Below are 72,089 nucleotides of genomic sequence, written 5' to 3' on the forward strand. Positions count from 1 at the left end.
TCTAAATGTAAACAGCTGACATTGATAAATACTGATGATGAAAATCCTGATGGAGGTAATAAGGGGGACAGAAGGATAGTGAAAGGAGAAGAGGTGAAGAGCTAGTTGGAGTTAGTGGTTCATCAAAAGCAATCACTGGATTTCAATCTAGACAAGGTGGAGCAAGTAATAGAAATGAAAAAAGAGTTAAAGATTTGACTGTGACTACAATAATTCAATAATATTTACAAGTCACAACTGCCGCTAATGAAAACCAAGGTATTTTGGAGATAGATACTGGTGCTGAAGCAAGTCAATATCTTCAAACTCTGAAAGTAAAAGGAAGAAAGACAACCCTTTTCTACAAGGATCCAAAGATTCAAGCATTTGACTCTGATGTGAGTAGAAGAATCTTTAAAAGAGACAATCCTGGAGTTGATCTTGAACAGCTAATGCAAATAGAAGAAGACTTCAAGAATTCCATGAAGACATCAAATGTTGATATTATTGTTATCTCTCAAGTACTTTATGAAGATGATCCTTCTAACAGACCAACCAGAGGTATAGTTATATAAGGAAAGTCAGTCAGGCAGAAGATGAAAGATCTCTCAGATCACAAGTTATTTTAACTGGTGACAAGAACCTTAAAAAAGGGAAGATATGAGAGAAGTTAAAGATTTCAAAGCCTAAAGCCAGAGTTGTTTTAAAGAAGAAATCAGTATCTAAGGAAACTAAATCTCAAATATTGATAGATCCAATCTATACAGTAGTAGCTTATGATACTGAAGAAAGATGTGAAGAAGAAGAAATCAGCCAAGCTCACCAAAGAAGGAAGATTTATGGAGCTGACTTGGCTGATAAACTGAAATTAACCTTTAACATTGCTCAAGTTAAGGAAGAAGCTGTTATTCAACCAATCCCAACCTCTTATTCTACTCATGTTATTGATCTCTTAAACCCAACTCAAGCAGATATGTTATTCCCAAGGAACTAACAATGAGATTTACAGAAGGGGGGTTGAATGTAAATCTCAAAACTTTTTAAGTTTTGAGCAGTTTCAAAGGCTAAGTGTTTTGATGAACAGTTGTGTGTGAATTGCTTTGAGCAGGTACAGACATATATATATTCAAAACACAAGTGTAAAGAACACAAAGGCTTTAAAAACTTTTCTGGTGGATTTGTTGTTCCACAAGAGTTGTGTATTTCAGAAAATCTGTGATTCAAAAGAATTGATCACAGCTACGTCCCAGTACAAACTAGATGATTTTCTCTCTATGTTTTTCTAAACAGCTCTGGAAAATTCACACTCTAATTACTAGCTACAACTTGGTTTATATATCACCAAGTTTTCAACCTCAACTACTTGCTCCTTTCCCTTGCTTGATTCTGATTTGCTTGTGCCGATTTTGAGACTTGGCATTGTCTTTTCTTCATTCCTGGCTTCAGTCTTCTCATTGTCAGCTACAAGTGCAACTGATCCACCTTTTCTCTTTCCCTTTCCAACAGCTCATCTTGCTCCATCTCAAGTTCATAGGTCTTCAAAATTCCATATAATCTTTCAAGTGTGAAGTCCTTATAATCTTGAGAATTCCTTGATGAAACAGTCATAGGCTTCCATTCCTTTGGTAGAGACCTGAGAAATTTTAAATTGGAATCCCTGACTTGGTACACCCTGCCATACAGCTTCAATCCATTCAACAGTTTCTGAAATCTATTGAAGGCATCATTCAGTGATTCTCCTTCTTCAAAATGAAAATATTCATACTGTTGAATGAGAAGCTGCATTTTGTTTTCTCTAACTTGTTCAGTACCTTCACAGATAAGTTTCACAATATCCCAAATTTCCTTAGCAGTTTGGCTATTAATGACATTATCAAACATATCTTGATCTAAGCCATTAAACAGAATGTTCATGGCTTTCTTGTCCTTGTGAACCTCTTCAATATCTTCATCAGTCCATTCTGCTTTTGGCTTGGGAATAGACTGTCCAACAGCAACTGTGGCAGTTGCAGCTGTGGCTACCTTGTGAGGGATGTGAGGACCATTTTCAATGCAGTTAATGTAGCTTTCATCTTGAGAGAGAAGATGTAGATGCATCTTCACTTTCCAGTGATGATAATTATCTCTTTCCAGGATTGGAATCTTTACACCAATATCCTTCTTACTCATGATGTTAGTATAATAGATCTTTAAACTCTTTGTAAGTTAAGAGCTTGCTCTGATACCAATTGTTATTCCCAAGGAACTAACAATGAGATTTACAGAAGGGGGGTTGAATGTAAATCTCAAAACTTTTTCAAGTTTTGAGCAGTTTCAAAGGCTAAGTGTTTTGATGAACAGTTGTGTGTGAATTGCTTTGAGCAGGTGCAGACAGATATATATTCAAAACACAAGTGTAAAGAACACAAAGGCTTTAAAAACTTTTCTGGTGGATTTGTTGTTCCACCAGAGTTGTGTATTTCAGAAAATCTATGATTCAAAAGAATTGATCACAGATGCGTCCTAGTACAAACTAGATGATTTTCTCTCTATGTTTTTACAAACAGCTCTGGAAAATTTACACTCTAATTACTAGCTGCAACTTGGTTTATATATCACCAAGTTTACAAGTGAAGACAAAAGTACAAATACAATTAAAAAGGTTCTTCACATGTTTCTTCTTCATTTCTCTATCCAATGCAATCTAGGATAATCTGTGAATCTTTGAATACTTCCTTGTTTGCACCAGAATGGAAATGCTGCATTTTCTTGATTCCTCCAAGAGGCTATCACATTCCAATTGTCTCTGTCAACCCATGTGCCTCTTTCAGCTTATGAATTGTCACTGTCAACTGCTATTGAACTGAGCATCCATTGAAGCTTTCATCCGTTGATGGCTTTATCTGTTGATGCATTAGCAGTTGAAGCTTTATCCGTTGATGCATTAGCAGTTGAAGCTTTATCCGTTGATGCACTCATCCGTTATGGATGTTATCCGTTGAAGCTTTAGAGACATCCGTTGAAGCTTTGTTTCTCATCCGTTGAAGGCCTTTAATTTATCAGTTGATACTACTTCATTTATAAAAAATTACAAGGCATGAAATATTTATAATTAGCCCTCCTATTTGCATATCCACTAGTAGTCAACATGACTTATAATTTCCCACAACATCTAAGAATTATAACTGAAATACAGAAACTAAATGTGCTACAATACTAAACTTATTTTTAAGTAAAGCTACTCCATCAACGGATAGCCAGAACGGTCTTATCCGTTGAGGCTACAAACACTAGATTTCTACTTAAGTGTTTTGTTTAACTTATCATCAAACTAATACACATATTCCTAACAATCTCCCCCTATTTATGTCTACTAGAATTTTAGGCATAAATTTGGGTTTAACTTGATGATAACAAAACACTTAATAAATATATGAACTGAAATCAAGTAGAAATTCAAAAGTGCTGCAAAAGTGTATGTACTGAGATAGAAGTGAAGAATTACATTGTTTCCAAAGATGCTCCTTTTGGCTGAGCAGATTATTTTCTTTTCCTTTGATCCCTTGTTTTCTTCCCTAGCCTCTTGTCATTTTCCTCTACTTGGAGTTAATGTTGTCTGTAGAATTCAGCTTCATCTTCTTCACTGATATCCAACTTAGATTGCATGTCCTTGAGAGTTTCATTACTGGTAATTTTAAGCTGGTCTTCAAGTCTGAAAAATCTTCTGACTCCTTTATTGTCTCTGAACTCCATCAGCCAATGAGGTGATTTATGAACTGCAATTCCATGCTCAGGGATGAGTAATGTTCTAGGCAAGGAGTTAGACTCCCACCAAGTTTTCCTTATGCTGGCAATCTTGTTGAGAATCTCAGTTTTGGCAGTCCTGGTAATGCCAGAATCCCTTTTGATAGCTGAGTAGACTCTAACCAATGTAGAATAGCCTTCATTTAGAATTCTTTGAAGAGGCCAAGTCCTTTCTTCACTTCCTTTATACTTGAACACTAGTCTTTCTGGGAGCTGTTTGTATGCACTTATTCCCCTAACTTCCTCCAGCTCATCTAGATAGAGTTCAATATCTGTAAACTCTTTTATGTCACAAATTTGAACATAATCATCCTTTGAGGCTTGTGGCTTAGGCTTAGGTTTATATTTCTGAGTGAATTTACTTGAGGTTAGGGGAGGTGTAGATTCGAATTTTCTTTTCAGTTTCTTTGGTGGTGGAGAGGTAGTTAGGAAGGTAGGCAAGTTGATGGTATCCCAATCAATAGGTTCCTCTTTAGGGATGATTGGTTCACCATGGACATTTATACTAGGATCAGCAACAAAAGGTTCACGAATGGAAGGTAGTGGTTTAGATTTTGATTGGGTTTCCACAGTGTCATCTCCACTCTTCCTTTTTGCATTTGCCTTCTTTCTGTTCCCTTTCTGCCATTCCTTTCTTTCCTCCACACTCTCACCTACCACATTCCCCATATTCACATTTCTGCTTTCAATCTTGTCTTCTTCACTCTTGTCTTCAATCTTCTTCCTTTCTTCAGTCTGACTTGACTCTAGCTATTTTTCAAGCTTTGCTTGTGCTCTTTTGTCAGCTTTCAGCTTTTTAGCTTCTTCCTTTAACCTCATGGTTTCTTCCCTCTTGGCTTTTGAGAATTTGGGATGTCCTTGCATCACACAGATATTTTTTCCCTCTCTATAAATGATAGCCATATTCATTCTTTACACTACATCATTGGTCTCTTTGTGCTTTATGATGCTACCACCCAAAACTTTGTCTTCATCAGGTTTTGGAAGAGGAAAATCCACTTCTTTTGGTTGACCAAGGTTTAGAGGGTTCTTTGTAGAGTCCCTGTTGAATCCAGTGGATGGCTTGAGTACCATGGGTTTCAAATTCCTGAAAGAAGTTTCTCCAACCTTATTCCTCCTTACTGGCTTGTGCTCCATAATGATTGGCTCAACCTTTATGCTATGTTTCACAGATAATGATTTTGAAGTTCTAGAGCCAAACACCTGTTGCATCCTTTCATCAATTTTTCTCCTTTGCTCCTTCACCTTCATCTCAGCTACTGCTAGCTGGATTAGATCAATTCCATCAAGCTTTCCTTTGATTTGAAGTGTTGGAGAAGTAGTGATGGCAGGAACTAGCACTTTGGATATTTGGATGTTTGTAGATGGCTCCCCTCCCCCTTCCATTTTATTCTCCCCCTTTTTATTATCATCTAGGAGAGGAGTCAAGCCTTGTGCTTTAGCCAGTTGCATTAGGAGACTCGTTTGAGACTGTTGATTTTGAAGAATGGTGACCACAGAGTTTTCGATGACTTGACCTCTGTCCTCCAACTTGGTCAGCCTCTTTTCAGCATCTGATTCTCTTCTCAGTCTCAGTAACAAGTCCTGCATGGTACCATATGGCATGACTGAATCCAGCTTCTCAGAATTGTAGGACTTCAAGTCAGCTATATCCTTCTTGAGTTCATCCACACTCAGATTCTGTCTTAATTGCTGTAGCTTCATGAGATGTAGAGAATCTAGGTGGGCTTGAAAAGAGCCTTGGTACCAGCATTGGAGGTGTTCTGAATGGCTTTTTGGATATACATGATTTGTTTGACTAAGGATACATTGAATTGTCCTGGTGTTGACTCCTTTGTCAATGCCCATTCAGGTAAATCTGGAATAGAACTTGGGCCTTCATCTCCCCCTAAGTTCATGCTTCCATCAAATGAGATAGAGTCATCATCATTAGAATTTACTCCAAATTCTTCAGATGGCTCACCAGCTGTAGAAGGCATCAAGTTGACAGCAGCTTTATCCCTTTGTAGAGATTCTGAAGTATGTACTAGATTTAAGGTCTTTTCTGCCTCCTCATTGCCCTGAGTAGCTAACAATTGATAGGCTGACAAAGGATGAGTAAAAGTGTCAGCATCCAAGGAAATGTTATCAATTACAGCTTTGTAATGTTGCTGAAATTGTCTTTCCTTTTCAGCATCATCCACAATCATTGACTCATTAGCAATGGCTGGATCCACCCTTATACCTTCTATACCTGCTTTTCTCTCAATTTCTCTCTTTTCTTGCATCAGGGGCTCCCCCTGGCTCACACTCCTCACACCTTCACCTTCTCCTACTAAGGTGGCACTCCTCTCACTTTCTTTTGCCATGCTGGAAGAAATAACATGCATATTTAGACTCTCAAGCTCTCCTTTTTCCTGGGAGCAACCCAGCCTCTCACTCAAATTTTCACTCCCTTCCCTCAATCCTAGAAGTGATTGTACAGTAACCATGTCTTCTACACTTGGAATTGATTCAGTTATTTGTGTAGAGACTATCAACGGATAGGGAGTATCCGTTGAAGTAGGAACTGATGGTATCAACGGATAACTGCTGTTAAGCTTATCCGTCGAAGAACAACCACTTGTCAACGGATGAGGAATATCCGTTGAAGAAGGAAAAGAAGTAGAAATTGAAAGTGACATAATTGTTGAATCTGTGTGGATTGATTTTAATTTAGGTGACACAGATTCTTCAACTAAGTCTAAAAGAATTGGCTGATGATCCAACAAATCATCTAAAAGATGATGATCACCAGTATTTCAGTGGGGCTCCTCCCTGAGTTGTAAAGAGGGAGAATCAGGAATTGATGTGAATATCATGTCCACATCCAGAGATGGTGATGGAGAATTTGGTGATTGATGTGTGTCAATTTTGAGAGAATGGGGCTGTGACTCCACATTTGTTGGAGTCACATCAAGCTAAATTTGAGAAGGCATAGATACAGGTGAGTGTATCTGTGTAGTGTGTGCACCCTGTGTGGAAACTGATGTTTTGACCCTTTTTCTTCTTGTAAAGGCTTTTACAGGTGAGTGTGTGGGTTCAGTGTCCCTCCCTATTTTGTTCTGTGTCCCTGGTTGGGGACTATTTTCAATAGCTGCACCCTTTTGGGAGGATGCAACTAGGGATGAGTTTGAATCCTTTTCAACCACCACAGGCTTTTGAGAAACTGTGGCTTGGCTAGCTGGGGTACCACTCACCTCTCCTACCTTATCCTGGGGGGTTTCTTGATGTTCAACCCTCCCCTCACCACTCACACCCTGTTCACTCCCCTCAGGGTTTATGGTAGTTTTTGCAACTGTTGTCTTTTGAGAAACAATAGAGGTGGATTTCTTTGACTTTGGTCTTAAAACTTTAGGTTTGGTGGCCTTGGTAGGAATCTATTGAGACAAAGACACAGATTCCATGGCCACACTTGAAGGCAAAGAAATAATGGGGTTGAAAGTAGTAGGAGTTGAAGAAGTATTTACCTCACTTACCTGAGGTGCATTCATTATCGGTAAATATACCAAGGGCACCTGATTGTTGAGGTTAATTCTCAAAAGGTCTGCAAGGACCCTTTTCTCTTGTGCCCAGCATTTGAGTTTATTACTCTCATTGGTTATGACCAAATTTTTGAGAGAGAAAGTGATGGTCATATCAGTGGGGTTGAACTCTGCAGTTGTCCAAATCTCCTCAATTACCTCACAGTAAATAGTTGGGGCTTCCAGCATTGCATAGCTTAGTTTGCAGTTTTTGATGAAGTCCATCATCTTATGATAATCTGAGTGGGCTTCATTCTTTTCCACCAAAGCTACGAAATTGTTTTTCTCATAGACAAATCCAGACTGGGACATTATCTTTACTACTGGTGCCATTGTAGTGGGTAGAGGTTGCAGAGAAAAGTTGAGAGTTTTGGGAGAGAAAGAGAGTAAAAGCTTTTAAAAAATTGCAAGAAAACGTAAAGTGAAAATAAGAATTCAAAGGGCTTTTATACTTTCTCAAATTAAAACATAAGGAGAATGATTAAACAATATTTTTAAGTAAATTACAGCCGTTTGAGAATAAAGAAAACTGTATGAATTCTAAAAACTGCCTTCAATACAAATACATACAACTGTGTATATATATATGTATCAACGGTTAAGTAAAAGAATCAACGGCTGTGACTTACTTAAAAAAACAGATGTGACACTTCAACGGATGAGGTAAACAGTTATCCGTTGAATATTAACACAGTTTTATCCGTTGAAGGATAAACTTACCAAAAATGTATTTATCTTTCAACGGATAATGAATATCTGTTGATTGAACAATTTTGGCTTTCAACGGATAGGGAATATCCGTTGATAGAATAAACTTTACTTAAAGCCAACTTTGTTCTTGTAACAAATTCATTTCAGGCTTCAAAGCAGATTATAATAAGGACATGAATTTATGAATAATTAAGCATACATAGCTCACTTACTAATCTTGTGAATGTTGATTCATCAAGTGGCTTGGTAAATATGTCTGCAATATGCTTTTCACTTGGAACAAAATGGAGTTCCACTGTACCATTCATCACATGTTCCCTTATGAAGTGGTACTTGATGTCAATGTGCTTGGTTCTTGAGTGTTGTACTGGATTTTCAGTCATGGAAATGGCACTTGTGTTGTCACAAAATATTGGAATTTTGTCAATATTTAGCCCATAGTCAAATAGTTGATTCCTCATCCACAGTATCTGTGCACAGCAACTACCAGCAGCAATGTACTCAGCTTCAGCTGTTGATGTATAAACAGAATTTTGCTTCTTGCTGAACCATGACACAAGCTTATTCCCTAGAAATTGACAGGTGTCAGTTGTACTTTTCCTGTCTATTTTGCAACCTACATAATCTGTATCTGAGTAGCCAATTAGATCAAAACCAGACTCTCTAGGGTACCAAATTCCTAGATTTGGAGTCCCTTTGAGATATCTGAAAATTCTTTTAATAGCCACTAAGTGAGATTCTTTAGGATCAGCTTGAAATCTAGCACAGAGACATGTAGAAAACATTATATCAGGTCTACTAGCAGTTAAATATAGAAGTGAGCCAACCATGCCTCTATAACTTGTAATGTCCACGGACTTTTCAGCCTTGTTTAATTCAAGCTTAGTGGCAGTGACCATGGGAGTTTTTGCAGATGAACAATCCATTAAGTCAAACTTATTTAAAGGATCATAAATATATTTAGTTTGACTAATGAAAATTCCACCACTAACTTGTTTAACTTGTAAACCAAGAAAATAAGTTAGCTCTCCCATCATGCTCATTTCATATTTACTTTGCATTAACTTAGCAAACTTTTTACAAAGCTTATCATCTGTAGAGCCAAATATAATATCATCTACATAGATTTGAACAAGTATTGTAGAGCCATTAACATTTCTAAAGAAAAGAGTTTTGTCAACAGTACCTCTTGTGAAGTAATTATCTAGAAAAAAATTTGACAAAGTCTCATACCAGGCTCTAGGTGCTTGCTTCAGTCCATAGAGTGCTTTCAACAAATAATACACATAGTCTGGAAAATTTGGATCTTCAAATCCTAGAGGTTGACTTACATAAACTTCTTCCTCCAATTCTCCATTCAGAAATGCACTCTTGACATCCATTTGATAGACTTTGAAATTGGCATGGGCTGCATAGGCTAGAAAGATTCTGATGGCTTCAAGTCTTGCAACTAGAGCAAATGTCTCATCAAAATTTATTCCCTCTTGTTGAGAATAGCCCTTGACAACCAATCTAGCTTTATTCTTTATGACAATGCCATTTTCATCCATCTTGTTTCTGAATACCCATTTTGTGTCAATAGAGCTCTTGTTCTTTGGCTTGGGTACCAGCTTCCATACCTTGTTCCTCTCAAATTGGTTTAGCTCCTCTTGCATTGCTAAAATCCAATCTGGATCCAATAGAGCTTCTTCCACTCTCTTAGGTTCCTCCTGTGATAGAAAACAACTATATATACATTAATCTTGAGTAGCCCTTCTAGTCTGCACTTTAGATGATGCATCACCAATGATCAATTCAAAAGGATGATTCTTGGTCCATTTCCTTTGAGATGGTAGATTAGCTCTAGATGAGGTTGGCTCAGTATTGTCATGATGTGAGACAGAGTGTTGATTGGTTGAAACTCCCCCTGAGTTACTGATCATTTGAAAGGAATTGGGAGTTCTATCAACTGATGAAGTAAATTGATTATCCGTTGATGGACTATGATCAATGGATGCTTCATTATGTACTTCAACGGATGATGCACTTTTTCTTTCAACGGATGCTGCATTACGTCTATCAACGGATGCTGAATTTTATGCATTATCCAAAGGCAGATTTTGAATCCTTTTCGAGGTGCCTTCTCCATCATTCTCATCTTCACTATCATCATAATATATCTCAATGTTGTCAAATTTTAGTCCTTCATGATGTCCCTCATCTGTTAGTCCATCAATCTTTTTATCATCAAACACAACATGCACAGATTTCATAACAATGTTGGTTCTTAGATTGTAGACCATATATGATTTTCCAGTATAATAACCAACAAATATCCCTTCATCAACCTTTGCATCAAACTTCCCTTTGTGATCAGGTTGATTCCTTAGAATGTAGCATTTGCATCCAAGGACATGAAGAAAGTTTAAGGTTGGTTTTCTTCTCTTGAACAATTGATAGGGAGTCATGCCTTTTGCCTGATTGATTAGAGAAATATTCTGAGTGTAACATGCACAGTTAACAGCCTCAGCCCAAAAGTACGTTGGGAGTTTTGACTCTTCAAGCATTATTCTTGCAGCTTCAATTAGTGATCTGTTCTTCCTTTCCACCACACCATTCGGTTGTGGAGTCCTTGGAGCTGAGAACTCATGCATGATCCCATTTTCTTCACAGAACAACCTCATGGTAGAATTCCTGAACTCAGTTCCATTGTCACTCCTGATATTCCTTACTTTGAAATCTGGATGATTGTTGACTTGCTTGATGTGATTGATAATGATTTCACTAGCTTCATCCTTTGATCCAAGAAAGTAGGTCCATGAAAACTTTGAGAAATCATCTACAATCACTAGGCAATATCTTTTCCTTGAAATTGACAATACATTGACTGGTCCACAAAGATCCATGTGTAGCAGTTGTAATAGTTCATCAATTGCTGATTCAAGCTTCTTACTGAATGAACCTCTCTTTTGCTTTCCCTTCTGACAAGCATCACACAGTCCATCCCTTGAGAATTCCACTAGAGGCATTCCTCTAACTAAGTCCTTTTTGACTATATCATTCACTGTCTTGAAATTCAAATGTGACAGCTTCTTGTGCCATAGCCAACTTTCATCTGGACTTGCTTTGCTGAAAAGACAAGTAATTGATTCTGCATCTGTAGAATTGAAGTCATCCAAGTACACATTTCCTTTTCTAACTCCAGTTAGAACCACTTTGTTATCCTTCTTACTTATGACAGCACAGGCTTCAGAATTGAAGGAAACAGTATTCCCTCTGTCACATAGTTGACTGATGCTCAATAGATTATGTTTGAGACCATCAACTAATGCAACTTCATCAATGATGACATTTCTTTTAAAATCAAGCCATATCCCATAGTGAACCCTTTGCTGTCATCTCCAAAGGTTATGCTAGGGCCAGCTCTCTCCTTGAACTCTGTGAGCAGGGTGAAATCTCCTGTCATATGCCTTGAACAACCACTGTCCAAGTACCATAGATTCCTTCTTTTTCCCTGCACACAACAAAATTAAATCAAGTTGATTTTAGTACCCAAGTTTCCTTGGGTCCAACCTTGTTAGTCTTTTTCCTAGACTTCATACCTCCTGCATCTTTTGACTTAGGTAACTTTGGGTCAACTTTGGTCTCAGATGTGGTTGGTTGAAGTATAGGGTTAGTCACAGAATCATTTAGCACATTTGGTTGAATTTGATAAGGCATAGATTGTGCAAACATATTATTCCACATAGGCATGTTGTATGGCATTTGAGGCATACTGAATGCAGCAAAATAAGGATTATTAACATATGGCATATTTGCAAAATGTGCATGAGGATTCTGTTGAGACATAACAGGCATAGCATGCAAAGGTGACATAGACATGTTAGGCATGGAAAGAGTTAAAGGCATGGGAGCATTCTTAACAGACTTGCAGTTAGCAGATAGATGATTAACACTTTTACAATGCACACAACTTTTTTTAGGAGCATACTTATCAGGTGTGTAATTGTTGTGTTTGTTAACCCCTACCTTTCCATTTCTATTAGATTTCCTTTTAGTTTCCTTTTTATCCTCAACCATCTTAAGCCTATTTTTCAACTGATCTAAAGTCATGTGTCCTATATTCACCTTACTGGCATCTTTGGATGTGCTAGCTTCTTCTTTAACAAAGTTCTTGGAAGTTGAACCAAACTTCTTATTGAGATTTTTCAAATTTTTCTTTTTAGAATCACTTGCCTGTTTTAATTGATGAGCCTTCAACGGATGCTCATTTTCTTCCTTCAACGGATAAATTTCATCATCCGTTGATTCCACATCCGTTGACAATCCATCAATTAATTTTACTTCCTTTTTGTTTTTCTTCCAGGCATTCTCACAGAGTGATTCAATTCCCTGAACCTTGACAATCTGAGCACTAACATCCCTAGATATTTTCCAGGCCTTGATTACATCTTGTTCACGTTCTAATTGTTTAGAAAGAATTTCTACTTTCTTGACAGATTCTTCTAGTTCACTCTCAACAGATAAGCATTTGATTTTAATTTTTTCAAGCTCAATTACCTTACCTTCTAACACAACATTCCTATCACTTAAAAACAAATTATTCTCTTTAATTCTTGTGTTTTCTTTAGCTAGTGATTTAAGGGAAACACACAAATGATATAATTTATTGGACATATCATTTATAGCTTCATTGCATTCAATTTTAGAAAGCTGAGAGAGATCAGTAGTAATTACCTGGTTTCTTGATGAACTAGTTTCATTTTCATCAGAATTAGCCATCAGGGCTAGGTTGACATATTCCATATCATCATCTTCATTGGCTCCATCCGCTGCCCAGTCATCCTGAGTCAGAAAAGCTCTTTCCTTTTGTTTGAGCAAATCGAAATATTTCTTTTTGTAATCCAATTGTTCAAATTTCTTCTTATCAGAAGTTGGCTTTCTACACTCATTTGCAAAGTGTCCACTTATGCCACAGTTATAACATTTGAACTTAGATTTGTCCACCATGTTCTTATTTGACTTAGTAAATCTAGCATTTTTCTTGAATTTCATCTTTGCAAACCTCCTGGACAGAAAAGCCAGATGTTCATCAACATCATCAGAGTCATCTTGATTGGAACTATCTTCAACCTCAGCTACTTGCTCCTTTCCCTTGCTTGATTCTGATTTGCTTGTGCCAATTTTGAGACATGGCATTGTCTTTTCTTCATTCCTGGCTTCAGTCTTCTCATTGTCAGCCACAAGTGCAACTGATCCACCTTTTTTCTTTCCCTTTCCAACAGCTCATCTTGCTCCATCTCAAGTTCATAGGTCTTCAAAATTCCATATAATCTTTTAAGTGTGAAGTCCTTATAATCTTGAGAATTCCTTGATGAAACAGTCATAGGCTTCCATTCCTTTGGTAGAGACCTGAGAAATTTTAAGTTGGAATCCTTGACTTGGTACACCTTGCCATACAGCTTCAATCCATTCAACAGTTTCTGAAATCTATTGAAGGCATCATTCAGTGATTCTCCTTCTTCAAAATGAAAATATTCATACTGTTGAATGAGAAGCTGCATTTTGTTTTCTCTAACTTATTCAGTACCTTCACAGATAAGTTGCACAATATCCCAAATTTCCTTAGCAGTTTGGATGTTAATGACATTATCAAACATATCTTGATCTAAGCCATTAAACAGAATGTTCATGGCTTTCTTGTCCTTGTGAAACTCTTCAATATCTTCATCAGTCCATTCTGCTTTTGGCTTGGGAATAGACTGTCCAACAGCAACTGTGGCAGTTGCAGCTGTGGCTACCTTGTGAGGGATGTGAGGACCATTTTCAATGCAGTTGATGTAGCTTTCATCTTGAGAGAGAAGATGTAGATGCATCTTCACTTTCCAGTGATGATAATTATCTCTTTCAAGGATTGAAATCTTTACACCAAAATCCTTCTTACTCATGATGTTAGTATAATAGATCTTTAAACTCTTTGTAAGTTAAGAGCTTGCTCTGATACCAATTGTTATTCCCAAGGTACTAACAATGAGATTTACAGAAGGGGGGTTGAATGTAAATCTCAAAACTTTTTCAAGTTTTGAGCAGTTTCAAAGGCTAAGTGTTTTGATGAACAGTTGTGTGTGAATTGCTTTGAGCAGGTGCAGACAGATATATATTCAAAACACAAGTGTAAAGAACACAAAGGCTTTAAAAACTTTTCTGGTGGATTTGTTGTTCCACCAGAGTTGTGTATTTCAGAAAATCTGTGATTCAAAAGAATTGATCACAGCTGCGTCCTAGTACAAATTAGATGATTTTCTCTCTATGTTTTTACAAACAGCTCTGGAAAATTTACACTCTAATTACTAGCTGCAACTTGGTTTATATATCACCAAGTTTACAAGTGAAGACAAAAGTACAAATACAATTAAAAAGGTTCTTCACATGTTTCTTCTTCATTTCTCTATCCAATGCAATCTAGGATAATCTGTGAATCTTTTTTATACTTCCTTGTTTGCACCAGAATGGAAATGCTGCATTTTCTTGATTCCTCCAAGAGGCTACCACATTCCAATTATCTCTGTCAACCCATGTGCCTCTTTCAGCTTATGAATTGTCACTGTCAACTGCTATTGAACTGAGCATCCGTTGAAGCTTTCATCCGTTGATGGCTTTATCCGTTGATGCATTAGCAGTTGAAGCTTTATCCGTTGATGCATTAGCAGTTGAAGCTTTATCCGTTGATGCACTCATCCGTTAATGGATGTTATCCATTGATGCTTTAGAGACATCCGTTGAATATTTGCTTCTCATCCGTTGAAGTCCTTTAATTTATCAGTTGATACTACATTTATACAAAATTACAAGGCATGAAATATTTACAATTAGACCTCCTATTTGCATATCCACTAGTAGTCAACATGACTTATAATTTCCCACAACATCTAAGAATTATAACTTAAATACAGAAACTGAAATGTGCTACAATACTTAACTTATTTCTAAGTAAAGCTACTCCATCAACGGATAGCCAGAATGGTATTATCTGTTAAGGCTACAAACACTAGATTTCTACTTAAGTATTTTGTTTAACTTATCATCAAACTAATACACATATTCCTAACAAGATATATCAAATCCTGATTCTGAAGATATAGTCTCTGATAAGCCAGAACTTACTTTTGAAGATAAGAAAAAGCTACTATGGGGAAGCAAGAAACCAGCACCTAGAAGAAATTCTTATGGAACATTAAATAAGATTTATAGTGGAAGTTCTCGATCTTGACAACCTGAAATCACAAGTGGTCTTGGAAGATTAAATATTGATGATCCATTTGTAGGATATGCTTTGACTCTAAGAAAGCAAACTTATTTGACAGAAATTGAAGACAATGTAATGCTTGAAGACTTACAGAAGATCATATCAGTGCAAATTGTTTGTTATTGATCATGCTGAATAGAAAATAATCTATTTTCTGGTGTCTGGGAGAAGCTTAAGGTTGAATCAAGAACAGTTAAGAGACATACCATGGCAGGAATTGGAACTTATTACTATAATTCCCAATGTAACTAATTATGTAACTGCCAGATGGTCTGCATTCATAAAGAACCTGATACAGTTAAAGTAGAAAGGAATGTCTTACAAATCTAATTACATTCCAAAATACATTGATCAATCTGAATATGCTGTTGATATGCCTATTGGAGGAGCCAAGATAGATTTGAGTCTAGGGACTAAAGTATTAACCTTTAATCCTGATGGAAAGAAAATTGGGTTTCTAGAGCTGGATGATCTATCTCTTGGAAATTCAAAGTTACATAATCTCAGGGCTACTATCTGTCAGAATGATGAATCAACAGATGAACTGAGGGAATATAAACAGAGGATGCAATGGTATTTGGATGTAATGGAAGAGAATTTGTTGAGGAAGTTTCTTGAAGATTTTCCAGACTGTGTTAGAGTTTAGAATGAAGAATAAAGTCTGATATTCACTGAAGAAAGAATGAATATGCTTAATTAAATCCTGCATTTAGATAGTTTTGACATCATCAATTGGAACTTGTACATATTGCCATTATGCACAGGTTGGGGGAGATTGTTAGATATAATTGATGATATCAGCAGAAACTATCAGAAGTTCATATCAGAACTTATATCAACGGATGATGAAATCAGGATTTGTCACATCAATTGATCTTCGATAAGGAAAAGGAAACATGTAACATTCAGGACTTTATCTTAGAAGCATTGTATTAGGTTTCCTTGTTGTTAATAGAATATGATTCCTTATACACTGTGTAGCTGTGCTCTATATAAAGCACAGATTAGGTTCATGCTATAAGCATTGCGAACATTGTTATATCATTCGCATAACCTAGCAGCTCTCAAGGATATTTGTTCATCTTTTCGAGAGAGTACGTTTGTAATCAGTTTTTATCTGTTAATATAAAAATTGTGGATTCTATTGAAACTTTGTCGAATTGATTGTATTAACTGTATTCACCCCGCTACAGTTGATTAAGGGCCTAACAGAAAATCCATTTTCTTGGCGTCGGCTCAAATTGAGTTATCTTGACCCGACTTTGATCCAGATATCTTTTGTACCAAATTTTGGCTATAACAATTATAATAAGCAGTTCCTGTGAGGGTATTATTATCTTTTAAATATATTTTTCTGAATAAATAAAGATCCAGCTCTGAAATAACATTTTCTAATTATTGCTGGTAGAATTTAGGTTAATATAGACATGTATATGATTGTTTTAAATATACGTATAGGTGAGCTCATACACCGATATATTTTAATAATCATTTTGTTAGCTGAAGAAATTAAATTTGAGTATTATATTAAAGTCAACCATCATAATGAATCAGAAGATCGATCATATCTAAATATCAAATCGTTTAAAAAATCGGATAATCTATCACTGATTTGGCAAACAAAATAATAATAATTCTTTACTATCCAACATTATCCTGTAAAATCAGAAGAGCCATGGACTAGGCAATATATTATTATTGAATAAATAATTTATATAAATTATGTTAACAAGTTGACAGTTATTTATTACAATTTTCATGAGTTAATTCATATGTGCCACATATTTTTCACAATTACTTTAATTTTAATTTAGATAAACTTGATAATAAATTTTAGCAAGAGTCTTTTTATTAATTAAGCAATAAGATGGAAAAAAATTAAACAGTAACAAAAAAATTAATATCTATAATTTCATTTCTATCCTAGAATATTTAGCTAAATATATACTCAAAACAATGGGAGACAAATTTACCAAGGTGTTTAAGAGTGTATTTGGTATTGTTGTTACAGACAGTAACAAAGCTTTTCGCTCAAAAGCATCTAAAAACTGTTTGGTAAAATTAAAAAGTTGTTTTTCTGAAAAGTGTTTTTGGCGTAAAAGCTGTTGTTATAAAAAGTAAGGCCCCCATGCTTTTCTTAAAAACTGCTTTTCAGCTTTTGCGGGAAACAGATGTTGGTTTCACCATCTAATCTTATCAAAAGCATTATTTTTTTAAATTTTTTACATCAAAATATACACAAATTAAAAAACATTATCAAAGAGTCATATGTTTTTTCAACGACACCTTTTTCACCAGCACTTTTTCTAACAGCACATCAATTTTTAACAACAATCTCAAACATAACCTAAGATAGTAAATCAATTAAATTAACTATATGCGACCTCAAGTAAAGTACAGTTTGACAATTTTGCTTAATAATTATTGTTTAATAGTGAATGAATCTTCTATAAAGTTCTAGTTAGGAATGTTTAGGAAAGTTCTAACTTAAACTTTTGATATTTCAAGTGTTTTAACCTTTTATTTATATCTATGAGACTTTAAACCTTTGAATGTATATTCAAAAAGGATCTGCTCATAGGCTTCTTGGACTTGTAAACACACAATATAAATTTATTTATTTATTTTCTTTCATTTTCTTCACATATCTGTTATATAGTTATAATAATATATATTCATATATGATGACTAAGATAAAATCATTCATAGCGACACAAAATAGGAGAGACAATGTTTGCCTAAAACTTCATTAAAGATGCATAAAATAGAAAAGGATAAGATCTCAAAAGATTACACACCATTGCTTTACATTTCTTGTACAAAAAGGATATATTTATAGGACAATACTACTGATCCTGATTAGTTATATGCCTTACTAATAGTTATGAGATAGCTCACAGTATTATTGAGAAATAGGATAGCTCATCATTGCATTATTATTGCATGGTATTAACGGTATTATTGGGAAATGGGACAGCTCATCATTCCCTTATTATTACATCGTATTCCCCTAGGCCTAAGTACATGGATAGACCCTTCAATACTCCCCCTGAAGAGTAAACTGCTAGCTTGTGAACATGATTCTGATGAAGGTGTACTGGGAGAATTTTGGTACAAATGTCAGTAACCTGGGTAGTAAAGGAGACTTTTTGAGGCAGGATATGATCATATTTAATCTCATCACGAACAAAATGACAGTCTATGTTAGCGTGTTTTGTTTTCTCGTGTAAGATAGGGTTGGCTGCAATGGCCAGAGTAGCTTGGTTGTCACAGAAGAGCATAGTATGAGGTAGATCGGTTAAGCCCAGATCTTTGAGTAGGTTGGTAAGCCATGAAATTTCGCATGTAGTGATGGTCATAGCACGATACTCGGCTTCAGCAGAGTTACGAGAAACCACTGTTTTTGTTTCTTGGCCTTCCAGGACACATGTGAATCTCCCAGAAATATGCAGTAGCCACTAGTGGAACGTCGAGTGATTGGGGAGGCTAGCCCAATCACTGTCACAATAGGCTTGTAGTTGAGCAGCACTGTGAGAAGCCAAGAGAATACCTTGAGTAACAATTCCAGCAAGATACCTGAGTACTCTTTTAGTAGCTTGAAAGTGCACTGATGTTGGAGATTGCATAAACTGACTTAGCAACTTAACAGAGAAGGCAATATCAGGATGAGAAATGGTTAGGTATAACAGTTTGCCTAATAGTCATTGGTAGATGGTGAGGTCTGAAAGAGGATCACCTAGAGTTGGTGTCAATTTTAAGTGCGAATCCAAGGGAATTTTTAGTGGCTTAGCATATTGAAGACCATATTCAGTGAGAAGATCTTTGGTGTATTTTTATTGAAAGATGAAAAAACCAGCTTTTTGTTCTATCCAATTCTAAACCCAGAAAGAATCTGATAGGACACAAATCTTTCATGTGAAAGAATTTGGTGAGCATATCTTTCAAGTGAGTGATCTCCAGTTCATTGTTGCCATAAATAAGCAAGTCGTCCACATAGATAAGGACCACTGTGATGTCATTCTGAGATTTTTTGATGAACATACAGTAGTCTGATTTTGATTGGGTGAAATAAAGCTTCAACAGAATAGAAGATAACTTGTAGAACCATTGGTGAGGTGCTTGTTTCAGGCCATACAAGGCTTTTAGAAGAAGACAAACAAGAGCTACACTGGATTTAAAGTTGTCATTGACTGAGATTCTGCTGCCAAAGTGAGTATAACCTTGAGGCAGTCGCATATAAACAATTTCATGGAGGTCACCATGCAGAAATGCATTGGTGACATCCATCCGGATGGTAAACCAATCAAGGATAGCATCTACAGCAAGCAGAGTATGCACTAATGTCATTTTTTCCACAGGGGCAAAAGTCTCTCCGTAGTCTTCACCATAAGTTTGGTTACAGCCAAGAACAACCATTATGGCTTTCTTACGATCAACAGAACCATAAAAAGAGCCATTTACTTTCAATGGCTCGTTTGTTGGTGGGTAAAGTAGTGATCTGCCAAGTATGATTGGCTTCAAGGGCTTGCAGTTCATTATTTATTGCTTGAACCCAGTCAAGGTCTTGTATAACATCCTTGAAGTAGAAAGGATCATTGTGTAGAATCATAGTTATTATGAAATAGTGGAACCCATGTTAAACCGATGTGTCAGCCAGATTAGAAATGTGTTTGAAAGAGGAGGATTGAAATGTCTGGTAATCTTGAAGATAGGTTGGAGGTTTGTGAGGACGAGTAGATTGTCTAAGTTGTGGTGGGCAATGTGTGGGAGAAGGAGGTTGTTCAGTGGTGGGAACAGAGGAGGGTGTAGTGAGCTCAGTGTCTAAAAGACATAAATTATCAAGAAAAAAAGGTTGTATAGTAGTTTGGGACAAGGAAAAGGAACCATATAATGTTCTTTGGAATCAGGATAAAAGGGGAACACTGTTTCATGGAAGGTAACATCTCGAGATATAAAATTTTTGTTTGTGCTGAGATCAAGAAGTTGGTAACCTTTTTTAAAAGCTGGATAACCATGCAACGTATGGCCTTTGCGGTAAGTTTATCTGCTGTAAATGAGGGTTTGCAGCAAAAGCAAGATACCATATTATTATTTCCAAACAATCTAACAACTAGAATTATAAAAGGGGGTTGGATATAATTTTTGGTTTCTTCCCGATTTTAAAAACTTCTCACAAATATAAATATAACTGTGTTGAATATGCAAAAGTGCGGAATGAAAAATTATAAATTATTCATACACAAGGTAAATAAACACAAAGATTAAAAAAGTTATGGTGGATTGAACTTATCCACTAGAGATATATATATTCCGAGAACTCTGTTTTACAAAGATTGTACACAACTGCTTACAAGTAGAATCACAAGGAACAGAGAAATTTTTTACAGATACAACTTTTTCTATTCTCTAGTTAATTGCTTAATTTACTACTAGCTACTCTTGATTTATATATTACCAAGTTACAAGTGAATAAGACAAACTAATAAAACAAAATATGTCTTTGTCTAATCACATGCTTCTTTATTTCTCCATCCAGTATCTTCTTTATTCTCTAAAACCTGATTACAGGCTGCCACATTCCTTTTGTGTGTAATCAACCCATGTGACTGTCAAGTCACTATCAAATCATGTTTTATTCGTCACCCGTCGAGACTCAGTTGGATCATCCGTCGAAGCTTTGTGAAGAACATCCGTTGAAAGTGTTTCCATAGCAGTTGACTCAATTTCACTTATGTAAAATTACAAGGCATCTAATATTTACAATTTTCCAACCTATTTTACATATCATTCTTGCAGTCAACATGACTTAGAATGTCATACAACTTAATTCTTTAAGGCATTACAATACACAAGAATGTGCTACAAAATACTTATTAATACATAATCTACTCTTTCAACGGATGACAGATAGGATCATCCATCGAAAGCTACAAATAAACTTAATCAAATCTATTAAGGTGTTTTTGTAGCATATCATCAAGTCTGCAACATAATCCTAACAATCTCCCCCAATTTATGTCTACTAGAATTGTAGGCATAAATTTAGAGGGACTTGATGATAACAAAACAGCTTTTTATATATAAATTATTCAACAGTAGATAAAACTGACAAGTGATGCAATTTTATTAAAAGTTGCACATAAGAAAGTTCATAAAAATCTCACAAGCCATTTTTCAAGATGTTCCTCTAGTCTGAGCAGATTAATCTTTAGTCCTTAAATGTCTAGTCTTCTTTCCCGGTGTTTCATTATTTTCTTCATTATGGTGTTAGAGTTGTCTGTAGAATTCAGATTCATCTTCATTAGATTGATCCAGCATCTCTTGTATTTTCATGAGAGTTTCATTGCTTGAAATCTTAAGCTGATCTTCTAGTCTGAAAAATCTTCTGATATTCTTTTCATCCTTGAACTCCATTAACCAGTATGGCCTCAAATGCACTATATCCCTAGTGTAAGAAATAGTTAAGACTCTTGGGAATGCATTTGGGTCTCTCCAACTTCAGCTTATTCTTTCAATCTGGTTGAGTATTTGCTTCTTGGCAGCAATATTAAAACCAAAATTTTTCTTAATTGAGGAGAAAATTTTCACTAAGACAGAGAAGCCTTCATTGAGAATCCTATGAAGAGGCCAATTAATTTCCCTGCCACCCTTGTACTTGAACACCAATCTTTCTGGAACTCTTTTAAAAACATCAATAGCCCTAACTTCATCTAACTCATCCAAGAAAAGATTAATGTCAGAGAACTCCTTAATGTCACAGACGAATAGTTGATCTCCTTTATTGACAGTAGGTTTGAGTTTGGATAGATTTTTGGATTTAAATAGAACTAACTTGACTGGCTTGCTTGGTTTGGACTTTCTTCTTTTAGCTGAGGTAGTTGGAATTGGGAAGTTTAGATCAAGGATAGGTAGGCTTTCCCAGTCTATTGGTTCATCCTTTGGAATTATTGGTTCACCATGAAAATTCACATCTGGATAGACCTTGGTTTCAGCTTGCCACATTGTGGGCAAGGTTGATTGATTTGTAATGGTAGACTGGATAAACTCAGGTTCATCTTCTTCTTCCTTTTCTTCTTCAAATTCCAGCTTCCTTTTGGTTGTTTCCTTTATCATCCTTTTTCCAATTTTCTGCTTTGGTTCCTCCAGTTTCTCAGTTTCGGTGATAGTAGCAGGCTTCTCAGCTTCTGATTTGGTAGCAAACTTTTCAGCCTTTTTCATAGCTTCTAAGGCAGCCTATTTTTTTTTATTCTTAAGTCTCAGATTTTCTTCTCTTTTGGCTTCTGCAAATTGTGGATGTCCAGCCATCACATAAATTTATGTACTATATTTGTAGACTTTGGTTATCCTCTTCTTTAAAACTAAATCTCTTGGATCTTTGATGTGATCAATAGAATGACCAAGTAGTTTCTTTTCATCTGTGTGGCGCCCCAAAATCCGTGGTCGGGAATCTCGAAGGCCACGCCATCCAAACCACTATAAACCACATACCTCACACCATAATATATAAATACTCACACTTTACGACCCCACACTTATCACACACACACACTTACAGGTTATTGTCTTGGAAATGAACAATTCATTACTAGAGTTGATTAAACTGCAAAGTGATAATTATTACAACCCAAAAATAAGTAAGTCTTACCGGGGAATAACTTTTTAGTAAGGCTAGTCTGTCGGCCAAATATACATTTCTTATTTATTACCTTACATAAATCATACTTATAAATAAGCCGAACTAAAAACAACTGAAAATCAATCCAGCTTATTCGGACTACCTCCGATACAGCACCAAACAATCTACGGAACAGCTGGCCATTTCCTACCCGTTTCCTGGCTGTGGTTCTCATGGTAGGCATCTTGATTCACTGTTGTGTTGTGTCATTTAAAAGAAAGCAAGAGTGAGCTATAATGCTCAGCATAATAATGTACAGTATGAAAATGACTGTATTATAAGCTTATGTAAAACATCATATATGATAATTATATTTTATTCGAAATTAGTTTTCCTTGGTGATACACACCTTCTTATGAAAATAATTCTTTAGGGGATTTTATTATCCTGCGAATACCTAAATAGTAAACCCAGCACCTAGGCTTGGGTTACGGTATTGCATCACAATTTCAATTGGAAGAATAGGACACCCGTTGGATCCACCGCATACGATGATCAGTCGTAATATGATAATAGTAACCTTTTCTACTAGTAGAAGGACGACACCTTCGTATCCCAGTTATCAATCTTGCCACATTCGGGCTACGTGTCCCATTTTTGGGTATACACATACTTCACAAGTTCCTGAGTACACAGAGTACCTTCGTCTGCGGTACCTTTGGTAGTCCATCTAGCACACATAGTACCAGAGTCTACCCCTCCCTTGTCCTTTTAAAATAATTCTATCATATCTCGAGAACTCGAACCACATCGAAGTTCCCCAAGCGTTTTGCTTGTTGATAGAAACAATTTATCTTACTAAGATATAAATGTATATATATATATGTACTTCCGAAATTTTCGGAGGAAGTACTAAGAATGTGAGTTGACCATTGTCAACAGATAATTAAATAAGGGGGAAAAGTTTCTCCTTGAAACTATATTCAAAATATTAAATAAGTCGGGATAATATTCTCCGACGATCGGAAATTATTCGAATGATTTTCGATAATCAGAAAGTAATTTAAATCTGGTTCTATAATTTTTAAATCATAAATAAACCCTTTAATAAATAGTAAATAATTAAATGATAATCGATAAATAATTAAATCTCGAAGGAGTTTACTTTTAAAAGAATAAAATAATATTCCTCAACTAATTTATGTTTATACATTAATAACTTTAATATTTAATCGATATTGAAGTAAATATTTACTAGAGAATACTTCTCCCTAATAAATGAATAGTAAGTAAATATTTCTTGTCCAAATGATAAAGTATAGTTGAGGGAATACGAGCTTTGGAAATCATTTTAATAAAAGCTCGAGGTGTTTAATATTGGTAAGTGGACGTTGAGTCCCTTTAAAACGTACTACTATGGACTTGTAATCGTCCTATAATATCACCGGAATGATTCCCGGGTTTTTATCTTGAAATCCCGACCGACTCTCGGTCTTATTATAATACGTCACGCTTATAGTGGAATTAAACATTTCACAATATATACTTATCGTACAACATCGCTATATCATGCGAAAATTCAATAACTACGTATTATGGCAAACATGGTACTTATGCAATGATAATAAAACAATCATTTCACAACACGACAGTAAATGGGATTGGGTTCGTAAACTTGGTTGGGTATCTCGAGGTGGAGGATACTCTAGGTTCCACTCAGAAATCTATAATCATGAACACAATTCATTTCGTTAGGTCCCGTTCTAATTTACGGCTACCCGCACTCATGCACTAATTAATATGCACCCTCTCAACTTATTTTATCCTTATTATTATTTAAGTCCTTATTCACATCATGGTCGCATACTTTTTCAAAGTATCTTAAGTTCATTTTTGTTTTCGTCGTCGGCTCCACTTATGGATTCTACGGTTTCTAATCGCGCGGTCTCGTCTCCGATATTTTTATAAAATTGAAAAATCATTATTTTCACTTGAAATTTATATGGAAGTTAGGAAACTCAAAATACTACTCTCTGTAAAAATTTCATGATTTATGAACATTCTTAAGTCGATCCTTTATATTTTCAAAGTTCGTAATTCGTAGCAGTTTTTGTCGCGTAAATCACTTTTAGTAAAATGGCCATAACTTTTGATCCGTAAATCGGAATCAAGCGATTCAAGCACTTAAACGATCCTTATAACATTTTCTATCATAATAAAAGGTTATTTTTCAAGAAACTACATTTTAAATCTTCGAAACTTTCTGCAGAAACTTAAAGTTATGTTTTGTTCATTTTAACGATATTACATTTACGATCGGAGTTTCGTTTACGCCTTAAATCTTTATACTACCACCAACAATCATCATATCATCATCAACACACTAACTACTCTCAAGAACATCATGTTTTTGAGGAAACAATGATCAACCTTAAATCTACTTAACTAAACATCAAGATCTTAACAATATCACCACTAAAACTAGGTTTATAACTATATATTAAAAGGATCTTGAAATTGGATCTTAAATAAAGTTGGGTCAAAGATTTTTACCTTTCTTGAAATATTGAGATGTGTTCTTGATGATGGTGAAGTCTTGGGAGTGCTTGGTATGGTTTTCGGAACCTATAACCATCGTTGAAATCAAGAAACCAAAGAAGAGTTACTATTTATACTATTCATTCTCAACTTTCTTGATTTTATTTCACCCATCAAACCTTAATAAAAAGAGATCAAAGATTTATCTTACTTTAGTTTGGTTGTTATGAAGCTTGAGAATTAATGGGAGGATTTAACCATGGCTAGAACTTGAGGTTTTGAATTTGATTTCTCTTGTTTTTAGGAAGGGGCCGAATGAAGCTTGATGAAGAAGTGGGGAGAGAGTTTTTATGCTTGCTTCCTTGGTTGCTTCTTGGAAATTATGTTGGTGATATCTTATATTTATTTGATATTCTCTAGTTTAGAATCCTAGGTTTACTCTTGTTGCCAAATCCATGGACAAATCTAACTAGCTTCCTAGTTTACAAGCTAAGCTACTTGTTTTAGCTTCCTTAGCTCACTATTTCATTAGCCTTGGTTGATTATCCTATATCTAGCTCACTATTTTATAAAGTAACCATGGTTACTTTCTTACCATGGTTAGTTAGTGCGTTACATTTATTTAATCATTTACGCGTTCGCTCGGTCGCTTAAACATTTTCGTAATACTTCCTCGTAAATGGTTCGCGACGTAATTCCTTTCGTATTTATTCCTTATATTTTGAATTATCATAATTGGATATAAATCCGTAGGGTTTTAATCTTTTAATTATATTGTGATTCCCGTAATCCTCGATGAGTCGTAAATATGGTCATTTTTCAAAGTTCGTTTTCTTCGAAAACTAATAGCGTTTACATACACTCATTTGATACGTATAATCATAATATCAACTCCGAAACTCATTTTCTCATGCACTACATATTGTGAGCTCAAAAGTTTTTTCCCGTCCGTTGAGGTTACTATTCATTAAATATTTTACAAGGTCTCAAAAATTCGAGTTATTACAGTCTTCCCCTCTAACAAGGATTCCGTCCCGGAATCAATTAGAAAATAAGTGGGGATATCTATTCCTCATTGCGTCTTCAAGTTCCCAAGTTGACTCTTCGACATTTTGATTTTTCCATAAGATTCTAACCAGCTTCACATTCTTGTTCCTCAGTACTTGTTCTTTTTGGTCCATTATCCTTACTGGTTGCTCGATGTAGGTCAGGTCTGGTTGTAAATCTACCTGCTCGTATTCTATTACATGTCGTGCATCTGCTTGGTACTTCCTTAACATAGACACGTGGAACACGTTATGCACTTGTTGCAGATTAGGAGGCAAGGCGAGCTCGTAAGCTAGAGGTCATATCCTCCTCAAAATTTTAAAGGGTCCTATAAATCTGGGACTCGGCTTCCCTTTCTTCCCAAATCTCATCACTCATTTCCACGGAGAAACCTTCAATAGTACTGAATCTCCTACTTCATATTCCATATCCTTCCTGGTCTGGTCGGCGTACTTCTTTTGTCTGTCCTGAGCTGCTACCAGTCTTTTCTTAATGAGTCCCACCATTTCCCTGGTCTGTTGGACTAACTCTGGTCCTATTATCTTATGTTCTCCAACTTCATCCCAACATAGGGGAGTGCGACATCTTCGTCCATAAAGAGCTTCATACGGAGGCATTCCTATGCTAGCGTGATAGCTATTGTTGTAAGCAAATTCGATCAAGGGTAAGTGATCATTCCAATTTCCTTTAAAATCAATGGCACATACTCGCAGCATATCTTCTAGGGTCTGAATAGTCCTTTCGCTTTGTCCATCAGTCCGGGGTGGTAAGCGGTACTCATGTTTAGCCTGGTGCCTAGCATTCTTGGAAGCTTCTCCAAAATCGGGAATTAAACCTTGGGTCTCTATCTGACACTATGGCTACAGGAACGCCGTGTCTCACTACAATTTCTTTCAAGTAAATGTCCACCAACTTGTCTACGGTGTAACTTTCGTTGATTGGTAGGAAGTGTGCGGACTTGGTCAATCTATCTATGATAACCCATATGGCGTCGTGATTGGTCTTCGTCCTTGTTAGGCCTGTCACAAAATCCATGGCTATATGCTCCCATTTCCATTCCAGAATTTCCAGGGGCCGTAATAGTCCACTAGGTCGCTGATGTTCAGCCTTCACTCTCTGGCATGTCAAGCACTTGCTGACCCACTCTGCTACTTCTCTCTTCATGTTAGGCCACCAATAATATTCCTTAAGGTCATGGTACATCTTCGTACTTCCTGGGTGGATTGAATATCTGGAGATGTGTCATTCGTGCAACAGCTCGTCCTTTAACTCTTGCACATTTGGAATCCAAATTCTGGACGCTTTACCGGTCAATGTTTCTCTTTCTTCACTCGCCTTCTTTTCCAGACATACTCGTATCTTTTCAGTCAGTTCCGACACTAGCTTAATCTCAAATAATCCTTCTGTTCTTTTACCGGTCATTCTCACTTCAACTTCCATCTTCTCGAATTCTTTAATTAGCTCCTCCGATGTATTATCATCTTGAGTCTTTCCTTCCTACTAAGGGCGTCAGCCACCACATTGGCTTTACCCGGGTGATACAAAATTTCACAGTCGTAGTCCTTAATCAACTCTAACCACCTCCTCTGTCTCATGTTTAGTTCCTTCTAAGTGAAGATATATTTGAGGCTTTTATGGTCTGTGTAGATCTCGCATTTCTCACCGTATAAGTAGTATCTCCAAATTTTCAGGGCAAACACTATGGCTGCAAATTCTAGATCATGCGTTGGGTATCTGCACTCATACTCCTTCAATTGTCGAGAGGCATACGCTATAACTTTGTCGTGCTGCATCAGTACACATCCTAATCCTTTAAGCGATGTGTCGCTGTACATCACAAACTCTCCCTTTCTATCGGGAAGAGCGAGCACTGGTGCTGACACCAGCCTTCTTTTCAGTTCCTGAAAGCTTTCCTCATATTTCTCTGTCCATACAAACTTTTCTGTCTTCAGGGTAAGTCTAGTCAGTGGACCAGCTATCTTAGCAAAGTCTTGCACGAATCTTCGGTAATATCCTGCTAAACCCACAAAACTCCTAACCTCTGTTGGGGTAGTTGGTATTTCCCAGTTGGATACCGCCTCTATTTTGGCGGGGTCAACTAAAACTCCTTTGCTACTCACCACATGTCCTAAAAACTGTACTTCTCTTAACCAAAACTCGCACTTCGAGAACTTGGCATACAATTTCTCGTTCCTCAAGATTTCTAAGACTATCCTTAAATGTTCTGCATATTCTTGCTCTGTCTTTGAGTAGATTAGAATATCATCTATAAAAACTATAACGCATATATCTAGGTACTTTTTGAACACCCTGTTCATCAAATCCATAAAGGCTGCGGGTGCATTGGTTAGCCCAAACGACTTGACTAAGAACTCATAGTGTCCATACCTAGTGCGAAAAGCAGTCTTCGGTATATCTTCTGGTTTGATTTTCAACTGATGATATCTTGTTCTCAAATCTATTTTGGAAAAATGTACAGCTCCCTTGAGTTGGTCGAATAGGTCATCAATCCTAGGGAGAGGGTACCTATTCTTAATAGTCAACTTATTCAATTCTCGATAGTCTATGCATAATCTCATACTGCCGTCCTTTTTCTTTACAAACAGTATTGGCGCTCCCCATGGTGACACACTGGGTCTTATCATTCCATTATCTAATAACTCTTGCAATTGAGAAGCTATTTCCTTCATCTCAACTAGGGCTAGCCTACACGGGGCCTTGGATACTGGTGTCGTTCTTGGTGCTAATTCTATAGCGAACTCTATTTCCCTATTGGGTGGCAACCCTGGCAAGTTCCCAGGAAACACATCCTCGAATTAGTTCACTACGGGTATGTCCTGTATATTAGGAACTTCCTTCATAGTATCTACCACATACGCCAAATAGGCCTTGTTACCTTTCCTTAATAATCTTTTTACCTGTAGCATGGTCAAAAATTTCTGGTTCTGTCGTTGACCTTTAAACACTACTTTTTTTTCATTTTGCACTCTTATCTTTACCCTCTTCCGTTCACAATCTATTTGCGCTCCATTACTGGATAACCAATCCATTCCTAAGATTACATCAAATTCTCCTAACGTAAATGGGATTAGGTCAACCTCGAAGACCTTCCCTTCTAATTTCAACTTGCACTTAGGGTGTACTTGTTTCATAGGGATTATTTCTTTGTTTGCTATTTCCACTTGTAATACCTCACGTAAGGGTACGGTGTTAAGTTTTAACTTTTTAGCGAAATCTTGAGATGTAAATGACTTGGTTGCTCCAGAATTAAATAGAACATTTGCATGTTCAGATTTTAACAAAAGGGTACCTGCTATCACGTCAGTGTTTCGGACAGCATCCTGAACCGTCATGTTGAAGGTCCTAGCAGCTCGGGGTCGGTTGGATGCAGCTCTGCTCATCCTTGAGGCTGGGGGATTCAATGTCGGGCAATCCTGTAACGAGCGAGAAATTATGCTTGTATTATATCATAATAAAGATAAATTATGTGTATTATTATGTGATTAGCTGTGTTGAGTCATTAAACCCTAATTGCTATGTGCTACGTGTTGTCTGTTTTGATCCAAACGTGTTTTGGATATTTATTGAGTGTTTTATCATAAGTTATATATTTTATATCAAAACCCGTACAGCTCAAAACCATGTTTTAAAAGCCCGTATTTCAAACAAAATCATTAGCCCTATTTTGCCAAAAATGCCCTATACTATATCGCTATTCTGAACCCCTCGACGTTTTACAAATTTACCTTTTTCGCGAAAAACGACTTTTCCGGACCCCTTCGGGTACCAAAAACCCCAAAAAAAATCACATTTTTATTTTTATATGATCATGAAATTATCATATATCATTTTTCTTTGCATCTTTGTAATATTCACAAATTTTGAGAATTTTTGACATTGATTTTGTATTTATTGGATATTCAAAAATTCATTATTAATACCCAAAAATTATAAAAATTGGGGCCAAATATTTTTATTAGGAGTGTAATTAGCCCCTTAATTTTATTTAGGGGTATTATTTTCATAAATATAAATAGTTGATTTACTGTTAATTAATTAGTTAATTAATAATAAAAAAATCAGAAAATTGAAAAAAATCAAGAACTAGGGTTGCTGGTGAAGAACAAGGCAGAAATTCAATCGAAGATTTGAAGGTGATTCCGGCATCCAAATCAGTCATGTGAGTAACCGTTTCGAAGCTTGTGATCTGTAGTTTCTGATTATGCAATCATTTTTGCTGTTGGTTATCTCGATTTTTATTTTGTAATTTTCGGATTTAAACTCGAATTAGGGGTTCTTATTTGATTGATTGTTAGATGTTTTCGTTCCCATAAGCTTGTAGATCGTCGAATTTAGGATTGAACGACCCCGGTTTCAACAGTTTGTGTGTTGGTTTTGGTGTCGCCGGAAACCGCCGCTACCGGCGGCGTTTCCTTGTGTTTCCGGTCTCGAATCGATGAAAGGGAGAGAGAGGGTTGGTCCTGTGATGTTGTCGATGAAAAATGAAGCATGAGCAGCCCAGAATCGCATGGTTCGATGTCTATTCGAAGTCGCCGGAATCAGCCCGCCGGCGTCGGGTTTCCGTCCGGCCGGCCACGTTCTTCGCGACCCGGGTTCGACCCGGTTTCCAACCCGGTTTCGACAAGGGTTTGATCCAAAAACCCTAACCCCTTTTTCCTGTTATGTGTTTCTGATTTTTATATATTTATTCTATTTTTCTAAAATCAGAAATTAGTTTTAGTAATTCTAAAAAATTAAATAAAAATCAGTTTAAATTTTGAAAAATAGTATTATTAATTTCTAAATTATTTTATTAAATTATAAATTGGAATTCAATTATTTAATTAATTATTTATCTAATTATTTATTAGTTATCTAATTAATTAATAATTAGGTAATTAATTAATAAATAAGGATTAAATAATATGATTAATAATCCGATAATTAGTTAATATTACGAGTAACTCGTATTTATACGAGTAGTGATTCGATAATTAAAATTATTATTCGAGTGATAATTATTCGAAAAATGTCGTAATAATTGTTCGTAGCGTATAATTAAATACAGATTAATAAATCGTACAAGTTATAATAATAATGATAGTTCGATAGTATTCGAGAATCACGAGTAGCTCGTATTTATACGAGTAGTTAATCGTTGAGTTAGATTATAGTAATTAGTGTTTATTCGATAAATAGCGTATCAATTAATTGTATCGATTGATTATTTGTAAATAATCGATCTGATCGAGTAAGTATTATTAATTTGTAAATAATTGTAATTAATCTTAATAATTAGAGATTAATTATTTTAAAATATAATAATTATTAATTAATTATTTAAAAATATAATTAAGGATTTTTTAATTATAATTAATTATTTATAACTAATTATTAATTAATTAAATCTTATTTAATTCATAATAATTAAACCGTTAGTCCGATTTGAGCGAAACGAAGACCCCTATACTCAGAAAAATGAAACGAATACAATAAAAATAATTGTAAGTTATAATTTCTTCCAGAAGAGAGTGGTCTTGTGTTAGTTAATGGTTTATAAAACCTAATAGGGGTATAATCGAGTCAAATAAATCCCGAAAAATTGTAATAAAATCGGATAGGGTTAGTTATTATAAATATGAGTCTAGTATCGATTTTAAAAATAATTATAAGTCTAAAAATCAATTACGTGCTTTATGTGCTATGTGCTTTACGTGGTTATGTGTACCTTACGTGCTATATAGTTATATATGTGTATATATCCGAGTCAGATAGAAACGCATGGGTAGATGATAGGGTTGCGTAGTATCAATTCGAGATACACGTATATAGTAAGTTATCTAAACGACTATCTTTCTATGATTGATTCAGTGTCAGCAAGGCCGATCAGGCTAGGGACAGAAGGCGGTAAGTTGAACCAGGTTAAGTACGCGCAAGGCAAGTTTTCCCCTATTCTAAATTCAGAATAGTGAATTATATCTCATTTTCCCATATCAGTTATCTTTGTTAATTTTTGTTCATATACACTGTTACACAATTATTGTATCTTATTTCAATTTCACTTTGATTCTTGATTTCTCCCAATTTATTGAATCCTTTATTCGTATTCCTATACTTTTACTCTTGTTACATATACTTTGATATATCCTGGTATTGGGATATATCAAAAGCATTCCGATTGTTCCGGATGCTACGCTTTAGACTGGATGGTTACTATATGGGATGGGTTTTACCCGGACCTTTAATTAATAGGTCATAGTTGCCTGAGTACTCCTTATGTTAGTTGGGTCTATGCAGTTGGGTATAGATCCACACTGTATCCTGACTGATCAGCAGGTTATAGTGCATATGTTGGTTCTTGTTTCCAGTCTTGTTCATTTGGTATTCGCCAGTGTTGGCAAATTATTATCCTATACAGATACAGATGGTTGTTCCAACCAGCAGCTTATTGGTTCACTTATTCTTCTCTCTTTATACTATACATATATATTGTTGCAGGCTTGTTGAGCAATTTTGGCTCATCCCTTTTTATTGTTATCCCTATTGTTTTACAGTTAAGGTAGAGAATGAAACCCATCAGGACCTGCGTAGTCAAGAAGCGAGTCAAGTAGCGGGACCCTCTTATACCAAGAGTGTTCCTTCCTATTCCCGAAGAGAGCTTTGAGTTACCAGATCAGGTGTAACAGTATAAGTAGTAATGTTGGGTTGAATAAAAGTTTTGTGTGGTTTGAATAAAAGTTGTGTGGTGAGAATGTAGATAGAATAAAGTTTTGTAACAAAGAGAGTTCTTGAGACAGATTATTTTATTTAGGTTTATAATAAAGTTAGTGTGTGGTTCTTGTTTTCAATTCTTAACCTTAAAAGATCCTGAGTAATAGTAGTTCGGGGTAATTATCATATTTATATTCCGCTTGTGCAGGTTAAGTTTGTAGTTGTTATTAATAATGCCCCAAATATATACCCCGGATTTGGAGGGTGTTATAGTTGGCATCAGAGCTTAGGTTTTGACCCTTGAAAATAAGAACGTTAGGATTAAGATAAGATAGGAAGATCAGATAGGATAGAAGTAAGAGTGTTAGGATTGTCTGTTTATGTGATTAGAAGTTATGAGTTTTAGGATTGTGATTTGATTGTTTTTGTGTTATTATTGTTATGTATATTAGATGGCTTCTTTATCATCGTCTACGGAGCGGACCGAGATAGATCCAGTGGTTGCACCGGTAGTGGCTCCAGTGTTAGAGCAAATATTTCCTCCATTGCCACCACCTCCACCATTGCCACCTGGACTAGCACTAGAGATACCACTTCCCCCAGAGGTACCAGATTTTGTAGATTATTTTCCATATTTTGAGCCAGAGATACCAGATTTTCCACCACTAGAGTTCCCGATGTTTGATATTCCTGACATGATTGATCTTCCGCAGTGGGAGAATCTAGAGCCCTAGATTCCTATGCCACCAGTCGAGATTCCAGAGATTCCACTTATGGAGCCTGAGGCAGAGCCACCAGTATATGCACCTATGGCGTAACCTGTCTTATTTCCTGCCCCGCTTGCTATCTATGCCCCTGTTCCCGGGGTATATCAGTTTCCACAACCGAAGTTCATGGACGAGGTAGTAGTAGATGGGCCATTACCTTCTCGAGGTTCCTGCACGGATCTTCGTGAGCATCATACAGTTACATATCAGCGTTTCCAGGCAGAGAGAGAAGAGAGGATTCGATGGCAGAACCAGAGTAGAGAGATCCTTGGATTGTTTGAGACACAGGATGACGGTCCAGTCCGAGCACTACGACCAGACTACATATTGAGAGAGAGGTTACGTCGGATTCACAGAGTTAGTTCTCATCAGCTTATTGATATGAGGCAGCAGGATATTAGTGCAGAGGTAGCATATCGCAGGGTGATGGGACTTACAGAGGCAGTGTTAGAGGCTTTGCAGGAAGAGCTGAGCCATGTGCCACCAGGATTCTAAGACTAGCAGACGGAGGAGTGTTGTATCTTGTATATTTTTGTAGATAGAGGCAGCATAGTATTGTATGACTAGTTTGTATGAGTGTAGCTACTAATTTTGACTGATAGCAGTAGTAGTACGACTGACATATCATAGGCTTTTGTATCAAGCATTAACACCTGCAGCTGGTGTCCTACCCATATATATATAAGATGAACCTTTTCATGTTTTCTTTATTTTCCAGTCATTTAAGCATTTACATTTATTTCATTATTTTACCATTATATATTTTAAAGATGTTGTTTTATTTACAATCATGTTGTACCCTTTATGTTTTCAAAAATTTTTAAAGTACTTAAAAAAAGATTTATTTACACATCGCACTGTTTTATTCATTTATATATTTAATAAATTGTTTTCTTTCCCCATATCAACTGTTTTAACGTTGTTTTAATATTATAAAGACTGTTTCCATGCCATAACACTTGTTTAGTATATTGTTATTGAGAGAACCCCTTTGTTTTATTATCAGAAAGATGGCACATAAAAGAAAAGCATGACCCGACTCGTCTAACGAAAATAGCGAGGGCCAAAACAATAATAACCAAATGGATCAGATGTTTCATCTCATGCAACAGTAGATGCTGATGATGCAACAATAAATGCAGCAGCAACAGCAGCAGTTCCAACAACAGATGTTACAGAAAGCCGCTCATCCAGGACATCAAGTACCACCAGCAGCACCTACAGTCACTTTCAAGCAATTTCAGACAGTAAAGCCTCCGGAATTTGTCGGTTCCACAGATCCTACAAAGGCGAGAGCTTGGCTGAAGGAAATGGAAAAGGCTTTTATGTTGGTGAAAGTTGAGGAAGAACAGAAGACGGATTTTGCCAGCTACTTTCTGAAAGGTTAAGCCAATTACTGGTGGGAATCGAAGAAAGTTTTGGAAGGGGAAGGTATGGTGACCTGGAATAGATTCACTGATCTTTTCTTGGAAAAATATTTCCCTCGTTTTATGAAGAACCAGATGGAGATCAAGTTCCTGGAGCTGAAGCAAGACAACTTATCGGTAGCGGATTATAAGACCAAGTTCACTGAATTGGCCAGATTTGTTCCTGAGCAAGTGGATACGGATGAAAAGCGGGCTAAGAGATTCCAGCAGGGACTGAAGCCATGGATTCGTAGCAGAATAGTTGTATTTGAGCTAACGACTTATACGGCTATTGTTCAGAAGGCCATGATCATTGAAGGTGAGAGTGAAGCAGCTTAGAAAGAGAAGGGACCAGGAAATTCTCAGAACCGTTTCAACAGAAGGCCGGGATTTCAAGCCCGGGGAAAAATAAATGCCAGGAGACCAGAACAAAATAACCAAAGGATGGGTAATCAACTTCCTGCCCCAACTCAGCAAAGACTTATCCGACCGCCTATACCTGATTGCAGAATATGTGGTAAAAAGCATACGGGGATTTGCAACAAGCCAAATGTCACGTGTTTCAAGTACAAGCAAAGGGGACACTACTCTGGAGAATGTTCGATAGGAAGAGCAGAGGTCACTTGTTTCCAGTGTGGAAGAAAAGGACATATTGCCAAGGACTGCAGAGGAATTGCAATGGCCGCTAGTATTCCAAGGGTTTTAGCATTACCTCCACCTCCAGTACCACCCCAAAATCAGCCCAGGGCAAGGACTTTCAACATGTCAATGAAGGAAGCAGTACAGAGTCCGAATGTGGTTGCAGGTACGCTCCCTGTGAATTCCGTAAATGCTCAAGTATTGATTGATTCAGGAGCTACTAGATCTTTTATTTCTGAAGATTTTATCTCTAAGATAGACTGTGAGATTCAGTGGTTAGATGAAGTGCTAGTCATTAAATTAGCAAATGATGATCAGGTTACGGTAGATCAAGTATGCCCAGATTGTGATATTGAAATAGGGAGATGTCATTTTTTAGTTGATTTGATACCTTTCAGGTTAGGAGAGTTTGATGTTATTTTAGGAATGGATTGGCTAGCTAGTAATAATGCTCATATCGATTGCGCAAATAAGAAAGTGAAATTGCAAACTGAAGAAAATAAAATGGTAACATTTAAAGGTGAGAAGCAAAAAGCAGAAATTCCTAACAATGATACAGACGAGACGATTGTTACGCCAAGGATGTCAAGCTTACTTAGCTTATGTATTGGATACTAACAAAGAAAGTCCGAAGATTGAAGATATTCCTGTAGTTTGTGAGTTTTCCGATGTCTTTCCAGATGAACTTCCAGGACTTCCACCGGATCGAGAAATCGAGTTCACTATTGATTTGGCGCCAGGGACTGAACCAATTTCGAAAGCTCCATATCGAATGGCACCCGTTGAAATGAAGAATTAGCAAAGTAGTTGCAAGAACTTCTCGACAAAGGAACTACAAGGCCAAGTGTATCCCCATGGGGCGCACCAGTATTGTTCGTGAAAAAGAAGGATGGTAGCATGCGACTGTGTATTGATTATCGTGAGCTGAACAACTTAACTATCAAGAATAAATATCCTTTGCCTCGCATTGACGACTTATTTGATCAACTAAAAGGAGCAGCATGGTTTTCGAAAATCGACTTACGATCAGGTTATCATCAGTTAAAGATCAGGGCAGAAGATATTCCAAAGACAGTGTTCAGAACGAGGTACGGACATTATGAATTTCTTGTGATGGCTTTTGGATTGACGAATGCACCTGCAGCGTTTATGGATTTGATGAATCGAGTATTCAAGAAGTACTTGGATAACTTTATCATTGTATTTATTGATGACATCTTGATTTATTCAAAGACGGAAGAAGAACATGCAGCGCACTTAAGAACGACACTGGAGATATTACAAAAGGAGCAGCTTTATGTGAAATTTTCAAAATGTGAATTTTGGTTGAAGGAAGTGCAGTTTTTAGGACACGTCATTAGTATTGAAGGAATTCAAGTGGATCCCGTAAAGATTGAAGCTATTTTAAATTGGGAAAGACCAAAGACGCCAACTGAAGTCAGAAGTTTCTTGGGATTAGCCGGTTATTACAGAAGATTCGTTAAAGATTTTGCAAAGATAGCCACACCATTGACGAAGTTGACGCGAAAGAATGAAAAGTTCAAATGGAATGAGAAATGTGAAGCAAGTTTCCACGAATTGAAGAATCGACTAGTAACTGCACCTGTGCTTGTGTTACCTGATGATCAAGGAGACTTTGTCATATACAGTGACGCTTCGTATCGAGGACTTGGATGTGTTTTGATGTAGCATGGCAATGTGATCGCATATGCTTCCAGACAGTTAAAGCCGCATGAACAGAAATATCCGACGCACGATCTCGAACTAGCAGCTATTGTGTTCGTACTGAAGCTTTGGAGACATTATATGTACTGTGAAAGATGTGAGATTTATACAGATCACAAAAGCTTGAAGTACATTTTTACCCAGAAGGAACTTAATATGCGACAGTGACGTTGGCTAGAATTAATCAAGGATTACGACGTTTCAATCAATTATCATCCAGGCAAGGCTAATGTAGTAGCAGATGCGTTAAGTCGAAAGGAACGATTGAACCTGTTAACGTCTTCATAGGACTTAATCAAGGAATTCGATAAATTGGAGACTGAAGTTCGTGTGCCAGAAAGTTCTAGCGAAATGATTTACGCTATGACTTTTCAGCCAGAACTATTGGAGAAAATAAGAAGGTGTCAGGAAGACGTAATGGACCAGGATATCGACAATTTAACAGGAGAAGAGATTACCAGTCAGAAAGATGATAAAGGAATTTTTCGTGTTGCTTCAAGGATTTGGATACCTAACGTACCGGAATTGAAAGCGGAAATTTTACAAGATGCTCATAGTTCAAGATATTCGATTCATCCCGGGAGCACAAAGATGTACAGAGACTTGAAGGAAAACTTTTGGTGGCCGAATATGAAGAAAGAGATAGCGGAATGGGTCAGCAAGTGTTATACGTGCCAAAGAGTGAAAGCTGAACATCAACGCCCGAGTGGACTACTACAACTACTAGATATTCCAGAATGGAAATGGGAACACTTAGCTATGGATTTCGTAGTGGGACTTCCAAGGACGAAAGCAAATCACGATGCAATTTGGGTTATTGTTGATCGATTGACGAAATCAGCACATTTTCTCCCGATCAACGAAAGATTTTCACTGGACAAGTTAGTGCACTTATATCTCAAGGAAATCGTAATGCATCATGGAGTACCCGTATCGATTGTATCGGATCGAGATCCCAGTTTCAATTCAAGATTTTGGAGACAATTCCAAGAATGTCTAGGAACAAAGTTGAACATGAGTACTGCTTATCATCCATAAACGGACGGGCAAAGCGAAAGGACAATTCAAACAATCGAAGATATGCTACGTGTATGCGCAATAGACTTTGAAGGCAATTGGGACGAGCACTTACCGCTAGTGGAATTTTCTTACAATAACAATTATCAAGAGAGTATTGGGATGCCACCTTATGAAGCTCTATATGGAAGAAAATGCAGATCACCTACCTCTTGGGATGAAGTGGGAGAACGTAAAATTCTAGGTCCAGAACTGATTCAGCAAACCAAGGAAAAAGTAGAACTTATCTGCAAGCGACTTGAAGCAGCGCAGAATCGACAACGTAAATATGCCGATCAATCCAGAAAAGATATGGACTACCAGGAAGGGGAACATGTATTATTAAAGGTATCACCATAGAAAGGACTCACCAGGTTTGGCAACAAAGGCAAATTGAAACCTCACTACGTCGAACCATTTGAAATTTTGAAGAAAATTGGGAAGGTTGCGTACGAATTAGCTTTACCACCCCATATGCAGCATATTCACAACATATTTCATGTATCTATGCTTAAGAAGTACGACCCTGATACAAGGCATATAATAGAGCATGAACCAATAGAACTTCAGGCAGATTTGTCGTATGTAGAACAACCGATAAGAATTCTGGATCGACAAGAGAGGGTATTAAGAAATAAGTCTGTGTCATTAGTGAGAGTTTTGTGGAGAAGCCCAGTGGTTGAAGAATCAACCTGGGAGCTGAAGAGTGAAAAGTTAGAAAAGTATCCTCAGTTGTTTGCATTGTGTGATTCTGAGGACAGAATCCTGTTAAGGGGGGAGAATGTAACGACCGAGAAATTACGATTGTATTATATCATAATAAAGATAAATTATGTGTATTATTATGTGATTAGCTGTGTTGAGTCATTAAACCCTAACTGCTATGTGCTACGTGTTGTCTGTTTTGATCCAAACGTGTTTTGGATATTTATTGAGTATTTTATCGTAAGTTATATATTTTATATCAAAACCCGTACAGCTCAAAACCATATTTTAAAAGCCCGTATTTCAAACAAAATCATTGGCCCTATTTTGCCAAAAATGCCCTATACCATATCGTTATTCTGAACCCCTAGACGTTTTAAAAATTTACCTTTTTCGCGAAAAACGATAGTTCCGGACCCCTTCGGGGTACCAAAAACCCCACAAAAATCACATTTTTATTTTTATATGATCATGAAATTATCATATATCATTTTTCTATGCATTTTTGTAATATTCACAATTTTTGGGAATTTTTGACATTAATTTTGTATTTATTGGATATTTAAAAATTCATTATTAATACCCAAAAATTATAAAAATTGGGGCCAAATATTTTTATTAAGAGTGTAATTAGCCCCTTAATTTTATTTAGGGGTATTATTTTTATATATAAATAGATGATTTACTGTTAATTAATTAGTTAATTAATAATAAAAAAATCAGAAAATTCAGAAAAATCAAGAACTAGGGTTGCTGGTGAAGAATAGGGCAGAAATTCAATCGAAGATTTGAAGGTGATTCCGGCATCCAAATCAGTCATGTGAGTAACCGTTTCGAAGCTTGTGATCAGTAGTTTCTGATTATGCAATCATTTTTGCTGTTGGTTATCTCGATTTTTATTTTGTAATTTTCGGATTTAAACTCAAATTAGGGGTTCTTATTTGATTGATTGTTAGATGTTTTCGTTGCCATAAGCTTGTAGATCGTCGAATTTAGGATTGAACGACCCCGGTTTCAACAGTTTCTGTGTTGATTTTGGTGTCGCCGGAAACCGCCGCTACCGGCGGCGTTTCCTTGTGTTTCCGGTCTCGAATCGATGAAAGGGAGAGAGAGGGTTGGTCCTATGATGTTGTCGATGATAAACGAAGCATGAGCAGCCCAGAATCGCATGGTTCGCTGTCTATTCGAAGTCGCCGGAATCAGCCCGCCGGCGTCGGGTTTCCGTCCGGCCGGCCACGTTCTTCGCGACCCGGGTTCGACCCGGTTTCCAACCCGGTTTCGACCCGGGTTTGATCCAAAAACCCTAACCCCTTTTTCATGTTATGTGTTTCTGATTTTTATATATTTATTCTATTTTTCTAAAATCAGAAATTAGTTTTAGTAATTCTAAAAATTTAAATAAAAATCAGTTTAAATTTTGAAAAATAGTATTATTAATTTCTAAATTATTTTATTAAATTATAAATTCGAATTTAATTATTTAATTAATTATTTACCTAATTATTTATTAGTTATCTAATTAATTAATAATTAGGTAATTAATAATTAGGTAATTAATTAATAAATAAGGATTAAATAATATGATTAATAATCCGATAATTAGTTAATATTACGAGTAACTCGTATTTATATGAGTAGTGATTCGATAATTAAAATTAGTATTCGAGTGATAATTATTCGAAGAATGTCGTAATAATTGTTCGTAGCGTATAATTAAATACAGATTAATAAATCGTACAATTAATCGTTGATAGTTCGATAGTATTCGAGAATCGCGAGTAGCTCGTATTTATACGAGTAGTTAATCGTTGAGTTAGATTATAATTCGAGTAATTAGTGTTTATTCGATAAATAGCGTATCAATTAATTGTATCGATTGATTATTTGTAAATAATCGATCTGATCGAGTAAGTATTATTAATTTGTAAATAATTGTAATAAATTGTAATTAATCTTAATAATTAGAGATTAATTATTTTAAAATACAGTAATTATTAATTAATTATTTAAAAATATAATTAAGGATTCTTTAATTATAATTAATTATTTATAATTAAATATTAATTAATTAATTCTTGTTTAATTCATAATAATTAAACCGTTAGTCCGATTTGAGCGAAACGAAGACCCCTAGACTCAGAAAAATGAAACGAATCCAATAAAAATAATTGTAAGTTATAATTTCTTCCAGAAGAGAGTGGTCTTGTGTTAGTTAATGGTTTATAGACCCTAATAGGGGTCTAATCGAGTCAAATAAATCCCGAAAAATTGTAATAAAATCAGATAGGGTTAGTTATTATAAATATGAGTCTAGTATCGATTCTAAAAATAATTATAAGTCTAAAAATTAATTATGTGCTTTATGTGCTATGTGTTTTACATGGTTATGTGAACCTTACGTGCTATATAGTTATATATGTGTATATATGCGAGTCAGATAGAAACACATGGGTAGACTGATAGGGTTGCGTAGTATCAATTCGAGATACACGTATATAGTAAGTTATCTAAATGACTATCTTTCTATGATTGGTTCAGTGTCAGCAAGGCCGATCAGGCTAGGGACAGAAGGCGGTGAGTTGAACCAGGTTAAGTACGCGCAAGACAAGTTTTCCCCTATTCTAAATTCAGAATAGTGAATTATATCTCATTTTCCCATATCAGTTATCTTTGATAATTTTTGTTCTTATACACTGTTACACAAATATTGAATCTTGTTTCTATTTCACCTTGATTCTTGATTTCTCCCAATTTATTGAATCATTTATTCGTATTCCTATACTTTTACCCTTGTTACATATACTTTGATATATCCTGGTATTGGGATACATCGAAAGCATTCCGATTGTTCCGGATGCTATGCTTTGGACTGGATGGTTACTATATGGGCTGGTTTTTACCCAGACCTTTAATTAATAGGCCATAGTTGCCTGAGTACTCCTTATATTGGTTGGGTCTATGCAGTTGGGTATAGATCCGCACTGTATCCTAACTGATCAACAGGTTATAGTGCATATGTTGGTTCTTGTTTCCAGTCTTGTTCATTTGGTATTCGCCAGTGTTGGCAAATTATTATCATATACAGATACAGATGGTTGTTCCAACTAGCAGCTTATTGGTTCACTTATTCTTCTCTCTTTATACTATACATATATATTATTGCAGGCTTGTTGAGCAATTTTGGCTCATCCCTTTTTATTGTTATCCCTATTGTTTTACAGTTAAGATAGAGAATGAAACCCATCAGGACCCGCGTAGTCAAGAAGTGAGTCAAGCAGCGGGACCCTCTTATACCAAGAGTGTTCCTTCTTATTCCCGAAGAGAGCTTTGAGTTACCAGATCAGGTGTAACAGGATAAGTAGTAATGTTGGGTTGAATAAAAGTTTTGTGTGGTTTGAATAAAAGTTGTGTGGTGAGAATGTAGATAGAATAAAGTTTTGTAACAAAGAGAGTTCTTGAGACAGATTGTTTTATTTGGGTTTGTAATAAAGTTAGTGTGTGGTTCTTGTTTTCAACTCTTAACCTTAAAAGATCTTGAGTAATAGTAGTTCGGGGTAATTATCATATTTATATTCCGCTTGTGCAGGTTAAGTTTGTAGTTGTTATTAATAATGCCCCAAATATATACCCCGGATTTGGAGGGTGTTATAATCCTTTCTCATGTGTCCTACCTTCCCACATTGGAAATACGTCACATTGGGTCGGGTGCAGTTGTTGACAAGGTGTCCGATTTGGTCACACTTGTAACATTTCAGAGGGGCTCTCGCCTGGGTACACACTCCAAGGTGTCTTCTCCCACATGTCTAACATTCGGGTATTGAGGCATGGGGTGGGCTATGGAACATTGCCCTAGATTGTCCGCCGCCCTGGCCAACACTCTCACTCGGGGCCTTTCTGAATCCGGGGCCTCGTGCAGGTTGGGACACCGCTCCTCTGACGAACCTGCTTGGAAGGCTCCTGTTCCCAGTTCCTACACCTCCTCCTCCGCCTTGGCTTCCTATCTTCCTCTTCCTATTTTCCTTTTCCTTCACACTTTGCTCACTGCCAGCTTCAACAATCGAGGCTTTCTGCACTAAGGTGGCATAGTCTGTCAGCTCTAACACCGCTACTCGGTTTTGGATCCACTATTTCAGACCAAGCTGACATGTAACGCCCCCAAATCCGGGGTCAGGAATCTGGGTCGTCACGCCATCTTTCTCATGTGTAACCTGGTATTGATTTAATAATCCAACAGACCTCAATCTCATACTCACACACACAAGTTATAGCCTTAGAAATGACGTACAAAATATAATCTTCTTTTATTACACTCAAATATACTTTACAGGATCTCAAACAATTATTTATAACCTCTACATGAAGTTACAATAATTACGACTGATATCTTATATCTATCTGATACTCTAGCACACTTGAGACAAAGCTGCCAGGGATCCTCCCCATGACTGCAAGCGACTAAGTCCCACACCGGTATACTGTTATCTGTTGTGTTGTGTCATTTAAAAGAAAGCAAGAGTGAGCTATAATGCCCAGCATAATAATGTACAGTATGAAAATGACTGTATGTTAAACTCACGTAAAACATCATATATGATAAATATGTTTTCTTTAAAATAGTTTTCCTTGGTGATACACACCTTCTTATGAAAACAATCCTTTAGTGGATTTTTATAACCTGCGAATACCTTAGTAGTAATCCTAGCACCTAGGCTTGGGTTACGATATTGCATCTCAATTTGAATTGGAAGAATTTGGACATTCACTAGAGCCACCGCATACGATGATCAGTCGTACTATGGAACTAACCTTCTTTACTAGTAAAAGGATGAAACCGTCATCTCTCGGGTATCACCCTGGCCGCATTCGGGCTACGTGTCCCATTTTTGGGTATGCACATACTTCACAAGTTCCTGAGTATACTGAGTACCTTCGCCTGCGGTACCTTTGGTAGCCCATCTAGCACACATAGTACCAGAGTCTACCCCTCCATTGTCCTTTAAAAGAATTCTATCAATCTCAAGAACTCGAACCACATCGAAGTTCCCCAAGCATTTTGCTTATTGATAGAAATAGTTTATCTCTTTAAGATATAAGTGTATATATATGTATATACGTACTTCTGAGAATTTCGGAGGAAGTACTAAGGATGTGAGTTGACCATTGTCAACAAATAATTAATAAGGGGGAAAAGTTTCTTCTCGAAACTATATTCAATATAATAATAGGTCGGGATAATATTCACCGACGATCTGAAATTATTCGAATAATACTTCTAAATCAGAAAGTATATCAGGATCTATGATCTTTAAATCAATAACAATCCTTTAATAAATAATAATTAATTAAATAATAGTCTATAAATAATTAAATGGTAATTGATATTAATCATACCTCGAATGAGTTTACTCTCTAAAAGATTTATTTAAATAATATTCATCAACTAGTTTGTGTTTACATAATTAATAATCTATAATGTTTAATCGGGTTTGAATAAATAAACGTTGAAGTATACTACTCTTATAATAAAGGAATACGTATAAAATATTTATTATCTGAATCAATAAAATATAGTTGAGGGAATATGCTTGTTGGGAAATCATTTTATAAAAAGTTCGAGGTGTTTTAATGTTTCGTAAGTGGACGATGAGTCCCTTTTAAAACGTACTAATATGGACTTATAATCGTCCAAAACATCTCTGGGATGATTCCCGGGTTTATACTTTATAAAACAAAACTGACCGACTCTCGGTCTTAAGACTTATACATCACGCTCTACTATAGCGTTAATATTCTTAAATAAGCACCTCCGGAATACTTCCGGGTTTTCATCAATTTAACTGACCGATCCTTGGTCTAAAATATATACACGGCACGCTACTCGCTAGCCTTAACGTCCTTAATTATAAACTCCTCCGGGATACCTCCGGGTTTTTATAAGCTTACACCGACCGACTCTCGGTCTAAATATAATATTTCGAACTCGGTATGAACATATACTAGAAATTATCAACAATTGAGTAATGTAATACATCTCAAACTTCGTAAAACAGTTTAAAGCAATCTTATGCATATATCACAGTTTTGTAAAATATTCATAACACAACAGTACTTAAAAGGTAGGGTTTGAAAACTTGCCTGGGTATCTCGAGGTGGAGGATGCTCTAGGTTCCGCTCGGAAATCTATGACCACAAACACAATTCATTTCGTTAGGTCCCGTTCTAATTTACGGCGACTGGCACTCATGCGCTATTTATTATGTGCCCTCTCCACTTATACTACCCTTATTATTCCTTTAAGTCCTTATTCACATCATGGTCACATTTTTCTAAGTATCTTAGGTTCATTCTCTTTATCGTCGTCGGCTCCGCTTATGGATTCTTACGGTTTCTACTCGCGCGGTCTCGGCTCTGATATTTTTATAAAATTGAGAAATCATTATTTTTGCTTGAAATTTTTATGGCAGTTGGGAAACTCAGTATTTTACTCTCTGTAGAAATTTCATGATTTATGAGCACTTTTAAGTCAATCCTTTATATTTTCAAAGTTCGTGATTTGTAGCAGTTTTTGGCGCGTAAATCAGTTTTACTAAAACAACCATAACTTTTGATCCGTAAATCGGAATCAAGCGATTGAAGCGCCTAAACGATCCTTATAACATTTCCTATTATAATCAAGGGTTATTTTTCAAGAAACTATAGTTTACAACTTTGGGACTTTCTGCAGAAACTTAATGTTACGATTCGTTGGTTTTAACGGAGTTACGCTTACGATCGGGGTATCGTTTACGCCCTAACTCTTAACACAACCATCAACAATCATCATTTCATCATCATCATAAAAACTCCTTTTAAAAACATCATGTTCGTGAGGCAACAACAATCAACCTTAAATCTACTCAACTTTAAACTTTAAGATCTCAACAATACCACTTCGTAAACTAAGTTTTCTACCACATACTAAATGGATCTTAAAAATTAGCTTTAAATAAAGTTGGGCCAAAGATTTTTACCTTTCTTGGAAGCTTGAGATGTGTTCTTGAGTATGGTGGAGGCTTGGAAGTGCTTGGTATGATTTTTGGAGCCTAGAACCACCATTGAAATCAAGAAACCAAGGAGAGGTTACTATTTATACTATTCACTAGTGAGTTTCTTGAATTTATTTCACCCATCAAACCTTGGTAAAAAGAGATAAAAGAATTTTCTTACCTTAGTTTAATTTCTAGGAGGCTTGAGAATTAATTGGGTGATTTTACAAGAACTAGAGCATGGAGTTTGGAATTTGAATTCCTTCTTTTCTTCCTTGGGGCCGAATGGAAGAAAAAATGGGGGTGGGGCGGGGGTATTTATAGCACTTGGTTGCTTCTCTTGGATGATTTCTAGGTTGCTTCTTGGAAGGTGACTGGATATCTTTGCAACTTGATTTTATTCTTTCTAGGATACCATTCTAGGTTTATTCTTGTCACCAAATCCATGGACATATCTTTGTAGCTTGCTAGCTTACAAGCTAAACTACAAGGTTAGCTTCCTTAGCTCACTATTTGCTAGCTAGCTTGGTCATCCTATGGTTAGCTCACTATTTAATGAAGTAACCATGGTTATTTCCTTACCATGGTTTAGTTAGTGCGTTACGTTTATTTAATCGTTTACGCGTTCGCTCGGTCGCTTAAACGTTCTCGTAATACTTATTCGTAAATGGTTCGCGACGTAATTCCTTTCGTATTTATTCCTTATATTTTTAATTATCATACTTGAATATAAATCCGTAGTGTTTTATTCTTGTAATTATATTGTGGTTCCTGTAATCCTCGATGAGTCATAAATACGGTCATTTTTCAAAGTTCGTTTTCTTCGAAAACTAATAGCGTTTACATACACTCATTTGGTACATATAATCGTAATATCAACTCCGAAACTCATTTTCTCGTGCACTACATAGTGTGGGCTCAAAAGTTTTTCCCGTCCGTCAGGGTTACTATTCATTAAACGTTTTACAAGGTCTCAAAAATTCAAGTTATTATATTACCATTCATAAAGGTCTTTTACCGATGTCAAAAATTTGGGCTCAGGCACAAATCTCGAGAGCTCAGTAAACTTGGCCTCATATTCTGCCACAGTCATCTTATCATGTTTCAATTCCAGAAACTTAATCTCCATCTGGGTCTCCATAAACCTAGGGAAATACTTGTCTAAGAATAGTCGGGTAAATCTATCCCATGGAATCACAGCATCAGTCTTTAGGTTTCATTTGGACTCCCACCAGTAGTTAGCTTATCCTTTCAGCATGTAAGAAGTAAAAATGGTCTTGTGTCGTTCCTCTACACCTAGTATCTCGAAGGACTTTTCTATCTCTTTGAGCCAGGCTCGTGCTTCAACGGGGTCGGCAGATCCTAGAAACTCTGAGGCTTTGAGAGATTTGAAGGTCCTAAAGGCAGTGGCTGTAGTCTGTTGGGCAGCATGTGGTTGTGGTGGAATAGGTTGTTGGTTCAGATTTGCTCTTAACAGTTCCATAAATTCATTTATGGGGTTCCCTCCCTGATGGGTATCCTCAGCCTCTTCTTCTACATAGTCTTCCTCGTCATATTCATTATAATCTAGGTCTTCTTCACTTTCCTCATTTACTACAGGGTCAGGTTCATTCCGTTGTTGGTTAACAGATTCTGTGGGTTGTGCCCTGGTTCCTCTTCTACGGGGTGGCATTGTTCTGATAATGAAAATTTGTCAATATAGTTGTAATATTTTATAATTGGATTACTTTATTCATATGTAAGCATGTCATCTATTATCTAGCATGTTTTATTGACTGTAATAATATGGAAATCAATTTCTTAATAACTGCTAGATATATATACCATAGGGTCTCCCATTTATATCTTGGGGATAAAACAACTAACCGAGTTCATACATGCCTTGATTATAATACATCACTACTTGTCATGAATACTGAAATGCAAATACATAAGCCGTGTACCCTGAAGGACTAGGAACGCTATATACTACTAGCTATCCTATCAAAATTGGTGACAAGTCACCCAGCCTTCTTCAAGGTCCATATCTAGTCATTAGTCCCTCAGTCACTGTCACTGCGCGTGAGGTCACGCACCCTCCTCATCGCTCCTGCCAACATCAGCTCTGCATCAACTACTGGGTTGTATCCTCCAATCGCTGTCATCCTCATCTGAACCCGGGTACGGAGCTCAATCCCATCAATCTCTCTACGGGCTATGGCTGGGGAAGCAGCTCTGAAGTCCCCTGGGTATCCTATTCTGATGGCTCTCTCAGCTGTCAGTGCCTGCATAACTCCTCAATGCGAGCAGATGCCGTAGTGATCTCAGCATTAAGCTGAGCCACCACCCAGTCGTGTACAACTACATGTATGGTCGCCGGGGTGGTAGAGGTGAGTCTGGGTCGCTAGAGGATATGTCGTAAGCCTTTTAGACATGTGCATATATCCCATCCTCCTCATCATCATCAGTATAGGGCATAGGGTTCTGCATCCCTGGGGGTGGTGTAGGAGAGCGAATAGTCTGGTAAGGGTACATCTCTACATCCCTTCAGCCTACGCCATCTCCCTGGGTCATCTCAACGTCATCAGCTATGGGGACAGGAAGGTCAGTCTCCTCCTCTAGGACATCCTCAGTAGGGTCATCATCTGAATCATCAATGGGTGGGTCCTCTGGATCAGGAGTAGGGTCATGCTCAGGAACCATAACATCATCAATAGGTTCAACCTCCCTCATAGGCTCAACTGGTACCTGACATAATTAGGCAAGGTATTACTAACTTAGAGTCGGAATTTCCTTGAGGGTAAAACTATCAAGACTACCCGTGTAGCCCGACGACGAACTCGACTTGAGCTCTAATTGATTATTTTATTATTCATATGTCTACTTATTTTATATCATATCGTTTCCAAGATTTGATAATCTAAGGCTCTGATACCATTTCTGTGGCGCCCCAAAATCTGGGGTCGGGAATCTCGAAGGCCACGCCATCCAAACCACTATAAACCACAAACCTCACACCACAATATATAAATACTCACACTTTATGACCCCACACTTATCACACACACACATACTTACAGGTTATTATCTTGGAAACGAATCATTCATTACTAGAGTAGATTAAACCGCAAAGTGATAATTATTACAACCCAAAAGTAATTAAGTCTTACCGGGGAATAACCTTTAAGTAAGGCTATTCCATCGGCCAAATCTACGTTTCTTATTTATTACCTTACATAAGTCATACTTATAAATAAGCCGAACTAAAACAACTGAAAACCAATCCAGCTTATTCGGACTACCTGCGGTACAGCACCAAACAATCTACGGAACAACTGGCCATTTCCTACCCGTTTCCTGGGTGTGGTTCTTATGGTAGGCATCTTGATTCACTGTTGTGTTGTGTCATTTAAAAGAAAGCAAGAGTGAGCTATAATGCTCAGCATAATAATGTACGGTACGAAAATGACTGTATTATAAGCTTACGTAAAACATCATATATGATAATTATGTTTTATTCGAAATTAGTTTTCCTTGGTGATATACACCTTCTTATGAATATAATTCTTTAGGGGATTTTATTATCATGCGAATACCTTAATAGTAAACCCAGCACCTAGGCTTGGGTTACGGTATTGCATCACAATTCCAATTGGAAGAATAGGACACTCGTTGGATCCACCGCATACGATGATAAGTCGTAATACGATAATAGTAACCTTTTCTACTAGTAGAAGGACGACACCTTCGTATCCCGGTTATCACCCTTGCCGCATTCGGGCTACATGTCCCATTTTTGGGTATACACGTACTTCACAAGTTCCTGAGTACACAGAGTACCTTCGCCTGCGGTACCTTTGGTAGTCCATGTAGCACACATAGTACCAGAGTCTACCCCTCCCTTGTCCTTTTAAAAGAATTCTATCATATCTGAAGAACTCGAACCACATCGAAGTTCCCCAAGCGTTTTGCTTGTTGATAGAAATAGTTTATCTTACTAAGATACAAATATATATATATATATATATATATACGTACTTTCGAAATTTTCGGAGGAAGTACTAAGGATGTGAGTTGACTGTTGTCAACAGATAATTAAATAAGGGGAAAAAGTTTCTCATTGAAACTATATTCAAAATATTAAATAAGTAGGGATAATATTCTCCAATGATCTGAAATTATTCAAATGATTTTCGACAATCAGAAAGTAATTTAAATCTGGCTCTATGATTTTTAAATCATAAATAAACCCTTTAATAAATAGTAAATAATTAAATGATAATCGATAAATAATTAAACCTCGAAGGAGTTTACTTTTAAAAGAATAAAATAATATTCCTCAACTAATTTATGTTTAATACATTAATAACTTTAATATTTAATCGAGATTGAAGTAAATATTTACTATAAAATACTTATCCCTATAAATGAATAGTAAGTAAATATTTCTTGTCCAAATGATAAAGTATAGTTTAGGGAATACGAGCTTTGGAGATCATTTTAATAAAAGCTCAAGGTGTTCAATATTGGTAAGTGGACGTTGAGTCCCTTTAAAACGTACTACTATGGACTTGTAATCATCCTATAATATCACCAGAATGATTCCCGGGTTTTTATCTTGAAATCCCGACCGACTCTCGGTCTTATTATAATACGTCACGCTTATAGCGGAATTAAATATTTCACGAAATATACTTATCGTACAACATCGCTATATCATGCGAAAATTCAATAACTACGTATCATGGCAAACATGGTACTTATGTAATGATAATAAAATAATCATTTCACAATACAACAGTAAATGGGATTGGGTTCGTAAACTTGGTTGGGTATCTCGAGGTGGAGGATACTCTAGGTTCCGCTCGGAAATCTATAATCATGAACACAATTCATTTCGTTAGGTCCCGTTCTAATTTACGGCTACCCGCACTCATGCGCTAATTAATATGCACCCTCTCAAGTTATTTTATCCTTATTATTATTTAAGTCCTTATTCACATCATGGTCGCATCCTTTTTCAAAGTATCTTAAGTTCATTTTTGTTTTCGTCGGCGGCTCCACTTATGGATTCTACGGTTTCTAATCGTGCGGTCTCGGTTCCGATATTTTTATAAAATTGAAAAATCAATATTTTCACTTGAAATTTTTATGATAGTTAGGAAACTCAAAATACTACTCTCTATAAAAATTTCATGATTTATGAACATTCTTAAGTCGATCCTTTATATTTTCAAAGTTTATAATTCGGAGTAGTTTTTGTCGCGTAAATCACTTTTAGTAAAACGGCCATAACTTTTGATCCGTAAATTTGAATCAAGCGATTCAAGCGCCTAAACGATCCTTATAACATTTCCTATCATAATCAAGGGTATTTTTCAATAAATTACTGTTTACATCTTCGGGACTTTCTGCAGAAACTTAAAGTTACGTTTTGTTCGTTTTAACGAGATTACGTTTACGTTCGGAGTTTCGTTTACGCCTTAAATCCTTATACTACCACCAACAATCATCATATCATTATCAACACACTAACTCCTCTCAAGAACATCATGTTCTTTAGGCAACAACAATCAACCTTAAATCTACTTAACTAAACATCAAGATCTTAACAATATCACCACTAAAACTAGGTTTATAACTACATACTAACAGGATCTTGAAATTGAATCTTAAATAAAGTTGGGTCAAAGATTTTTACCTTTCTTGAAATCTTGAGATGTGTTCTTGATGATGGTGAAGTCTTGGGAGTGCTTGGTATGGTTTTTGGAACCTAAAACCACCATTGAAATCAAGAAACCAAAGAAGAGTTACTATTCATACTATTCATTCTCAACTTTCTTGATTTTATTTCACCCATCAAACCTTAATAAAAAGAGATCAAAGATTTATATTACCTTAGTTTGGTTGTTAGGAAGCTTTAGAATTAATGGGAGGATTTAACTATGGCTAGAACTTGAGGTTTTGAATTTGATTTCTCTTATTTTTAGGAATGGGCCGAATGAAGCTTGATGAAGAAGTTGGGAGAGAGTTTTTATGTTTGCTTCCTTGGTTGCTTCTAGGAAATTATGTTGATGATATCTTATATTGATTTGATATTCTCTAGTTCAGAATCCTAGGTTTATTCTTGTTGCCAAATCCATGGACAAATCTAACTAGCTTCCTAGTTTCCAGGCTAAGCTACTTGTTTTAGCTTCCTTAGCTCACTACTTCATTAGCCTTGGTTGATCATCCTATATCTAGCTCACTATTTGATAAAGTAACCATGGTTACTTTCTTACCATGGTTAGTTAGTGCGTTACGTTTATTTAATCGTTTACGCGTTCGCTCGGTCGCTTAAACGTTTTCGTAATACTTCCTCGTAAATGGTTCGTGACGTAATTCCTTTCATATTTATTCCTTATGTTTTGAATTATCATACTTGGATATAAATCCGTAGGGTTTTAATCTTGTAATTATATTGTGATTCCCGTAATCCTCGATGAGTCGTAAATATGGTCGTTTTTCAAAGTTCGTTTTCTTCGAAAACTAATAGTGTTTACATACACTCATTTGGTACGTATAATCATAATATCAACTCCAAAACTCATTTTCTCATGCACTACATAGTGTGGGCTCAAAAGTTTTTTCCCGTCCGTCAGGGTTACTATTCATTAAACGTTTTACAAGGTCTCAAAAATTCGAGTTATTACAATCTGGATGAGGAGTTGCATAGACTAGGTCCAAAGGATTCTTCGTAGAATGTTTTGATGAACGTTTCTTGGGCTTCAAGATCACATTGGCCTTTGGATGTCTTATAGCAGAGGTTTGACGTCTCTCCATGTTCCTCAAGCTCATTTCACTGATAGGGATTTGTCTCAATTGTGTGAAGTGTTTCACAGATTTATCTTGCTTTGCAATTGGACCAAAAACCTTTTGAATCTTTTCATCAATTTGCTTCATTTGTTCATTCAGCCTGAGCTCAACTGCTGCAAGATTGATCAAATCAATGCCATCTAGAACTGGGGGTTTAGAGAAAGTAATTATTGGAACAATCACTTTGCTGACTTGAATTTGGTGCACATCCTTCTCCCCCTCACTATCTTTAACAATAGCATCTTTCTCCCCCTTTTTGTTAGCATCAAGTTGCGCAGGGTTGGAAGTCTGAGCAGCCACCAATTGTTGTAGCAATTGAGTTTGAGTTTGTTGGTTGGAAAGTATTTGAGCAACTGAGTCTTCAACTTTAGACAGATATGTAGAAAATAGAAAAGGATAAGGTCTCAAAATATTACAAAATATTTCTCTGCATTCCTTGTACAAAAAGGATGTATTTATAGGACAATACTAGTGGTCCTGATTAGTTATGTGCCTAACTATATTATTGAAAAATGGCTCATCTTTCCCTTATTATTGCAGAGTATTCCCCTAGGCCCAAGTAGATGCATAGACCCTTCAATAATATCATGTTTTTATTATTCCGTTTAATCATCCAAGAATTCAACTTATATTCCCTTATTACGTATCCCGTAAAAAAAAGACCAAAACTTGAGAAGTATGGTATAATAGGGAAGTGAAAATGTTTGTGACAAGAACAACAACTTAATAGAAAAATATAATTCCTGAATTTTGTAAGAGGATTAAAAAGGACAATGATCAATGTACACCCTTAAAAAAACCTTAAATTTCATGATGAGCTCTCCCGTTTCTTTTTCAAAATGCTTATCTCACCAGTTTCAAAAATATAATTACATAACTAAAGTCTAATTATTTAATTTATATTATTTAATTTGTTTAATTATACCTGTAATTTTCTATGTTTTCTATGACTATGAAAATCTAATTCAAAGTATAATTAAAAAAATAAGTATAAATACATTATACTATATACATATTTTTTATTTATAAGATTTGAAATAACGAGAAATTCATTCAAATTGAAACACATACGCATATGTAAAATAAATTATCATAATTTTATATGTTTTTTAAACTATAAATAATTTTCTCCCAATATCTAGTCAAATTTAAATAAATTTATCTATCTTTTTCATTACATACTAATTTTTTTGTAAATTCAATGTTTAATGGCATCTACATCTTCTCATCCCACTTTAAATGACTTTTTTCGGCGACGTGCACTTATGAATATATATTACTTTAAATTTTATTCAAATCCAAAAGAAAATTATTGAGAACATTTTTCTAATAATACATTTGTTCCAAACTGATATTATGGAGATAGAAAACAATAATTAAAAAAATCTGATTATAATATAACATTAATAATATTGTCATAAAACAAAAGAAGGTCGGGGTAGCTAAGCAAAACTATTATGATCTAGGAAGGAGGGTAATTTAAGTCAAATCAATTGATGTGCATGAATAAATTTGGGGTGTGCACACTACCGTTAAAAAATTAAACATGAAACTGAAGAAAAAAAAGGAGAATAAACTAGTTATGTAATTGTTTGTTTGCTTTCCTATTTACTTCTCATTTGAAATTGAGGATATTGTTTGTAAATTTACTAGTATTAGCTAAAAGGTTGTGCGATTCATCAGTCTATTTAATACTTATTACATTCTTTTTCTTATTTTAGTAAATACTCCATATTATAAGTTTATATTTATTAAAAATTTAATTCAATGAAATACAAATATATATGTACACATACATACATATATATACATATAATAAATCATAATTTTAATTTATTTTAAGTATGAATAAGAAATTCAAGTTTTATAAAGAATAAAATTGTAACGCCCCAAAATCTGGATTAAAGAATTTGGGTCGTCACGCAATCCTTCAGTCATGTGTAACCTACATTTAACTCAATAGTCCAATAATTCCATATCACAGACCCCCAATCTTACACACTCACAAGTTATAGCCTTAAAAATGACATACAACAAGTATCATTTGTTATTACAACTCAAATGTACTTTACATGATCTCAAACAATTATTTATAACCTCTACATGAAGTTATAATAATTACGACTGATATTTTATACCTATCTGATACTCTGGTCCACCTGAGACAAAGCTGCCAGGGATTCTCCCCATGACTGCAAGCGACTAAGTCCCACACTGGCATACTGGTTATCTGTTGTGTTGTGACATTTAAAAGAAAGCAAGAGTGAGCTATAATGTCCAGCATAATAATGTACAGTATGAAATAACTATATGATAAACTCAAGTATAATACCATATATGATAAATATGTTTTATTCAAAAATAGTTTTCCTCGGCGATACATACCTTCTTTCGAAAATAATTCATTAGTGGGTTTATTATCTTGCGAATACCTTAATGGTAAACCCAGTACCTAGGCTTGGGTTACAGTATTGCATCACAATTCCAATTGGAAGAATAGGAAATTCACTTGGAGATACCGCATACGATGATCAGTCGTACTACGGACAATCAGTAACCTTTTCTACTAGTAGAAGGACGACACCTTCGTATTTCGGTTATCACCCTTGCCGCATACGGGCTATGTGTCCTCATTTCGGGTATACACACACTTCGCAGGTCCTTAGGTACATATAGTACTGTCTCCTACGGTACCGGCAGTCTACCCAATACACGAAGTACTTGGATCCTACCCCTCCTTTGTCCTTTAGGAAATCTTATCATATACTTGAAATCATCGAACTATATCGAAGTTCCCCAAGCGTTTTTCTTGTTGATAGGTATAGCTCGTCTCATATGTATATATATGTACTTCCGAGAATTTTCGGAGGAAGTACTAAGAATGTGAGTTGACCGTTGTCAACAGATTAATAAATGAGGGGGAGTTTCTTTTGAAACTATATTCAAAATATTTAAAATATGTCGAGATAATATTCTTCGACGATCCGGAATTATTCGAATGATTTTCTGAATATCAGAAAGTATTTTAAATCAGGTTTTATGATTTTCAAATCATATTAAATCGTTTAATATATAATTAATAATGAAATAATAATTATTAAATAATTAATCCTCGAATGGTTATATTTTAAAAGAATATTTGAAATAGTATTACTCAACTAATTTATGTTTAAGTAATTAAAGTAATCTTTAATAATAAAATTAGTCGAGTTCGAATAAATAATCGTTGGAGAATAATTCTTCTATATTAATGAATGATTGAAATAATATCCAACATTCGAGTAATTAAAAATAATTGAGGGAATACGATCTTTGGAAATCGTTATAATAAAATTTCGAGGTATTAATGTTTTGCAAGTGGACATCGAGTCCCTTTAAACAAAATAAGTACATACTTTAATCGTCCAAAACATCTCCGGAATGGTTCCCGGGTTTTCGTTTTAAAAATTCTGACCGACTCTCGGTCTTATAACTTATACATCACGCTCTACTATAGCGTTCATATTCTTAAATAAAACATCTCCGGAATACTTCCGGGTTTTCATCAAATTTTACTGACCGATCCTCGGTCTAAAATATATATGCCACGCTACACGCTAGCGTTAACGTTCTCAAATATAAACTCCTCCGTAATACTTCCGGGTTTTTATAAACTTACACCGACAGACTCTCGGTCTAAATATAATATTTCAAACTCGGTATTAACATATACCAAAAATTATCAACAATTGAGTAATAAAATATATCTCAAACTTCGGAAAACAGTTTAAAGCAATCTCATGCATATATCGTAGTTTTGTAAAACATTCACAACACAACAGTTCTTAAAAGGTAGAGTTTGAAAACTTTCCTGGGTACTTTGAGGTGGAGGATGCTCTAGGGTCCGCTCGGAAATCTATAACCATAAACATAAACCGTTTCGTTAGATTCCGTTCTTATTTATGGCGACTCGTACACACATGCTACTTACTATTCGTCTTCTCAACTCACTTTACCTTTATTATTCCTTTAATTACTTATTCATATCACGGTCGCTTCCTTTTTGAAGTACCTTATGTCCGTTTACATTTTCATCGTCGACTCCGCTTATGATTTCTAACGGTTTTCTAATCGCGCGGTCTTGGTTCCGATATTTTTATAAATTTGAAAAATCCTTATTTTCACTTGCAATTTTTATATCAGTTAAGTAACTCTATTTACTACTCTCTGTAAAAATTTTATGATTTATGAATATTTTTAAGTCGATCATTTATATTTCCAAAGTTCGTAATTCGTAGCAGTTTTTGTCGCGTAAATCACTTTTACTAAAACGGTCATAACTTTTGATCCATCGGAATCAAGCGATTCAAGCACCTAAACGATCCTTATAACATTGTCTATCATAATCAAGTGTTACTTTTCAAGAAACTACAGTTTATACATTCGGGACTTTCTGCAGAAACTTAATGTTGAGTTTTGTTCATTTTAGCGGGATTACGATTACGATCCGAGTTTCGTTTACATCTTAAATCTCTATACTACCACCAACAATCATCAAACCATCAGCCCAACACTAATTCCTCTCAAGAACATCATGTTATTGAGGCAACAATCATCAACCTTAGAACTAATTAACTAAACATCAAGATCACAACAAATCAACCACTAAAACTAAGTTTATAATTAGGTTTCAAAAAATTCTTGAAGTTAAACCTTAAATAAAGATGGGTCAAAGTGTTATACCTTTCTTGAAAGCTTGAGATGTTTTCTTGATGATGATGAAGTCTTGGGAATGTTTGGTAGGGTTTTTAGAACCTAGATCAACCATTAAAATCAAGAAACCAAAAAAAAGTTAATATTCATACTATTCATTATCATCTCTCTTGAATTTATTTCACCCATCAAACCTCAATGAAATGAGCTTAAAAATTTATCTTACCATATTTTAGGATGTATGAAGCTTGGGAATTAATGGGGGATTTTTTCCATGGCTAGAAGAGAGGTTTTTGAATTTTATTTTCTCCTTTTTCTTGTTTGGGCCGAATGGAGAAGAAAGTGAGGGGGAATAGATTTGTGTGTGCTTCTTGCTTGCTTCTCTTGAAATATTGTGTTGTATAATTGTATATCTATTCTAAATACTATTAAATCTATGCATATCCTAGTACATATCTTGTTAGCTTCCTAGGTGTACAAGCTAAACTATTTAGTTTAGGTTTTAACTTTACTATTCCTACCTTTAAGTCATCATGCTTCCTAGTTTAGGTTACTATTTGGTAACCTAGCCATGGTTAGTTTCTCAACATAGTTAGTTTCTTACCATGGTTAGTTGGTTTAGTTAGTTTGGTTCGATACGTTTATTTATTCATTTACGCGGTTGCTCGGTCGCTTGATCATTTTCGTAATAATTTCTCGTAAACGGTTTGCGGTGTAAATCCTTTCATGTACATTCTTTATATTTTGAAGTAACGTTCTTGGATATAAATTCGTAGGATTTTGAATTCGTAATTATATTGTGATTCCCGTAATCCTTGATGGTTCGTAAATACGGTCATTTTTCAAAGTTCGTTTTCTTCGAAAACTAATCGTGTTTACATATACTCATTTGGTATGTATAATCACAATATCAACTCGGAATCTTAAATTAAAAACTCGTATATGGTGTGGTCGCAAAAGTTTTATTGAACCGCAAGGTTACAATTCATAAAGGTCTGTTACCGATGTCAAAAATTCAGGTTTTTACAAAAATATTAAAAATAAATTATCATAAAATTATAATTTAATTTGAAGCATATTTAATATCTAAATAAAATCAATAAACTAATTAATAATGCATGTTTAATGTGTTAACTAATATACACGTGACTCAAATTACAGACCTTGTTTAGAATAACTTTGAAATTAAATTTAACAATTTTCATCACTTGATTTAAAAGATCTAACGGTTGTAATAGAATAGGATGACCAAAATCAGAAATTAATTAAATTAAAAGGCACTTGCTAAAAGGAGAACCCATATTATTGTGAGAACTGAGATCTCATCTCAGCCACTCATTTTTATCCCAAAATTAAATCACAATCCTCTCTCTCCCCCCCCTCCCCCCTCTCCCCTTTTCACCCACTCCCTCCTTCCCCCTTTCCACCATCAAATCTGAATCTGAATATTCTACATCATCGTCGCTCCGAACAATATCATTGATTTAACAATTATACAAAAGTGAATAAAGATTGATTGGTTAAGGCAAGTTTTTGTTCATTAGCATCGACTTTTAGGAGCTCTAATTAGTTGTTTAAACCGTCCAGTGGTTGAAAAATTGGTGAAGTGGAGTCGCCGGAGAAGATGAGAGCTTAAATCCGGTAGAGATTGAGAGTGACAGTGAGAGATGAAAAGAGTGTTCAAAAAGGACCGAGAGCTTTTAGTCGTTGTAATTAGTGTTGGTTATGGTGGTTGTGTGTCGGTAGTATTTTATGGTGATAATCGGAGGTTGTAATAATCGGTGTTGATTAATGATGATATTGTGGTGAATATATGGGTACAATGGTCGAATTTGGTGACCGTGGCCGAATCTCTTGTGCAAAAATTGTGGCTGGATGTGGTGATTTTCAGTTGTCGGTGGTGATTTTTTATTTTCTGGTGGTGATTTTTCATTCTTCGATGGTGATTTTTGGTTTATCAATATTGACTTTATGTTTATCGATGGTTATTTTCTGGTGATCTTCGGAGGTGATGGTTGCCGAAAATGGTGGTCGCCTGAGGTGAAAGTGGTTGATGGGTGGTTGAATTAGATTAAAGATGATGAAATATTAAATATTAACTCAATGCTGAAAGATGAATATGATATATTTAAATGAGTGGATATGATTAGATCTCATATCTCATAATCGTGGAGGTTCTCATTAGGGTAATAACCCAAATTACAAATTATAGCCCGATTCGGTTATTATAGTTTAGTGTTTATATCTATTATCTTTATCCTGTTTGGTATTAGATTTTGTGAATGTAATCCAAGTGATATATGTTGGATAAATTAGTATAAAACAAGACACTGTGTTGAAGAGAAATTGTATTGCATTTTCATTATATAATAATCAAAATAAAATAGCTAATAAATGGGCTTTACAAACACATTAAAAATAAACCCTACTAATTAGCGAGTAAATACATGTCCATAATTAACTCTATAACCCTATTTACTAGCCCACTACACCACTTCTAAATAATCCTGAAATTATATGTTTCTTTAATAATTTATCTAAACATCAAATAATTAATTACAATTATATAAACAATATATGAAGTATAATATTTGACACACCCCTTGCTTCAAATATTTTATATTACTAAATAAAATACAATTTTAAGCACTTTTTTCAATTTTGTAATTCCTTTCTCATCAATAACACATTTATTGATGCACATCTCACAACAAATTTACTAAAACTCTCCTAGTGCACATAATTACCCACAATTCTAAAATAAAGTTTTTTGCAGCAACTTGTGCCATGATTTATTTCTCATTATATTCAAACATGCAACTCATAAAAATAATATTTGAAATATTTTGACTTTCGATCTTGATAGCCCATGACTGATAGTTCTCTCCTTCATAAGTTGGAATAGAGATTGAGATATTTTGTTATGTCATTGAATATAAAGATGAATACTCCATATTTGTATGTGTATATGTAAAAAAATCTCAGAAGTCCTGATCAACCTGGCTCTGATATTGTATTGGATAAATTAGTATAAAAGTACACACCTTATGTATGTGTATGTTCAACTATAAAAAACGTTACAAACTTTTTGAAAATTATTGAAATGTATATTTTTAAATGATTTCTATGAAATTGTTGTTTGGCATTCAATATCGTTATAATATAGTAATGTAAATTCATTAATAACCGATCATCTTTTTAAGTTAATATAATGAAATGAAAAATGAAAAAGAAAATGACCGTGAAGAATCATCATTTTGTCCCTTCCAAGTATCTCTTTATGAATGATGGCCTAAATTTTAGGTGGTGGGGAGATAGGTTATTAGTGTTTTTATTATTAAAAATGTAGTAATCGACCTACAACCCGATTTATAGAAACTGATATGAGAATAAACTAAAAGTCATCTCATATGGTCTTATGAAAAGTTGGTGATCCAAGTTACAAGAAAGATAATGAAAAATGGGATCATAATTGCTAACGGCACGCACAGCCTCAACACTCTCACACTATACATATACAAATTTCTTTTGTTCATCAGTTTTAATCCATAAACAACTCAACTATAACAGAAATAACAGAATTAACCTTCTACACAACTTTTATTACAATTCTTAAGTACACAACCTGTAACTATTGACATTGAATTTCACATAATTTTTGTGAGATTTTGATGCAAAGATATCATTACGCATGTAATAATTTTAAGGAATTTTCTTTTTTTTCTTGTTTCTTCACACCTTGTGTATATTTCTCCCACTTATATATTTAATAATGATTCAAAAAACAATCATTCTTGTCGATGGCAATTATACCATACTTTTCCCGGGTTTTTTTACACAAGCGACGGTCAAGGTACATAGCATGATAGTTGAACTGAATAAATAAACAAAAGTGATTATTGTGTACAAACTGTCAAAACTTGATGGGTAGTGAGTAAATAATCCTCTTTATTAAAATTAAACATAAGAAATAACATTATATCTTATGAGGAAAGTTTTATAAAGTTCAATATTTTATCTGAGACCTTGAAGACCATATATATTCTGCAATCAAAACGTCAAAACTTATAATCGTGAGGAACATGTTCTACAATTATCACTATTTCGGTAAAATTGTTGAAAATTATATGTGTTCGACAAGCAGGACATATATTTTGCAAGCTGAACATATGCTCTGCAAACTAAACATATTTTTGTAAAATAATATATTTTGCAATGTTCTATTTGTAGAATATATAGAATTTTCAAGATTTTTAATAATATAATATTTTTTGTTGAACAAGATTCGTAAAATTATACGTTTTATAATATTTTTGATACAATATTTCACTAGCAGAACATAAATGTTCTCCAAGTCTTCTTCGAAAATATGTTTTACATAGAATTTAACTCCAAATCTTATATATAATTAGCCTAAAAGAGTTTGTGTGGTATGATCATAGGGATAAAGTAGACATTTAAAAATAATATCATTAAGCAAAGAGAACAATGTCGGTTTTTGACGAGTACATGTAAAAACTTAGAGAAAAATTCTGAAGTTACAAAATTGATTCCCAAATTGATTCCAAAATGACACGTGACAAAGTCTATTTGTTATAAAAATATTTAATGAAAATGGATTGCCCCTGCATTCATAGTAACAACACCAATCAAATTATTTATACTACCACATCAGCCATGATATGTCATTTTCGAAAAAAAAAGTATTTGTACTTTTTTTTAACTCAAAAACTACTTTTAACTTAATATTATTATTAAAAAAATTTAATATGATTTAATCTTTAGAAAACTAACATATTATAAAAATTAAAATTAGTAAACAATTTATATTTTCTTCAATAGTTATTATGATTATTATAATTAAATAAAATTAACATTTCAGTAAAAAAAGGTTGTAGATTTTAAAAATAATTAAAAATATGAAAAACAAATATATAAATGGGTTAATAAATATCAAGTACATTGCACAGGTACAAAACTATTAGTCAAAGTAAGTTGAAGGGGGGATGCAAAGCATATAGCTTGATTTACAAAATAATAACTATATCTATAAATGTACTACATCTTGTAAAAATGAATCAAAATAGAAATAACATGTGGATAACTAAACTAGTTAATCTAGTGTTGTTACGAACATGTAATTGACCAGACAATTTAACCATATACTTCTGTCATCGCCTTCATTTCTTGACAATTTTCTTTTTGGGATGCTCCATTCATTTTTTTAAAATAGTAAATTTTTATTTACTAATTTTAGTAATTCCCGCCAGTTTACCCTCATTTAGTTCCATTTGTTTCACTCTTCTAATATTTTGTATACACCTCGGATATTAAGAATCAAGTGAAACAGAGGAGTAATAATTAACTTATTATATATAAGAATAAATACAATATACAATCACAATCAAAATATATTTTTTTTAAGCTCTAAACTAATGAGAATGAGTTCTAATTTTTACTGTCAAAATATATAAACAATGATGTATTTCTCGAAAGAAGTTCGTGCAAATATATATGGTTCAATAAAATACAAGGAAGAAAAAATGGTTTTAAAGCAACTATCAGCAGACGTCATGGTTACTCTATAATAAGATAACAAGTGTGGCAAAAAAAAGATTATCAAGATAATGTGTTTAACAAACAGACAACGGCACCTGTCAGTTAACAAAAAGGACCGAGAACTACATAAGGTTTGATAGCAAGCTTAGAGTTAGAATATTATGTCGACATAGTTGTTGACAATACCCTTGATAACTCAATAATTATTTTAACGGTGATTTTGATAAAATCATTATAGTACATTAATGTACATTTTCCAAATTCCTGACATAATGTTTTCAATATTTTCACAACAAGTTTTGACTGTGAAATGAGACTATCAAAAAAGGAATAATTTGATAGTTAGTTAGAAGTTTAATTTACGATTATTTTGGTAACATGTTATACATATATCACATACAATGTGTCATATTTATAGACCTGAAAGATTATACGGGACCTTGAGGGTGCACAAGATAAAATATATCAATTCAAGAAAGTGCGAAAAATAATATTAAGCAGAGTGTGTAAATAAAAAATAGAATGTAACTATATTAGTTTTTAATAATTTCTTACATTTTATGAAAGCTCACATGTGATCAAGTAGTAAACAACTTTCATAACAATATATACATTAAGCTACATGTCATTTAAGAGTTAATCGTTTAGAACAACACTCTTGTATTCTCTCAAGCATATAGTTGATGATTACGATGTGAACATTGTACAGTAGTTACTCATCTAATGCAGGTCAGGAATCAGGTTCAGGTTCATTTTATTAAATAAATATAGTTTTTTGTGGCCCGCACATTGTTTATTTACTCATGAATTCATGTAATTGTTAGTGACCTTGGTTTTGTTAATTGACTTGGATTCAACCAAGCTAATTATTTTCACGGGGATTTACGAGTCGTGATTTGTGTATTCTTTTATTGCAAAATTATTGAGTGCATTATTTTGTTAGTTTAGAAACGACCTTAAACTCCTGTGAATTACAGTGTTTACCTATTTGGTTAATATGTTAAGTATACATATTTGGAAGGTTAAAAAGTAAAAAATATATGTTTGTGAGTAAATTATTGGCAAATAAATATTAACTTATTTATTTAAGTGGTTGAATATTTTTAAGTTGATTGATTGAACCAATATGTCGTCAAAGTGACCTCTTTTGTGCAGATTAATTAATTAAAAAATATTATTATGCTAATTGAATATTTAATTCTATGCAAATTTTATCGGCCCAAAGGAAGGTAATGTTTGGCCAAAATTAAAAAATTCTTGTGATAATAAGTATGTAACAGTATCAAGTTTTTTCCATGTGAATAATAAGTTGGTCCAAAGAAAGGCATATTATTTGACAGAAGTTGATTGTTAATACTTGATTATTATGTGGAGAGTACCAATTACAAATTAAATTTTATGTCCAAAGACTAAAATATGTTGCGCTAGGTATCTTGTGATGGTGTTGCCAATATCTAAAATTTATCACAGTATTATATATATATATATTAGTTTTGAGCATTTGTTGTATATTCGTTTACTATTTCAGTTACTGCTTCTGTTAATTCTGATTCCGCTCAATTGAGCATGATTCCAATGTTAAATGGGACAAACTATGTCACATGGAACTAGAATGTTGAGATAGTTCTTGGGTGTATGGATCTTGACCTTGCGCTAGAGAAAGAGCAACCAGTTTCCACTATGGATGATCCTAATCTCATGTGTCTGGAGATCATGAAGTGAATGATTCCAACTAGCTTTCGTGGCTCTATTGCTAAGAGCACAAGGGCCAAGAAGTTTCTCTCTGAAATTGAGCAATATTTTGCTAAGAATGAGAAAGTGGATACGAGTAATCTTCTGTTAAAACTTGTGAACATGAAGTATAAGAAAAAGGGTAACATAAGGGAGTACATCATTGGGATATCTAATCTTGCTGGCAAACTCAAGGAACTCAAGTTAGAACTTTCAAATGAGTTACTTATTCACTTGGTTCTTATTTACCTACCTCCTCAGTTGGGACACTTTGTGGTGAGCTAAAATACTCAAAAGGAAAAATAGACTCTTAATGAGATCATTTCATACTGTATGCAAGTGGAGGAGATGGTTTTGCGAGAGAAGACTGAGAGTGCTCACTTGGAATCAAGCTCTTATGATAAGAAAAGAAAGAGAGATAAGGATATTTTAAGTGGAAAACCCAAGCATCAGTTGCATGAGAAGCAGGATAAGGGAATAACCTGCTACTTTTGTAAGAAGGCTGGACACATAAAAAAGAGTGTTCCAAATATGCTGCTTGGCATGCGAATAAGGGTAAGACTTCTATCTTTGTTTATTTTGAAGTTAATCTGGATTTTGTACTTAAGGATACTTGGTGGGTAGATTTTGGTGCTACTATCATATAAGTGTATCTATGTAGGGTTTCCTGTGGAGCTGACCGCCAATTGATGCTAAAAGATTCATCTATGTGGGTGACGATAATAAAGTTTCAGTTGAAGCTATTTGAACATTTAGATTATTATTAAAAACTTGTGTTTGTTTGGAATTATTTGAGACATTTGTTGCATTATCTTTTAGACGAAATCTTATTTCTATTTGTTGCTACTGGTTCTTTAACTGATAATTTTTATATGCTTGAGACTGTTACTTTTAATAATGAGATTTTCTACTCAAGTTCAAGAGGTACAAAGCGTAGTTAACTGAGAATTCTGTTATGTTGTGGCACAAGCGATTAGGTCATATCTCTCTAAGCAGAGAATTCAGAGTCTTGTGAATGATAGAATTCTTGATCCCTTAGATTTAAGTGACTTTCAAGTCTGTGTAGAATGCATTAAGGGAAAAAAAAACTCGAGAAAGTTAGATGTCAATAGAGCTACAAGTGTCTTGGAACTGATTCATACCGATATATGTGGATCATTCCCTACGGCCTCTTGGAACGGTCAATGGTATTTTAGCACGTTCATAATGATTACTCTAGGTATGGTTGCCTATACTTGATACATGAGAAGTCACAAGCTCTGGACATATTTAAAGAATATAAAGCTGAAGTTGAACTTCAGTTAATAGTAGTATTAAGGCTATCAGATCTGATCGTGGTGGTAAATACTACGGTAGATATGATGGATCAGGTGAACAACATCCAGGACCCTTTGCTAACTTCCTAAAGGAGTGTGGAATTGTCCCTCAATATACTATTCCAGGAAAACCAAATATGACTGGTGTTGCTGAGAGGCAAAACCAAATATACATGGGTCACTTTGGGGAGACGCACTAAAGACTGCAATTTATATCCTTAATCGGGTTCCAACTAAAGTAGTGGTTGAAACCCCTTACAAACTTTGGATTGATAAAACACCCAGTATTAGGCATCTACATGTTTGTATAGGCCAAATAAAAAGAAACTGGAATCTAGAACGGTCAGTTGCTATTTTGTTGGGTATCCAGAACGTACTTATGGATTTAAGTTTTATGATCCCGCTACTAGATCCTTCTTTGATACTGATAATGCAAGATTTTTTTAGGATGCTGATTTTGGGAAGGAAGATATAGGTAAAGTATTGTCTTTGAAGAAGATAGTCATGATTTTATTTATGGCTATGCTGAGAGCAATGATCAGATTATGGTACCTTTCATTGTTCAAGGCCCTCCAGTTTAAGATAACACTGAAATTCCCCATGAGGAGCCAATTGAGCAAACTCAACAACCTCATGAATCACAAGAATTACGACGAAGGAGATCCACTTGAGAGCGAAAAAGTGCAGTTCCAGATGATTATGTTATTTTTCTACAAGAACATGAAGAAGGAATTGGCATTGGGGAAGATGATCCTTTAAATATTCAACAAGCCATGCAGAGTCCTAACTCTCAAAAATGGATTAATGCCATGAATGAAGAGATGCAATCTATAAAAGACAATGATATTTAGGATCTTGTCGAGTTTCCTAAAGGCTCAAAACCTATTGGTTACAAATGGGTTTTTAAAACCAAAAGGAATTCAAGTGGTAACATCGAAAGATATAAGGCTCGTCTGGTCGCAAAAGGATTCACTCAAAAGAAATATATCGAATACAACGAAACTATCTCTCCGGTTTCCATGAAAGACTCATTTAGAATTTTTATGGCACTTGTCGCTCATTATGACCTAGAGCTACATCAGATGGATGTAAAGACAACATTTCTCTATGGTAACATTGGTGAGACAATTTATATGGTACAACCAGAAAACTTGGAGATCCAAAGACTATGATTTGCAAATTAAAGAAGTCTCTATGGTCTTAGGAAGGTTTCTCGTGAATGGTATCACAATTTTATCAAATCATATGGTTTCAAAGTGAACTTGGTGGAACATTGTGTATATCATAAGTTCAGTGGGAGCAAATTTATCTTTCTTCTCTTATACATTGATGACATCTTACTTGCCACTAATGATATAGGCTTATTGCATGATACCAAGAAATTTCTCCCTATCCAATTTGAGATGAAGGACCTTGGTAACGCCTTTTTGTATTAGGGATCCAAATATATTGATATCTCTCTCGAGGTATTCTTGGATTGTCATAAAAGAGCTATATCAAAAAGATTCCGAAAAGGTATGGCATGAAAGATTGTGCACCAATGGATACACCTGTGTCTAAGGAAGACAAATTTAGTCTCAAACAGTGTCCCAAAAATAAACTTTAAATAAGGGAAATGTAGAGGGAGCCATATGCATCGGCAGTGGATATACCTGTGTCTAAGGAAGACAAATTTAGTCTCAAACAGTGTCCCAAAAATAAACTTTAAATAAGGGAAATGTAGAGGGTGCCATATGCATCGGAAGTGGGAAGCCTAATGTATGTTATTAGGAATATGTTGTAAATTTGATGATAACTCACCAAAACACCTTAAGTAGATTTATTAAGTGTCTTTTTTGTAGCCTTCAACGGATAATCACAGTTATCTATCTGTTGAAGGAGTAACTTATGTTAATAAGTATGTAGCACATTATGTACACTATGATAGTTAGGGGATTTGGTAGTATTAGTAGTTTCTAAGTCATGTTGACTACTGGCAAGATATTCAAAACAGATGGGCTAAGTGTAAATATAAAATGCCTTGTAATTTTGTATAAGTGAAAGAGTATCAACTGCTAAGGAAACATCTTCAACTGCTAATCCACAAGCTTTAACGGATTACTCTACAAGCTTCAATGGATAACTCATTATGCCTTCAACGGATAAGCCAGTCAAGCCTTCAACCGATATCAGATAAAGCTGTCAACGGATGTTATCAAGAAAGCTTCAACAGATGACACTAATATAGTGTCAACGAATAACATATATGAAGCTTCAATGGATAATCAACAAGATAGCAGTTGATAGTGACTTGACAGAAGCTAATAGAGTCACATGAGTTGATAGTGCACAAAAGGAATGTGACAGCCTGATTGTAGGTTTTAGAAGAAATGAAGCATTTCCATTTCCATGCAAAACAAGCTCGTTCAAAGATGTTGTATCTTACTTGGATTGTATTGGACAGAGAAATGAAGAAGCATGTGCTTGGACCTAGCTGATAGGAATATTATTTTCTCATTGCAAATGTAAACTTGGTAAATATATAAACCAAGTGTAGCAAGTATTTTAGAACTACTTAGAACAACAAGTAGAACAAGCAAGATGTATCTCTAGAACACTCTCAAGTTCTAAGTTGGAAAATTTACTTATAAGCAGCTGTGTGCATTTTTGCATCACAGAGATTTCTTCAAATATACATCTTTGGTGGAAAGACAAATCGACCAGAAAGTTTTAAACTTATGTTTATTTACTTTGTGTTGTAGAATACTTTAAAAGCTTTATCTGCATTCTTGCATATTCAAAATATAGTTGTATATTTCAGAAATAGTTTTTTAGGAAAAGTAAAAAGAAACCAGAATTCCATTTTATCCCCCTTTTGTAATTCTGTTGTTACATTGTTGGGAAATAACAATTGATATCATATCAAGATCTTAACATATAAAGAGTTTAAAGATCAAAGCAATCAAACAACATGAGCAGGAAGGATGTTAGAGTGAAGATTTCAATTCTGGACAAAGACAACAATCATCATTGGAAAGTGAAGATGCACCGCCATCCACTCTCTCAAGATGAAAGTTATGTCAAATGAATAGAAAATGGACCTTATGTTCCTCACAGGGTTGCAACAGATGTTGAAGATGCTACTGGAAATGAGCAGGTTGTTCCAAAGCCTAAATCAGAATGGACTAATGAAGATATTGAAGCAGTTCATAAAGACAAAAAGGCCATAAACATATTGTTCAATGGTCTTGATCAAGACATGTTTGACAATGTCATAAATTGCAAAATTGCTAAGGATGTTTGGGATACATTTCAAGTACTTTGTGAAGGAACTGAGCAAGTCAGAGAAAACAAAATGCAACTTCCCATACAATAATATGAACACTTCCATTTTGAAGATGGTGAGTCCCTTAGTAACATTTTCAGTAGATTTCAAAAGTTATTGAATGGACTAAAGTTGTATGGAAGAGTCTACCAAACTAAGGATTTTAACCTAAAATTTTTAAGTTCTTTACCAATGGAATGGAAGCCAATGATAGTATCTCTCTAAAATTCACAAGAGTACAAGGATTTTACTTTTAAGAGACTGTATGGATTTTGAAGACCCATGAGCTTGAAATGGAACAAGATGAGCTGATAGAGAAAGAAAGAAAGAAAGAAAGAAAGAAAGAAAGAAAGGTGGTCTGTGGCATTGGTAGCTGAGCAAGAGAGAGTGGTGGAAATGAAGGTTGAAGCTGTTAAAACTGCACCGAACAATAATATTTGTGCAGGCAGGTCTGAGATGAGTAAGGAAAAAGGGTTAATGGCTGAAGATGAAGACTTTCCAAGCCAAGATGACATGGATGAAGTTGATGAGCATCTAGCCTTTCTGTATAGATGTCAAGATGTCAAGATGTCAACCTGGCTCTCATGGCCAAGTCAGATGAAACAGAGGTTAGCTCATCTAGCAACAAGGTAATCACTACTAATCTTTCACAGCTTTCTAAAGATGAATGTAATGATGCTATTAATGATATATCTACTGAATTGTATCATTTCTGTGTCACACTTAAATCACTCATAAAAGAGAACATGAATTAAAATAAATATATATTTTTGAGTGATAGAAATGTTACGTTAGAAACTCAATTTATTGAGTTTGAAAAATTGAAAATTCAGTATAAAGTTGCTAAAGATGAGTTAACGGAGTCTTTGAAGAAAGAATAAATTCTAAGAAAGCAGCTTGAACGAGAACAATAGGTCATTAAAGCCTGGAAATTTTCTAGGGATGTTAATGCTCAAATTGCTAAAGTTTAAGGGATTAAGTCATTTTGTGAAGCAGCCTGGAAGAAAGACAAGAAGAAACTGAACCAAGAGTTAGTTGATGGTCTGTCAACGGATGTTGAATCAATGGATGATGAAGCTTATCCATTGAATGATAAAGCTCCTCCATTGAATGATGAAGCTCATCTGTTGAAGGAAAAAAAGACTATCATCCAAGCAAATCTAGCAAAGCTTAATGAGAAATATGGTTCAATTATAAAGAATTTTGTCTCGGGAGAATCAAGCAAAACCAAGAATGCAGGGAAGGTGAATGTAGGGCATCTATCAATTAAGCAATTGAATGATAGGTTAGAAAAGATTGAGGTTCAAACGGAATCTAAAAGGAAAAATAATAGGAATGGGAAAGGAGGGATTAACAAACACAACAACAACACTTCTAATAAGTATGCACCTAGAAAAATATGTGTAAAGTGTGGTAGTGTTAATCGCCCATCTACTAATTGCAAGTCTGTTATGAATGCACCCATATATGCACTTCCTTCATTACCTAACATTTCTATGTCACATATGCATGCCATGCCTGTTATTCCTCCACAGAATTCACATGCACATTTTGCTAATATGTCATTTGCATAAAATCCTTACTATGCTGCATTTAATATACCACAATTGCCATATAACATGCCTTTCTGAAATAGTTTACAAAACCTATGCCATATCATGTTAATAATAATGTGCTTGATGAATCTCAAATTAATCATGGGTTTCAAAGGCCTACTCCCAAGATAAATTTGATCTTGAATCACCTAAGTCTAATGGTGGAAAGTCTAAGAAACTTAAGAAGAAAGCTAACAAGGCAGGACCCAAGAAAACTTGGGTACCAAAATCAACTTGATTTAGTTTTGATGTGTGCAAGAAAATAGAAAAAATCTATGGTATTTGGATAGTGGATGCTCAAGACATATGACTGAAGATTCTACCATGATCATAAAGTTTAAGAAAAGAGTTGGCCCTAGCATAACCTTTGGAGATGACATCAAAGGATATATTATGGGATATGGCTTGATTTTAAAAGGGAATGTCATCATTGATGAAGTAGCACTAGTTGATGGACTCAAATAAAATCTTTTGAGTGTCATCCAACTTTGTGATAAAGGCAAACCTTTAATTCTGAAGCCTGT

This window comes from Apium graveolens, chromosome 5, assembly GCF_009905375.1.
Source record: "Apium graveolens cultivar Ventura chromosome 5, ASM990537v1, whole genome shotgun sequence".
NCBI lineage: Eukaryota > Viridiplantae > Streptophyta > Magnoliopsida > Apiales > Apiaceae > Apium > Apium graveolens.